Here is a 72,089-nt window from a genome sequence, read left to right as displayed (position 1 = left end):
TACAGTTGATTTACAATGTTGTGTTAGTTTCAGGTGTACAGCAAAGTGAATCGGTTATACATATACATATATCCACTCTTTTTTAGATTCTTTTCCCATATAGGTCATTCGACAGTATTGAGTAGAGTTCTCTGTGCTATACAGTAGGTCCTTATTAGTCATCTAACTAATCTATTATTTTTTAAATGAATTCTTAAGTTTCAGAAAGTAGATATAACTAGATTTTGTCAACTAAAATTGCATACCTTCCTCAGTAAATACTATCAAAACAAACAACCTGCAGGGAATTTAAAAAAATATCTACAGTGTCTCAGTCCTTTAAGTTTTTGAAAGCACAATTTAAAAAAAATTGCCCCTCTAATTCAAAATCTTTTTTTAAGCGAGAACAAAGTGCTGGACTCCCCATGTCACAGGGGAAAAGCCTCAAGTAGGTGACAGTGGAGCCCTAGAGGCTGGGAAGGAACTGCAAAGAGTGTTTCCAGGAGGAGCTGGCTTTTCCAGCCTCCCTTCCCGCCTGTCCCCCGCAGCCACCCCTGGAGCAGGAAGAACCCATTGGTTGATAACACTTTTTCATCTAATTGCTTCAGTGCTGTGGAAATTGTCATTTTCTCTTTCTCTCTGTCCTCTGGTCAGCTTCCTACTTAACTCCCCTCCTCGGTCCTCCAGGAGATAACAGCACTAAAATCTATGGCCGTTTGTCCCTCTGATGCCCTTTGGGGGGAGTGCTTTTTGGAGCGGCAGCCTCAACCGTGCGGAGGCTGAGGGGGCCTCTTCCTTGAGCCTGTGAGCAGGCGTTTTAAACCAGCTGCAGCTGGAACCTCTGGGCAGCACATCATGTGACTCCAGCCAATGAGAGTTGCTTTAAATGCAGCTTCCAGAGAGGAAAGCAAGCAGAGAATCCAGACAGGCTCTGCCCCTCCTCCAGGTTAACTTCTTACAGAAACCTGACCCCTACCTCACGTTGGAACCAAGTTCTTAGTGTTTAAAACTGCCTGAACTTTTCAGTCTCTCTCAGGGTAAGGCCTCCTCCTGGTCTTTTCTAACTTTGAAAGGCTGGTTCCTTTAGCATTGTTGGTGGGTTGGCAATGACTAGGTGGTTACAATAATTTCCTAGAACGAGATTTCCAGAAATACCCCTAGGTGCGCAGGACAACTATATTTTAAATTCGGAAATTTCTTTCTTTCATTCACTTTTTCAACTACTGTTTAATTACCTGCTTTATGTTGGAGCTACTACCAAGATGAGCAATAGGATTTCATTTGGGGCCTCAAATTTTCCATCTTCAGTACAGAGGGCTAAAAAGCATTCTCTCCCTCAAATGGATGCTGTTTGTATAATCAGGTCCTCTATATTATGTCAGCGTTCAATGGAAGGGAGTTGTGTAAAACTCCAGAGAGTCAAAATCATTATAAAATATAGCTGAGGATATACACTGAGAATGGCCCATGCTTCTTGAAGGTGAAGATAATTAGGTAGGTATTTTTCAGTCTGTCGAATCTGTGCATAAGCAGGTTGTTGATCACAAGCCAAACAGTAGAGGAGAGTCAAGCGAATGTACCATCGAGAGAAAAGTCCACTTTGAACAGACAGAAGGAAAACAAGCTGCCCTTTGTCACTCCTTTAGGCATCTCTGTTTGTCATTCTACCTCTATTCCAGTGTTTCTTTACTCACTCCGTTTCTATCTCTTAGAAAGATTCCTGGTCATTTTGCACAAAAAAATATAACCCTTCTTGGCAGGAGCCAGCTGCCTATCCTTTTCTGGTGTTTTAGGACATTTCCACACAACAGTAAAGCAGCATCTAGGGGAAAGAATTAACTGGAGCATCTGAGCTTGAGGTGAACTGTCAACTCACACTAGCTCCACTGTCTTCTAAAGCTCTGCTTAACCAAAGGCAGGGTGCCCTTCAGGCTTACACAAGGGTCCTGCTGAGTCCACTTGCACTGTCTGGCTTTCTCTAACTCTCTGTAGATAAAGGTCTGTGGCTGGTGTCTGACAACCACAAGCATAACGTTTTGGAGGGGAAAGTGTTTGGGGGGACAAGCGTTGTGGTTTACTTTGGGGAAATGTGCCTTGTCTGTGAGCAGGGTCAGGACATACAGAGAGCCCCGGAAGCATGGCTTCAAGAAAGTGGTTTATAGCGGAGAGGAGGCCTGGCCGTAGCTTCAAGGTTTCAGTTGAGAAATGGGATCTGCCAAACCTCAAGGGGCACAAGCAGTAGAATTCTTGCCATGAAATAACCTGTGATGCAAAGGCATGTCCTTTGCTATGGAATCAAAGTATTGCCTATGTTAGAATTAAACACCCAAAGGGCAGGGTACTATTCATCTAATGCACAGAGAAGAAGCTGCAAAGCCAAAGTGGGTTTGACGTCCACTTGTGCCCGATATCATACTGACATGGCATGGAAATGCTCAAGATGAAACTTTGGCGCAGCAGTTGGCACCCCAGGACTCAAGATTAAATTTCAGAGCAAGCCCATGGATAGAACCTCTTCAGTTTGGAATCGCTTCCTCCTTTATGGACCTCATGTAGAGCTCTAGAATCTGGCTGCAAAAAGGCAGTGCCCAAAATGGTATCCTTACCACCTCAACATTGAGTGAAGCAACAACTTTATGATCGGTAATAATTGATTAATAATGGTGTCAAAAACACACTCGAGTTGCCTTTATGTCTTTTCATGTTTTTTCACATAGAATCATAAAATGTGGTACCACGTTTTCTAACCCTTATTAGTTATTGGGCTCTATCCAAGTTACAGTAAAGAAACATTCAGGGGAAAAATTAACTGTGCTATGGCAAGAATTATCAGGCTTTTTTCCTCAAAAGACTCCTGTGTGTACAAAGGCAGATTTTGTTTCCCCCTAAATAGATGAAACAGAAGCACAGAGAGTCTACATAAGTTATCTCCCCTTATGTGTTACGTGAGCCTAATGACCGGTATCAGAGCCCTCTTCTGAGTCTTTACCCAATGCTCTTCCTACTAGAACGTGCTCTACTAGATGGTTTCCATCTTGGAGATGGCACATGGACATAGAGTACCAGTCAAAACTTTGGGGAGAGTTTTATATACCATCCTAAGCATGTGGACTTTGGAGTCAGAACTACTGACTTCAAATCCTGGCTATACCACCATTTGTCATATGGTTTGGGGGAAATTACTTAACTTCTGAGCCTTAGTTTCCTTAGCTATAAAGTGAGGCTCGTTAAGGTCTAATTCTCAGGACTGTTGTGAAGATGATAGCAGATGATATACACAAAGCATCCTGCATGGGACCCGGCATGTGGCAGATATCCAGTAAGTGTTAGTTTCCTCTCTGTTCCCCCTTCCTAAGTATGAACTTAACTTGAGAGGGAAAAAAATTGTCTGTGAAATACTCTTCTATGATTAGAATAATAATGTTATAACTTCAAAAAGATGAAACTATTTCTCTCACTTTTGGAGAAGAAAAAAATAGTACCTGTCAAATCTCAAATAGTTACAATAAAGCCTTTATAAAAGAGAGAATTTTCCAAATCTTAACTTATGTCTTGCTTATCTGACAGGGAAAAATTAAAATACAACAATAGCATGTGAAAGATTTCAGGTGGTTTTGTTTTTATCAAGAGCTACTCTCCATCACGCTGAGAGCTTGGTTCATTTGTGTGGATACATTTTTCAGTGACCTCAAAATTGTTCCGACTTAGGTGGTGTGCTCCTGACATCATATTTCCCACTCAGGGGTTTGAGGCCCTTCTGCAACTTGTTCTGTAAAATAACAAGTCTCCTCCTCACCTCCTTCCAGAAGTCAGAAATTCTAAAATCCAGGAGTTAAATATCACCCAGATTTGCTGGCGTGGAAAGCAAGTCGCCTTTCAGATGTCTGAAGAGTTGGAAGATGTTGGTGAGCCTGTCACATTTAACCCACAGTGACGGGTGATTGGCAACATAACAACTGAGCGACAGCCATTTGGCCAAGAGTTCAAACCCCAACATGAAGAGCCATTGCAGGATCACGGCTTGATTTGCTGTGGCCATGAAGTCTGAATCACCCAGCACAGAGGCAGAGGCAGAGGTGACAGCTGGTAGCCATTCTCATCAATAAAGTTGTGACGGGTGAGATGTACAAGCGACCAGAGCCTGCTAATTTCATAGACTTTGAGCCAAGTGCTTAGTGTCAAAACCAGCTATGGTCAGTGATGCAAACGATTGTGAAGGGTCCCTCGTCAACAGCAAGGCTTTCCTCACCAGACTCTCCTCCTCGTGGGTTAGAAGCAATTGCATCCTGCTGTCCAGGAACAATCCAGTTTGAGGATAAGGAGGACTTATCCTTTTATTTTTTAAAAATTATGGTGACTTTTTACAAGTCAGATTTATTGAGGTATCATTTATACAGAGTAAAACTCAGTTTGATAAAATTGGGTGAACACATATAGTCAGGTAACCCCCTCCACAATCAAGAAAAGGAACGTTTCCAAAAGTTCTCTCATGCCCCTTCTGTCGTCCATCCCTTCCCCACCCCCAGCTTCTGGTGACCACTAATGGTTTTCCTGTCCCTGTAATTTTACATGTTCCAAAATGTCATATAAATGGAGTCATACAGTATGTAGATATTTGAGTCTGGCTTCTTTCACTTCTCATAATGCTTTTGAGAGTCATCAGTGTTGTTACATTTATCAGTAGTTTGTTCTTTTTCATTGCTGAGCTGAATTCTGGTCTGTGGATGTACCACAGTTGTGTCCATTTACCAGCTAAAGGACACTTGTTTCCAGTTCCTGCGATTATGAATAAAGCTACTATAAACTTTCAGAAATTTGTCTTTTTAAGAAAAATTTAGAGGAAAGTAAATAACTTTGTTTTATAAGAAGCCAGAATGATCCTAGAGGTAAGAGTTGTTTCCTTCTTGATTAACCAATAGAAATGCTTATTTTTATAACATCTTATACTTTTTGCATGGCAATTTACAATTCATAGATTCATGCAAAGGACTTCCACTAACCTTATTCCTGTAATTATCATAGTAACCCTGAGAGGTAGGCTAGGGGTTTTATCCCATTTTACAGACCGTGGCTAAGAAACCTCCCGCAATTCAGACTGCCTGACTCCCGATCTGCTGTCCTTCCCCCCAAACATTCTGAACATCCTGTCTATAAAGAACACTCTGCTGGATGCTTTGGGGGTGGTCACAAAAACAACATAAAAATGTTGGCTTTTTTTCCCTTCAGAAGAGAGGAAGACAGTCTGATGCTCCACATCATCAGGGAAATACAAATTAAAACATTGGTGAGATACCACTGTTTACCTGTTAGAATAGCCAAAATCTGGAACACCGACAGCACCAAATGCTGGTGAGAATGTGGAGCGATAGGAACTCTCACTCATTGCTGGTGGGAATGCAAAATGGTGCAGCCACTTTGGAAGAGAGTGTGGCGGTTTCTTATAAAACTGAACATGCTCTTACTGTATGATCCAGTAATCGTTCTTCTTGGTGTTTTCCCAAAGGAGTTGAAAACTTGTATCCACACAGAAACCTGCACAGATTCAGGCAGCTTTACTCTTAAGTGCCAAAACTTGGAAGCGACCAAGATGTCCTTCTGTAGGCGAATGGATAAACCATGGCACATCCATACAACAGGATAGTTTCCAGCACTGAAAAAAAGTGAGCTATCAAGCCACAAAAGACATGAAGTAATCTTAAATGCATATTACTAAGTGAAAGAAGCCAACCTGAAAATGATACATACTGTATGATCCCAACCGTATGACATTCTGGAAAAGGCAAAACTATGGAGACAGTAAAAAGACCAGTAGTTGTCAGGGGGTGAGGAGCTGTGGGAAGGGATGAATAGGCGGAACACAGAGGATTTTTAGGGCAGTGAAAATACTCTGTATGGTACCATAATGATGGACACATGTCATTATACTTTTGTCCAAACTCATAGAATGTACAGCACCAGGAGCGAGCTGTAATGTAAACTGTGCAATCTGGGTAATTATGGGACCTTATGATGTGTCAGTGTAGGTTCATCGATCGTAACAAATGTACACTTGATGGGGGATGTTGATGATGGGGAGACTGTGTATGTATGGGGGCAGAGGGTTACAGGAGATCTCTGTACTTTCCCCTCAATTTTGCTGTGAACCTAAAACTGCTCTAAAAATACACACTTTTTAACAAGGGGGGACAGTCTCAGATGGAACCAAGACCAGCACGCCTACCACAGGCTTGAGAGGAGTACTAAGATAGAGCCAACTAACACAGCCACAGGAGCAAATGATCTATGATGCTCCCCCCCAAGTCCTTTTTGGAAACAGGCAGAGCATAAATTATAAGAAATGAATCCAACCTGAGGCTGCTGGGAGTTGGGAGAGAAGAGAGAGGCTGTCCCTAGAAGCTGGAATGGAAAAGAAATTCCTCAGTGATGCTCCAGGATAAGCAAGAAACTGACCTCTAGGGTGAGGGAAAGCCTCCCTCCTTAGCCTCCAAGTTAGAGAAAGCAGTTCCCAGACAAGACTTTCTTTGAACTCTGTCAAAGTTTGACTGGAATAATAACTGGAATTAAGTAGTGAAGAATCAAAGTGGAAAATGCTCTCATAGGCCTAAAATTACTAGACTTGTTTTGTGTGGTGGAAATGGAGGCCAGGGTTTCTGATGCAGCTGTAGTGGGAAAAAAAAAGTGTCAATGAGATTCTATTCTTTAAGAATTCGACTTTGTGCTGCTTTTGGTGGCATTTGCCTGTTGGACCTCCAACAAGTTGGCCTCTTTAAATTCTGATAAGATGGCTGCTGACCAGCCGTCACTCCAGCCAGAAACCACAGGGTCCTCGCGCCATTGGCCCGCAGTGGTGAGGAGGGGAAGGCTGGGCTTCTGTGCCTCATCTTTATGCGCCCTCTCTGCCAGGTACAGTGGGCACCTTTGCCAGGTCCGTGGTGAAGGCAGGAAAGCTTACCAGCCTAGATCACCAACCAGGAAACCTACCCAGTGTCCCTGCTGGAAATAATGCCTGAGTCTGTCCTCTGGGTGGGTCATCAAACACGAGGCCAGAGCCTCCTTCTGCAGCGGCTAATCTGTGGGACCCTTAAAGGCCCAGGCATGTGAATGAAATAGTCTGAATTTTATTTCCATTTGTAAATTAAAAAATAGGACAGTGGAGGTTAATCATTTTTAAATGTTTAAATAAATGGGCTGTACCCTGTAATATTTAGGAATTCAGACTTTAGGGCAAAACTGCTTAGGTTTGAACCCTGAGTCTGCCATTCTCTAGCTGTGTGTGACTTTCCTGGGAAAATCATTTAACCTCCCTGTGCCTCAGTTTCCTCAGCTGTAAAATGGGAATAATAGTGGTCTCTGCCTTTTACAGTTCCTATGAGGATTAAATGAGTTAATTTTTATAAAGGGCTTAGGACAATGGATGGAACATCATAATTCATACATTTGTGTTTGTTAAATGCAAATAATGGCCACTTGCCTAGCTCCTGTTCCTAGTTTTTCTCCCACCACCCCATCCCCGCCTTGCTAGCCAGTTCAAGCTGAATGCACATACTTGATCTTTTTCTCCTCTTTCTTCTAGTTAAACCTTTAACATCCATCAGCTCCCCCTTCTCATATTATTGTAGTTTCCTAGGGCTACAAATTACCACAAACTTTGTAGTTTAAAACAATGGAAATTTATTCTCTCACAGTTCAGGAGACTAGAAACCCAGAATCAAGGTGTCACTGAGATTGGTTTCCACTGGAGGCTCTGAGGGAGAATCCTTTCCATACCCCTCTCCTAGCTCCTTCTGGGTCCTAGCAATCCTTGGCATCCCTTGGCTTGTTAGGCCCATCACTTCACTCTCAGCTTCTGTTGTCACATGCGTTCTCCCCGTGTCTTTCTGTGTCTTCACGTGTCCTCCTTATAAGGATACTAATCGCTGGATTTAAGACCCACCTTAATCCAGTAGGGCCTCGTTTTAAACTAATTACATCTGCACAGACCCTATTTCCAAGTAAGGTCACACATGCTGAGGTTCCAGGTAGATATCTCTTTTTATTCTCACTCTCTGTGTCAGAATGCAAGCTCCATGAGGGTAGGGACTGTGTGTGCCTCCTTAAGTGTAGTCTGAGTTAGCCGGCATTAGTTAACACGGGAGTGTTTACTGGGCCTCCTTAAAGGAATGGAGAGACATGGCTGGGTGGGAGAGCAATGCTTGAAGCAGGAGAGCCATCCAGAAAGAGGGAGAGAGACGGCATGAAAAAAACCACATCTGAGGAAATAAAAAAGGAGAAAGATCAGAGATCCCAAATATTCTAATATGGCATATCTAGAAGCACTGTCAGCAGAACTGGAAACAGCCAGAGTTAGAAGGAGGTGCAGACGAGAGAGAAAACAGGGTCTAGATCACAGGCCAGGGAGAAGGGAGACGGGACAGTTAGGTTGATGCCTAAGGGAAGAGCCCGAAGACGATCTCCTCTGTGGAGAGGAGGCCCCGCTGGCAGGATGGTTTCTTCTAAAGCCAAGGGATCCAGTTGGAAAGGACCTGGTCTCTCCAGATACTTGAGGTGGTCTGAGATGTTGGGACATCTTCAACCCATTGTGACCTTGAGGGTCGTGGAGCATGGAAGAAGACATGGGACAGCCGGGAACATCCCTTTAGCACCTTTACACCCAAGCCATCAGCTGTCTTGGTAGAGAAGTATTTAGGTGTTCATCAACGCGAAGTAAGCTAAACTGGATGATGAAAAGCTGCAGTGGTGACATTCCTCGACTAAGAATTGTGTGTAGCCTGTTTTTTCCATGGCAGAGTAATTGACCATTGACCCACAAAGGTCAGTGAACAGGACTGCATGACAAAAGAGGCCTGCCCTAGAGCAGATGCTTGGAGGGAAGTAGGAGACCTGTCTCTCTTTTTACTCTCAGGTGGAAACTGAAAGGCAACAGGAAAGCCATCCAGTTGTCAAACCAGGAGCCCTGGCCTAGCACACGCATGACCTCTATTTGTCTCCCAGCTCCCTATTTGACTAACGCAATCAGTGAGACAGAGAGGTTACCCAACCTACCCAATGTCTCCAAGCTAGTAGGGAGTCCAGCCAAGACAGTTACTAATTCTCCTGTTCCCTATAGTTGTGCCCTTTCACAACCACACTGTATTAAATCTTCAAAGTAACACTAAACCCATGGGTGAGATTCATCACCTCAGAGCCTCAAACCATAAGAAAAGTGTGGGTTTCCCTAGCCACACTGTATCTCCCACTTTGGTAATTCGTCTAGGTGTAGGGCATAACCTAGAGAAGATTCTGTTTTGTTTCATTCCACAGGGAGCCCTTCAGACCAAAGCTGTGATCTACACCCCACCGTTGCAGGGGGCACCAGGGGAACTGCCCAGGTTCAAGACTGCAGTGAGCCCGGCGACCACAAAGGTGAGGTCCTTAGAGGTTTGGGATGGGTGTCCTGTATTTGTGGACACTCCAGAGAAGATTCCAGAGCTGGAAATGATCACCTGATATGGACTCTCTGTCGAGCATTCTTTTTTTCCTACAGGTGACAGCTGATTAAATTCAGGGGCAGCCTTGCAGGGGACTCTGCAAGGTGATTTCACAGAAGGGGAGAGAGTAGACAGAGATAAGCTCAAGCCCTCCCTCCACAGCTGTCCTGGGTGCCCAGTTACCTGTTCACTGGGGAAACTGGTCTAGTTGCAGCTCTCTGTACCAGCTGTCTCCCTTCCACCCATCCTCTTAGAGCAGACGCTGACATGTTTCTCTCTGATTTACCTTAAGACCTTCTGAAAGTTTAGCTTCTCAGGAAGGTCTTTCTATGGTCCTGACACTGGAACATATTGAGAACATTCATGGGGGGAAGGAACACTGTGGACAAGAAGTTAAAACTTGGCTATCTGGTCTAAGCCTTCCCTTAATTATCGTCATTGTAAAATGAGAGAATTGGACTAAATCAGTGGTTTTCAAACATTTAAAAAATACTAGAATCCTCCCATTTTTCAGTTTGAAGTTCTCTGGACTTCCGCTTGAAGAAGCAGCTACGATTTTTAAAAATATAACCTTTAACGCTAATGCTAGCATTGTATGGAAAGAGAAGCTGAGTTGCCCTGGATTTCACGGTAGAGTTTGTAGTTAGTTTCTCCACCAGGCCCAGTAACGAGGCTCTGGGCACTTCCAGCTCCTTTGGAATCTGCTGCCCAGCCTAGGTTTCAAGAAAATACACAGCTGGAGCTTTACCTGGGGGCAAGGAGGTTAGGGTTTGGGGAAAAAAAGGAAAGGGAGAGCCCCAGGAGCAGCAGTGTTTCTTGGACTTGAGGAGTCATGGAGGTGGAGACGGTGAGACACTTTTCATTTTCATAAAAGGATGTGTAGCTGTTGCAGACCTGCAGTCTAGACCCTTTCTCCCTAGCAAAAGTCAGAAATAGGAGTCTTCCTGTTGCAATCAGCACGCAGGTATGTTTTGTTTGGCCAGACACAGAGTTTTTGTTTTGTTTTTTTACAAAAACATTGAACCCGAATGTCTTCAGATGTGGTGTACATCCTCTGGCTCACCACAAACCCCACTACTCCCCATCCTCTGCCTGACACTACAGATATTCGTGTTACCTGAGTGACCCCAAAGGCATTTTGAGTTTGCAACACCTGCCATGTTGTTTTCTTTCTTTTTTTTTTTTTTCCTCCTGATGGTCAAATGCTTTTTCATCTTATTTCAAAATGGTCCAGTGGAGAATTGGCTCAATTTTCCTGGGAAATAGGAATGGCTCTAGAGTTCAGCCTGATTTTGGAAGGATTCAACTCCTCCAGAGAAGTCCCTCCCAGTATTTCTTTATTCCACTTAACCAGAATACTTAAGGATGCTTCCCTGAAGACAGGAGACCCATGTCTAGAGGAGCCTCTGTGGTCACACCTGCACATACCTCATGTCTGATATTTGTGAACTATTGAAGTTCATCATTTAGTTTTCTCAGCCATGTCATTGGTCTAATTCCTTTAACCTGATCTACTCACTTAGAATGAATCACCCTATTTTACTCTACTGTTTTTCTCCATAGCTCCATTTCTCCAGTCTCCTTGTTTAACAATTAATTTGCCAGAGAGATGCCAGGTGATTCCAACTGTCACCAGACATATTTAACAATATTTGACAATTTAGGATTTTGCTTTGAACTCAATGGTTTGACAACCTCCTTCTTATTTTTTATTCATTAAAAGAAAAACTTTTAAAATTGAGGTATAATTGACCTACAACATTATGTTTGTGTCAGGTGTACAACATAATGATTACTTCCTTCTTATTTAAGTTTATCTCTTTACTCTGACCCAAATCCTTATCCCTGCTCTTCTGGCAGAGCTGGGAGATGGAGGGGCAGACTTCATCTAAGCTTTAATAAGAATATTCTGTAAGTTTCTGTTTGGTTTTTAAACTTCAAATAACTCTAAAAAATCAATATTTTGATGACTGAAGTACAAGTGAATAAGAAACAAGGAATGAGTTTTCCCTTTAATTACACGAATAGAAACTCTATGGGTTGTTACTGGAAACCCAGGCAAAGTAACTGGGGGCATTTTGCTAAGCCCCAAATAAAGGTGTTACTGCCTTCTCTCTTCCTGGTAGTGGAAAGGGCACCTTCCTAAGGAGAGCCCCAAACCAAAAGGGGTTGGTGGTCTTTCCTAGCTTTGCTTGTGCTTCTTCTCCGAATTGCTCCTTTTCATACTGAGGATCTCAAGATAGGTGCAGACAATAGCACCCTCAACTTCCCACATGGCAAGACCATCAAGGGTTTGATCAGTGAGTGGTAGCCCTTGGTGCTGCTGAACTGGGCCAGAGAACAAGCTTAAAAATGAGTTGTGTCGGGCTTCCCTGGTGGCGCAGTGGTTGAGAGTCCGCCTGCTGATGCAGGGGACATGGGTTCATGCCCCAGTCCGGGAAGATCCCACATGCCGTGGATAGGCTGGGCCCATGAGCCATGGCCGCTGAGCCTGCGCTCCACAACGGGAGAGGCCACAACAGTGAGAGGTCCGCGTACCACAAAAAAAAAAAAAAAAAAAAAATGAGTTGTGTCGATTTTCCTTCTTAATAAGGAAATAGATATTTGTGCCCCTGAAGTGGGCTTCTCTCTTTTTTTTTTATGTCAGTTCTTGATTTTATGCTGCTTAGCACAGTATTACAAGTGAGCTTGGGCCAAACAATGTTTTAGAATCTCCGGGAGAGGAAACCTGCCTGGTCCTCTAACCAGAGGAGTTCATCTATCAAGAGAAGGTGTGGGGGGGGCAGGGGTGGGGATCAGCTCATGAAATTCTAAAAGGCTGTTTTTCTTGATTTCTCCTTTTTTTCCCCCTTCTTTTAATATTGTTGTTTCACTGTTTGGTCATAATGTTTGTGTGTGTGTGTATAATAATAAAAATGTAATAATGTTCCATATAAAATTTTCTTTTTATCCCTTTGGTGTTTATAGCAATAGTAATAACAACAACAGATGGTCTTATCTACCACTGATAGCGAAAAAGCATTACATTTCTTCTACACAAGAGATAAATATGCCTAAGAAACCAAACCAATAATGTAGAATCAGAGCATACTCTTTCTAGAATAGACAACACAAAAAACAATTGATTTCCGTATTTCTTTTTCTGTACTCCATTTTTGTTGTGTTATATGTTTCATCATTATAACATCAACCTTTTATATTTTATGCACCTTCCAGAATATGTCACAATTGGTAAATTTACAGATTATCTTCATTGGTTGTATTTTGGTTTGGATGTTTCTAGATGATCTGAAATAAGGATAGCAAATAAGTGTAGAGTCTCTTTACAACCCTGAAGGATTGGTAGTGACTACATGGAACTATGGTTCTCAGCCTTGGCCACACTTTAAAATTATCTAGAGAGCTTTTAAAAAATGATGCCAACCCCACACCAGATCAGTTTCAGAATCTCTGGGAGTTGGGTTCAGGCATATTTAAAATCTTCCTGGGTGATTCTAATGTACAGCTAGGATTAAGAATTGTTGATCTGGAGCAGTGTCTCCCGAACTTCAACATGGATCCTGACTACCTCAAGGGCTTGTTAAAAACACATATTGCCAGTCTCCACCCCTGGACTTTCTGGTTCACTTAGGTCAGGGCTGGGACCCAAGAATTTGCATTTCTAATAAGTCTCTAGGCGATGTTGATGCTTCATGAGATGTGTTCTCGATTAGCCGTGATGATGTGGGGTCCATACTTTGAGAACCACTGATGTGAAACGTTGTGTTAGGAAGGAACTTGAAGCCGAATGAAAGTTCAAGAGAGAGGGGCCATGATTAGTCAGTCATGGCTGCCATGGCCACAGGAAGGAGGAAGTGTATTTGTGACCCCCGACTCTTGAGAAACTCACCAGTAAGCTGTCCTCAATCACAATACAGAACTGAGTTCCTCCTGGAATGATTCCCTAGTTACCGTAATCCTAGCCATGTTGTGACAGTGTTTCTCAACCACTGTCCTCATCAGCGGGCAGCCCTGCCCAGCCGGGAATGGAGGCTGGTCTCCTAACTCTGTCTAGCACTGCACCATTCCAGCTACTGCGTGCTGCTGCCTTCACCATCTGCCTCACCTTGGGGCTTCCAACCTGCCCACTCTTTATATCTGTTGTCAAAGAGAGGTAGCTTGTTTTCCTATAGATGAGTCATTTTATCCAATTTGCTGGCTGGGACCGAGTACTGAGCAAGGCCTGTAATCACAGAACAGGTCAGTTTTGATGAGGTGTCCTAGACAAAGGCTGCAGAAAGTCAGAGAGCAGCACGAGGACGGGGAGAGAGGTGTGGCGGAGAGTAAACCCTGCCTACTTCTGAGTTTATCCTTAGTCTCTAAGTACTCATTTGCTTTCTCTCAGTTCTGAGGGGCTCTGTCGATCGTAAAAGCAGTCCACAAGCAGAATCCAGCAATGGCCATGCAGAGACTTCAAGCAACTCTCCAGCTATCGCTGAGAAAGATCGGTGAGTCTTATCCATAAGATTTCATTCCAGTGGATAATGAAACAACAGTATTTCTTACACTGTGTTCTTTTGGTGAGTTGGAGAAAGTGGAGCCAAAAAGCGTTGCCCATCAGATTCTTCCATGTCAGAGGTCATTACTCTGTGGGCAAAAGTCTTTGTTCCACAGGGCAACCCGACTACAACCCTCTCTTGTGGGTTCTCATGGTGAAACCTGTACTTGGCCTCATTAGGTTAAAGCAGTGGTTCTCAACTGGGGGCAGTTTTGCCCCTCTCCCCCTCTCCTTCTGGGGACATGTCTGGTTGTCCCAACTTTTCGCAGAGGGGCTTGTGCTAAGGGCATCTAGTGGGTAGAGGCCAGGGCTGCTGCTATACATCCTACAGTACATAGGACAGGCCTCCACAGCAAAGAATTGCCTAGCCTAAAAAGGCAGTAGGCCTGAGGTTAAACAAAACTGTGGGCTTAAGCTAGTGCAAAAAGGGTGTATCATTTTTATTACAAGTTTACTCCAGGATTTTGGAGAAATAAGCAGGCCATTAGAAAGTTCTTCGCATATTTTCACCTGGAAAAAGAGGTGGCCTTGATTTGTAACTTTTAAAAATAATTCTTAATTTTTTGAGACATCTTATTAATATTTTTGAAACTTGACAAATTAAATCCTCAGTCCTTCACTAGTGGTCTCAAACTGCTCGAGCTGCTTTCAAAGTAGACTGAAGTTGTCTCTCGGTAGCCGCGGGCATTGGTTCCAGGAGCCCCCATGGACACCAAAACTTGCAGATGCTCAAGTCCCTTATATATAAAATGTCACGGTAGAGTCTGCCCTCCGTATCCATGGGTTTCCCAACCGCAAATTCAACCAACCTTGGATGTGTGCGAAACCCACGCATATGGAGGGCAGATTGTCCTTTCCTAAATAGTCAGAATAGCTTATTTAAGGGTACTTGATGAAATAGTATAGACCTAACATCTCATATTAGAATAACAAAGTTTAGAATTTCCATTGCAGCAGAAAGACCACTGAACTTGGCAGGTGGAAGACTTGGGTTCTGGTCCTAAAGCTAGCATTTTGCAGTTCTTTGATCTTGGGCACGTCAGTGAACCAGTTTGGGAAATGGCTCCAGCCCCAGCCTGACTGCCGTCAACCTCAGCTGATGACTGACTTTACTCAGAATATCAGGACAGTGCTGTGAGCAACATCCACGCCCTTCCTTCCACCTTAGAATCGCTCCTTCTGTTCAGCTGTCCTTTCTTCCTTTGCTCCCATCTCAAAAGACTGTAGGTTCCCTCCCTGGCTCACCCCTCTGTGGTGTCCCTGCCCTCCAGGCCCGGCCATCATCAGGTAGCCCAGCCCCTCCTGCCACATCTTCTCTTTCTGCTGCCTCTTCCCCTTTTGCTGATTCCTCTCCCCATTCTAACAAAAGCCTGCCCTTGGCCCTGTCGCTCCCTCTTCTTATTTGACCATCAGACTTCCTCAGACTGACATCCAGCTCAGTTGCCTCACTCCCTCACCAACCCCTCCCTCCCTAAACCTGAAATATGATCTGTGCCCTCACCACATCCCTCAAACAATCCTTGGGAAGCTCAGCTCCCAGTCACAGGAGCCTCATATTCATCACTCTCTACAGCTCTCAGTGCCATGTGCTGTGCTTTCCTTGGACCAGACTCTTCCGTGGGTTTCTACAGCACCGCGGTCCTCACCTTCTTTCTCCAAGATGTACTCCATCTTTATCCTTATTCTCTTCCACCCACCTTGAAATGTATACAGTTCTCTAAATCCTTGACTGTCTACTTTCTCTACTTCTCCCTTGGGTGATATCCTCTCTCACTAGCGTATTCTGGTGCCAACTCTCAGATGAGTGAGTGTGATTATCAGATCTCTGTTCTGAGCTCCACACTCCTACACCCACCTCCTGTTGCCCATGGATTCCTGATCCACATACCAGAGCCTCAATAGAAAAGTCCACCAACCACCTCCTCCGGCTCACCTGACCTTGCCACTTCTGTCAGTGCTCTCTTGTGACCTGGTCTTCAAACCTGGTGCTCATTTTTGATCCCTACCTCTCACTTAACCCCATTCCAGTCACTTCCTTATCATCCTTCCCAGGCCCAGGCCTACGTCTATCTCTGTCTCTCTCTCCACTCGCTCCTCTTTACAGACCAGCTCTCATTTCTGACACTTGATCAATTGTCCTAAAGCTACTCTGACTTTTCAGAGAACATTAATGGCTTCCCATTTTAGACCAAAAGAGGTTCAGACTCCTCAGTCTGCTATTGCAAGCCCCTCCCTGTCTCGCTCCAGTTTGTCCTCCAGACTCACCTCCTGTATGACCCTATATGCACCCTCTGGCTACCTGGAGTCAGACTTCATATTGTTCCTACCAGTGTACCTACTTCTGTTCTCTCTTCCCACTCCTTTCTGTTCAGTTCTTACCTATTTCATCAAGATACATCATCATATCCGTTTCTTTCACAAAGACCCTAATTCTCTCTAACACTCCTTGAACCATCACAGTCCATTTATGACAGTACTACCCAGGGTGCTGGTTCACAACAAAATAATGAGCTGTGTCCAAATGTAAATTAATCCACTGCTTTCTTCATCAAGAAAGTTTTGTCACCAACCCCCCCCAAACACACACACACACACACACACACACACACACACACACGTAATCTCAGCCAAATGAAACAAGATACTTGGTAATGAATTGAATTGATTTGCATTCTGGTGCTAGCCCTTACGACATTGCGAGTGGTAACGTTCACAGACTGTGTCCTCAGACCACACTTTGGTGTATCACTCTCTGTGGCTCTTCCTGTTTTTGCCTGGTGTTGTGGTTGACCATGTGCTAGTCAGCTTCTCAAGGGTGAGGGCTGAGTCTTCATTCTTCCTATTTCCAGTACATGCAGTGGGTCTCAATAAGTTAGTCAAGCTGACTTCCAAGACCACTCTTCAGAATTCAGATTTTTATGAAAGAAATGTTCTTCCTCCTCAATCTTTAAGTGGTGGTGGCAACAACAGAATCCAGAATAACGCATCAGATAGTGTTTCAGGACATCCCTGCCCCAGGGGGCTGGGGGCTCATTTTTCCCGCTGTGTTTGATAGTCACCTCAATGCCCTGTGGATGGATCAAGTCAGGGATTGAAAGGAAGGAAATCTTGGAGGGCGGGGGGTGGGCAGGCAGAGCATAATGAGAAGAGAACTGGGTCATGCCAATGGTGATGCTCTCAGCGGCAAGTAACAGAACTCAATAGATTCAAGGATCCCTCAGGATAAGAGGTCCAAAGAGAGAAGTTCCAGTGCTGGGTTGGCCACTCAGGGATGTGGACACAGGCTCCTTCCATCTGTTTGCTCTGCTATCTCAGCACGTCAGTGATACCCCCACTTTGGGGCACAAGGTGGCTGAAGCAGTGTGCTAAGTATCACTTGTTCACATAGCATTGTCCAAATCAGGAAAGAAGAGATGGATGTAAAGGGGCCTCTCCTCAGGAATCTCTCTCTTGTTAGGAGGGAGACCTTTCCCAGAAGTCCCCAGGACATTCCCATCCCATCTCATCAGCCAGAATTTGCAGAGGTGGCTCCACAGGGGAGCTGCAAGGGAGGCTGGGAAAGTGAGCATTTTCAGCTGCAAGAGAAAGTACTCAAAGAATAAAGGGGTTGGAGAAGCAACCAGCAAAGTTTTCCAGAAGAGTCCTGAAGGGGTAGTGATAGGAGCAGATAAGTACTGGGGAATGATGGAGGGAAGGCAAAATCAGAGGAAGAGTTTATAAGGAAGACCCAGACATGACAAGAAATACTGTGAGGATGGTACGACAGGGACGTGTTGAGGTCACCCAACATTTATGGCGATGGCAGTCTTTCCCACAATTATCTCACATAACTCACACACGGGTCCTTTGGGTGGTGTTCTTGATGAGTAAACCGAACATGGGGAAGGCTAATCAAGTAGCTCCCAAATGCTGGACCAGAGATGAGTGCTGGGTTGGAGGCATCAGATTTACCTACTCCTGCCCCAGTCAGCTAGCACGGGGGTCACCCAGTGTCACAGAGAGTAAATGGCAGGTCTGGGGTTTGAATCTGGATCTTCTGTCTCCAACAGTAATAACAACTAATATTTGATATTTGTTAACAACTCCCTGGGCACTATGCTAAGTGTTTCACATGCATGATTCTTTTTAATCCTCACAACAACCCTATGGGAGAAGTGCATATTATATTGGATTGGCCAAAAAGTTTGTTCAGGTTTTTCAGTAAGATGTTACCCAGTATAATTTCTGACATTTAGAGAGTACAAGGAACTTGCCATTGTCACCTAGTCAGTAAAGTGACAGAGTAAAGATTTGAACACAGGTGTTCTAACTCCAGGGCCCACACCTATAACCAGTACATTCTGCTGCCTCTCTAGGGTTCCAAATGCCTAGCCCAGGGCTTTTTCTATTCTATGTTCTCTATAACTGTCATCTCAGCAAAACTTTTTTTTTTCCTTTATTTTTTATACAGCAGATTCTTATTAGTTATCTATTTTATACATATTAGTGTATACATGTCAATCCCAATCTCCCAATTCATCCCACCACAACCACCACCCCCTGCCCACCACTTTCCCCCCTTGGTGTCCATACGTTTGTTCCCTACATCTGTGTCTCTATTTCTGCCTTGGAAACCAGTTCATCTGTACGTTCTTCTAGATTCCACATATATGCGTCAATATACAATATTTGTTTTTCTCTTTCTGACTTACTTCACTCTGTATGACTGTCTCTGTGTTCATCCACGTCTCTACAAATGACCCAATTTCGTTCCTTTTCGTGGCTGAGTAGTATTCCATTGTATATATGTACCCATCTTAAATCACAGCCAGCTAAGGAGTAAACTCTGATCAGCATCAAACTCTTACCCTGTGATTGGTGGAGAAGATTCCAGCACCAAATCTTGGGAGAAAGCCACTGGCCTCATGGGAAAGGTGTTCCCATGGGTGCATGGTGGGGCAGGGCTCACTTGGCTGGGGAGAAGGAAGCCTCACGTTGCAAGTCGAAGTCAGTGGTTGGCCTGGTGCTTCTCTGCTCCACTTCCTGTGTGAGCCCATAACTGTGTACAGTGAATGACAGAACGGAAGTAGTCTTTTGTGTTGGGGGGCCTTTGTTCCCTTGATGGTAATCCTCCATTTTAATGCTGATAAGTACAATAGTGAGGATTACGCCCCTTAGCCCCTAATTTAATTTGGCCTGCGTATGGCAAAGCTCTCACAAGGCTTTTCTTTGACATTCTTTAGCACAGCTAGCCTGTTGTTGTGTAAAAAGAAGCCCCGATGAGGGAGGCAGGAGATTGATCTTACTGGTGCAGATGTTTTTACCCAGCAGCTTTAACACACCCCCAGAGAAGCTGCTTCATCCTGGGCCACTTCAGTGAGGATTCAGACTCAGAGAGATCGGAACCTTCGTGACTCAGGCAGCTCAAGGGGAGGTGGCACCTCGCAAGAGGGGAAAATGAGCACATATTTCTCCCGTGTGTCATGCTTGCGGCCCCAGGGCTTGGAGCCAGTCAGGCTGACCTCAGAATTGATGAGCCAGAGAAACAGCCTCCCTATTAGGGCCGACTGTGGGCCAGATTTTCCTGTGGGCTGTGAAATACAGATTGCCACATATCTTGACAGACTGTGTGGTGGGTCATTGTAGAAATACGTGGCAGTGCTAAGAAGATTCAACAAAACAAAACTTTCCTTTCCATATCAGTATCCGGAGGAGGTTTCCTCTCCCATCTTTCAATTCCCATGCTAATTTTTCCTTCCACTTTCATTTCACTCCCTCAGGGGGCTAGTGCCCTGCAGCAAATTTCCCACCCCTGTGACCAAGTTAGTGCACTAAAGCATTAGAGGACCCCCTATGGCACCAGAGGGGAAAGGGCAGCAGGTGTAAGAGGAGGTAGGGGTGGTGGCCTTCTTCCATGAGATGCCTATGATGCTATGTGTTACCTTCTTCTGGTAGAAAATCAGGTGACAGACCTGGGTTTGAATCTTAGTTTAACTGTTTACAAGCTATGAGACTTGGGCAAGTTCCTTCATCTTTCTGACAGCAGTATCCTAGGCTGGAAAAAGGGAACAATTGTAAAGATTAGATATAATCTTACCTCAAGAAACAAGAAAAATCTCAAATAAACGACCTAACCTTACACCTAAAACAACTAGAGAAAGAAGAACAAACAAAACCCAGACTTAGTAGAAGGAAAGAAATCATAAAGATCAGAGCAGAAATAAATGAAATAGAGGCAAAGAAGACAATAGCAAAGATCAATGAAACTAAAAGCTGGTTCTTTGAGAAGATAAACAAAATTGATAAACCTTTAGCCAGACTTATCAAGAAAAAAAGGGAGAGGACTCAAATCAATAAAATTAGAAATGAAAAAGGAAAAGTTACAATGGACACCGTAGAAATACAAAGGATCATAAGAGACTACTGCAAGCAGCCTACACGCCAATAAAATGGACAACCTAGAAGAAATGGACAAATTCCTAGAAAGGTACAACCTTCCGAGACTGAACCGGGAAGAAATAGAAAATATGAACAGACCTATCACAAGTAATGAAATTGAAAGTGTGATTTAAAAAGTCCCAACAAACAAAAGTCCAGGACCAGATGGCTTCACAGGTGAGTTCTGTCAAACATTTAGAGAAGAACTAACACCTACCCTTCTGAAACGCTTCCAAAAAATTGCGGAGGGAGGAATACTCCCAAGCTCATTCTATGAGGCCACCATCACCCTGATACCAAAATCAGAAAAAGATAGCACACAAAAAAAGACAATTACAGGCCAATATCACTGACAAACATAGATGCAAAACTCCTGAACAAAATAGTAGCAAACTGAATCCAACAACACATTAAAAGGATGATACACCCTGATGAAGTGGGATTTATCCCAGAGATGCAGGGATTCTTCAATATATGCAAATCAATCAATATGATACACCACATTAACAAATTGAAGAATAAAAACAGTATGATCATCTCAGTAGATGCAGAAAAAGCTTTTGACAGAATTCAACACCCATTTATGATAAAAACTCTCCAGAAAGTGGGCTTAGAGGGAACCTACCTCAACATAATAAAGGCTATACATGACAAACCTACAGCTAACATCAAACTCAATGGGACAAGCTGAAAGCATTTCCTCTAAGATCAAAAACAAGACAAGGATGTCCACTGTCACCACTTTTCTTCAACATAGTTTTGGAAGTCCTAGCTGCAGCTATCAGAGAAGAAAAAGAAATAAAAGGAATACAAATTGGAAAAGAAGACGTAAAACTGTCACTGTTTGCGGATGACATGATACCATACATAGAAAATCCTAAAGATGCTACCAGAAAACTACTGGAGCTCGTCAATGAATTTGGTAAAGTAGCAGGATACAAAATTAATACACAGAAATCTCTTGCATTCCTATACACTAACATTGAAAGATTAGAAAGAGAGATTAAGGAAACAATCCCATTTACCATCACGTCAGAAAGAATAAAATATCTAGGAATAAACCTACCTAAGGAAGCAAAAGACCTGTACTCAGAAAACTATAAGATATTGATGAAAGAAATTAAAGATGACACAAACAGAAGGAGAGGTATACCATGTTCTTGGATTAGAGGAATCAATATTGTGAAAATGACTGTACTACCCAAAGCAATCTACAGATTCAGTGCAATCCCTATCAAATTACCAATGGCATTTTTCACAGAATTAGAACAAAAATTTTTTTAATTTGTTTGGAAACACAAAAGACCCCAAATAGCCAAAGTAACCTTGAGAAAGAAGAATGGAGCTGGAGGAATCAGGCTCCCTGACTTCAGACTATACTAAAAAGCTACAGTAATCAAGAGAGTATGGTACTGGCACAAAAACAGAAATATAGATCAGTGGAACAGGATAGAAAGTTCAGAGATAAACCCACACACCTATGGTCACCTAATCTGTGACAAAGGAGGCAAGAATATACAATGGAGAAAAGACAATCTCTTCCGCACATGTAGAGAGTGGACTTAAGGACATGGGGAGGGGGAAGGGTAAGCTCGGATGAAGTGAGAGAGTGGCATTGACATATATACACTACCAAATGTAAAATAGATAGCTAGTGGGAAGCAGCCGCATAGCGCAGGGAGATCAGCTCGGTGCTTTGTGACCACCTAGAGGGATGGGATAGGGAGGGTGGGAGGGAGATTCAAGAGGGAGGGGATATGGGGATATAAGTATATGTATAGCTGATACACTTTGTTATACAGCGGAAACTAACACAACAATGTAAAGCAATTATACTCCAATAAAAATGTTAAAAAAAAAGTCTCTTCAATAAGTGGTGCTGGGAAAACTGGACAGCAACATGTAAAAGAATGAAATTAGAACACTCCCTAACACCATACACAAAAATAAACTCAAAATGGATTAAAGACCTAAATGTAAGGCCAGACACTATAAAACTCTTAGAGGAAAACATAGGCAGAACACTCGTTGACATAAATCACAGTGATATTTTTTGATCCACCACCTAGAATAATGAAAATAAAAACAAAAATAAACAAATGGGACCTCATGAAACTTAAAAGCTTTTGCACAGCAAGGGAAACCATAAACAAAATGAAAAGACAACCCTCAGAATGGGAGAAAATATTTGCAAATGAAACAACAGACAAAGAATTAATCTCCAAAATATACAAGCAGCTCATGCAGCTCAATACCAAAAAAACAAACAACCCAATCAAAAAATGGGTGGAAGATCTAAATAGACATTTCTCCAAAGAAGGCATACATATGGCCAAAAAACACATGAAAAGATGCTGAACATCACTAATTACTAGAGAAATGCAAATCAAAACTACAATGAGGTATCACCTGACACCAGTCAGAATGGCCATCATCAAAAAATCTACAAGTAGTAAATGCTAGAGAAGGTGTGGAGAAAAGGGAACCCTCTTACACTGTTGGTGGGAATGTAAATTGATACAGCCACTATGGAGAACTGTATGGAGGTTCCTTAAAAAACTAAAAACAGAACTACCATATGATCCAGCAATCCCACTACTGGGCACATACCCTGAGAAAACCATAATTCAAAAAGACACATACACCCCAAAGTTCATTGCAGCACTATTTACAATAGCCAGGACACGGAAGCAACCTAAATGTCCATCAGCAGAGGAATGGATAAAGAAGATGTGGTATTAAAAAAAAAAAAAGAAGAAGAAGAAGATGTGGTATATATGCACAATGGAATATTACTCAGCCAAGAAAAGGATCAAAATAATGCCATTTGCAGTGACATGGATGGACCTAGAGATTGTCATACAGAGTGAAGTAAGTCAGAGAAAGACAAATATCATATAATATCACCTATATGTGGAATCTAGAAAAATGGTACAGATGAACTTATTTGCAAAGCAGAAATAGAGTCACAGATGTAGAGAACAAACTTATGGTTACCAAGGGGGGAAAGGTGGGGGTGGGATGAATTGGGAGATTGGGATTGACATATATACACTAGTATATATGAAATAGGTAACTAATGAGAACCTACTGTGTAGCACAGGGAACTCTACTCAGTGCTCTGTGGTAACCTAGATGGGAAGGGAATCTAAGAAAGAGTGGATATATGTATATGTATAGCAGATTCACTTTGCTTTAAGCAGAAACTAACACAACATTGTAAAGCAACTATACTCCAATATCATTTAATTTTTAAAAAAATGAGAAAAAAAATTTTAAAAATCAGTTATCTGAGATTAGAGCTTAAAAAAAGATTAGTTATAATCTATGCAAAGGAACTAGCACAGTTCTAGACATAATAAATGCCCAATTAAAGATGATGGCAAGTTGTTGTTCATGGTGATAGAAGTAGTAGTAATAATAGTAGCGATATTAGTATTTAAAAGGTTCCTGTAAAGCTATCCTGATATCAAGACCCCTCTGGTTTAGCTCTAGAGCTGTGGACTAAAATAAACATTGAGGATTCCAACACTTTAGAACAATACTTACTCTCAGCTTTAAACTGAGAGCCAAATTTTATTTTCCTGTGTTCCTGGCTCTTATCTCAGGGATAAATCTGAGATTGACTTTGGGCCCAAGACTCACCCTTGTCAATATGGCCAGGTTTCACTGGCAACACCGTCAAATGATAACTTTCAGAGCTTCCTTGATTGTTAGAGCCTTCTTAGAGTTTAAAATATTAATTGGTCACTTTATTTTCAAAACCTTTTTGAAGCCAGAAACCTTATCACCAGCTGAAAGGAGCTTTAACGAAACATCTGTTTTGAATTACATTTTTCCTTGTGGATTTGCTTATGGCTATACATAAATATTTATCTGGACTGTTTGAATAAACCTTAAATCATCAGTGATCCTTATGCAAAGGACTCTTTTAGAAGGACCGTGGATGTCCAGAATGTCAGAAATTAGAGTTTTCTTTATAGGAGCAGATTCCAAGGGCCAGAGGCCTTTTAAAATATTTGGAGGTGTTTGGTGGTTTTCAACATCTTTTGTTTTCCTATTTCTGTATATCTGTTAATGCTGTTCCTTCTAAATAGAAATCCCTTGCCAATTCTTTCTTTACCTGTTGATATTTAACCATCCTTCAAGGTCTCACCCATGTGGCACCTCCTGCAGGGCCTTGAAGCAGACTAGTGCCAAAAGAAGAGCAGCCCAGGTGGCAGAATAGAGTGGGCCCTGGCCCCGAGGCAGGATGTACGTGGTGGGGGGCGTTCTGGGGAGGATGAGACGTCCGGTGGGATAACGACTGAGGATGGGGTGGAAGTGGTGTGATGCAGGGAGAACTACTATAGGGAATAAGGTAGATGGGAGCCAGGATTTGGGAAGCCTTAAAAGCTGCATGAATGTTTTGGACTTTATTCTGTAAGCCAAGAGACGCACACCAACAGTCACTGGGTAGAATATGGTCTGCAGACATTTAATTTGGCCTGAACAATAGTTTTGAAATTCTCAATTAGTTTCCAACATATAAAAATAGAAATATTTCATATAACAATTCAGATTTCTGATGGCTCCTGAAAAGTTGGTGTATCTAGCAGCGGTCTCTTAGAACTGAAGAGAGGCTGTTTTCCATTGATACCAACCCACTGGCCTGCTTAATTCATGGCCTGACCCCATCAGCATCTGAGTCTGATTCCTGCCCTATGTGTACTGGGGCTCCATGCAGGTAAAGAAAACAGTTTAGGCTGCAGACTCTGGAGCCAAATTTCTTCTCTTCTAGGCCCAGGTCTGTGTCCAACTAGCTAAATGACATGGGGAAAGTTAAGCATATTTCTAACACTGGTATATACCTTATACGGCGGTTGTGAGAATAAGCCATAGTAAAATTTTAGAGAACTATCTAGCATGTAGTAAGTACACAAAAAATATTAGCTGTTATTACTATATTCTACACAACATAGTAAACTCCAGGGCTTAAACTACCTGTCACATATTTCTGTATGACTCACCAAATCTAGAATCTAGAATCTTTGGCCGTTATAGGCATAAAATAAAAGTAATTAATGAACGGATGAAGGAATATGTGCTCTTGCATTTTTATTTCAGTTGGGTCCAAAACTAAATTTTATTACTTTGTCCTCAAGAAATGCTTCCTGTTTATCTTGGGTTTGACTTGAACACAATAATTAATTTTTGATAAGGTGGGAAGCTGGCTTTCTCAAAACTCCAACAGTGTTAACAAAATAAGTGAAGGGGGGGATGCTATTAATACCGTGTAGTTTTTCTGTAATGGATCTGCTTTCCCAAGTCAAAAATAAGCCTGCCCCAAGTTTGGGAAGATGTTTAATCATGTATTTTCTTTAAAAGCTCAGTTATTGGCAGGTAGCTGTCTATGGTTAACTCCTTAACTTAAAGTTCAGTTGCCGGGAATCGGCACATAGTGAACTTAAGCAGAAATGATGTTAGGATGCATGTTTGACTTGGGTTCTCTGGCGACCTCCACGTCTACATGAGATCCCTACTTCAAGGCACTGATTCGGTGTCTGGTGCCTCAAAGATGGAGCATGTCCAGAAAAGATTTGGACAGTCTGTCAGAACGGGTTTCCAGTATGTCCAACACGTCTCATACATAGCTGAGGTTTCTATACCACTCCACCAAGGTCTTTAACGTGATCACCTGTGGACAGACTTTTGTGCTTATGCTAATCTGTCCCTAAACACGTTTGCTATCAGCAAATGATGATGACATCAGCAAATGATGGCTTGAGCTCTACGAAGTTGACCTGCAGGGTTGGATTCACTTTCTCTCTGGAAAACTTGCACATTTACGGAGAACTTGGGTCCAGCAGCATTTACTGTTATTTGGAGAAACATCATCTAAAACTGAATGATACAGTCTAAAAAACTGCTTTCTAACTTTATACTGTAAATGTCAAGCAGTTCTCTTATTTATAAAAAGTCAATTTTTAGTATGCTAATGCCTCTGCTTTTTCTAAAGTAATCTCAACCTCTCTTTAGCTCTCTCCCTTTCCTTCTGTCTTTCCTTGTTTCTCTCTCTCTTTCTTCATCTCTCTCCTTATAGAATTAATACCTCTATCTCTAAAGTTCTGCTTTCCAATCTAAAGGACAATTTCCAGTAATGACAAAATTGGACAAATTCTTCTGACCATTTTGCCATCCCTTGTTCCCTTCCTACATTACTCTTTTTGTGAGTGTAGGAAATTCTAGAAATTCAGCACATCTCTGGTATCTACTGTGCTTGTATCTTCATCAAGACCTTTGCTCTATTTAAGCTCAGAATGAATTTTTGACAAAAATACCTTTTCATTTTGAGGCTATTTTGAGAGGAAAGAAACTTGAGAAAAGAAAACTTGCTCAAGTTGAAAATATTGCAGGAAACAATATTTGCGTAAAAAATGAATTCTGTACGAAAGCGCTTCATTATGAACACTTAAAGAAACTGAGACTATAATCCTTCAGGTTGAAAGAAGATTAACTTTGCACATGTCCATAGCCTCTTTAACTTTATTTCATTTTCTTCTCTGGGTTAGAAGGAAAAAATATTAGTGCTTCAGTTCCAAGTGTATTTTGTGAACTAAACAGCAGTTTGCTCCTACCTGTAGGACACAAATATGCCAGCATATTTCCCATTAGCTCCCGTCGCTTTAAATTCAGAAGGAACCTGAATGAGTGTTTGCCACAGAAGCTGTTGACAGTGGTAATGCCACACTCTCTGTGTGCATCTTAGTAACTTCTCAGACTTGTCTCCTTGATGAGTAGACATAACAGGAGGAGAGCTGAGTTTTTTCTTTTCATCTGAATGGTGTAGGTCAGGGAGACAGAGAGGAATAGAGAGCTCTGGTGAAACAGAGCTCTAGCAACTGCTGTGATTGGGAAATTAGATAATAAACAGTCCCTGATACCAAGATTCTAATGGCCTAAGATCAACATGGTCTGGAGACACAGGCAGGAGTGGCCTTCCGCGCTCTGGCCCAGACCCTCCCTGGAGAGCTCTTTGTGTCAACAAGAACAGCCAGCGCTCCTGGCTGGCTCCCAGCACTCAGAATGGGGCTATCATTTTTGTTTGCTTTGCAAATATCTTAATGGGAAGTGGTTCAACACCACCTATGGGTTAATCTGAGGGGTTCTGCTTGGCAGCTGTCAGCTCTGAGAACCACATGGCCGTTCTCCGGTGGAGGGAGTCGGGCTGACTGTTAACTGCCCAGTGCCAGGTTGAGGCATCTTCTTATTGGATTTACTGACTGGCAGGAAGCACCTTGTTGTCTTTTATTTTTAGTTTGTTCCTCCTGGGAGGGTAAGGGTGTTATTCTCAGATTCAGTTGTGCTTTTCCCTCTAGGGCAGGATGGTTGTTTGAATTAGTTTCACTAGCATGCACCATATTTCTTTCACCCAAGCTCATTCGCACAGAATCTGAAATGTGATAATAAAAGTGGTGGTGTGGTGGTGATAGAGGTTCTGGTATTGTTGCAGGAAGAAGGATCTAGTATGTTAGCCTCGGGGGGCGGGCTCCACAGCACTGTCTTCACCTGGGATCTCCATAGATGAATAGATACTTAATTTCTTAAGAATCCTTGCTCTACTGTTCCCTTAGTTTTCTCTTCTCTGCCTGAATTTGGCTTTCACTTGTCTTGACCCATGGGAATGCCTCCCTGGGTGACTTGGCCAACTCATGTCTTTCTCGAACTGTGTCAGCTGACATTGGCACAAATGAGCACTTTATTTATTCTCTCCTCCTTGGATTTTAGGCAGGGTTGGATACTTTACACAGTGCAGGTTAGGGAAGTTTGACAGACTTGTAGGCAGTTTCGAAATGCCCCATTTGTAAAAATGCATAAAGTTCAGATGACTATAGATCCTGGAACAAATGTCCAGCTACCCTCAGTAACAGTGCAGCCTTGCTTCTAAGACCTTTTCCTTTCCTGAAGGTTTCCACACCTATTTGTAGGGTTGCCTGGTGGTTGAGAGCAGGGGCCCCGGACTCCACTAGACCTGCTACGACTGAGGGTAAGATCTTGATGAACTTACTTATTTTCTCAGAGCCTCTGTTTCCTCGTCTTTAAATGGAAGATAAAAATGCCATAATGACTACCTCACCAGGTCATGAAAGTTAAATGAGAGAACACATACAAAGCACACGGCATTTCAACTGACACACAAAAAGCACTCATGAATAGTAGTAATAGGGAGAGTTACTATTGTTCTTTCGGAGGCGTTCACCGTTCTTTACGTAATCTCTAGTATTATACATTCCTTTCCAAAGTCCTCATTTTGAAGTCTGTTAATCCCAACCCTTTAAAATTAAGCAAGTGCCAAACTGAGGACAATTTCAGTATCAAAATAAATAATGATAATAAAAGAATAGAATATTGAATGCAGTAAGAATTCATGAATCCACATTGATGGAAGGAGGAAATGAAGGAAAGAAGAAAGGAAGGAAGGGAGAGAGAGAGGAAGGAAGGGAAGTGGGGGAGGAAGGAAGAAAAAAACAGAGTAAGCTTTTCCTTGCAGTAAGATGTGAAATAATAAATGTAAAAGGAAGGATGAAGGCATAAAATCACCATTTTGCAGCTACCAAAATAATCATTGTTTCAGGCAGGAATCTTCAATGGATGCTAAAATTGGTAGTGAAAGCTTAAGGAGTAACAAGCTATTTGCATAGTCTTAGAGTAAATTTCCATAAGATGCTTATTAATTGCAAAAGGTCAGTGGAAGAAATCTGGCAGACACCACCTTAACCAAGTGATGAAAGTTAGCATCCCCAGTAATCAGACAAATTGACAGCATGTGCCTCCTGATAGGACGCACTGAGAAGAGCACAACATCACTTCTGTGGATTTCCTGCCAAATATGCATAACCTGATTTAATTATGAGGAAACAGCAGATAAACCAAACAAAGGGACCTCTTCCAAACTGACTGACCTGTGGGCTTCAAAGTCAGATGCAAAGGGTGACTGAGGACCTGTTCCAGATGAAAGGAGATAAAAGGAACACGACAACTGAAGGCAATGTATGATCCAGAATTTTCTTTTTCTGTAGAAGACATCATTGAGACAATAGGCAAAATGTGAATATAATCTATACGTTGGATAATAGCATTATAGTAACATTAATTTCCTGACTTTGATCATTGCACTATCGTCATATAGGCGAATGCCCTTGCTTTTAAGAAACACACACTGAAGTATTTAGGGATAAAGGAGTATCAGGTGCAACTGACTCTCAAATGGTTCAGAAAAAATTTTATGTATTTGTATGTGTGTATGGTTATCAGTATACATGTACCAAAAGAAAGACAGAGGGCTTCCCTGGTGGCGCAGTGGTTGAGAGTCCGCCTGCCGATACAGGGGACACAGGTTCGTGCCCTGGTCCGGGAAGATCCCACGTGCCGCGGAGCAGCTGGGCCCGTGAGCCATGGCCGCTGAGCCTGTGCGTCCGGAGCCTGTGCTCCGCAACGGGAGAGGCCACAACAGTGAGAGGCCCGCGTACTGCAAAACGAAAAAACACACAAAAAAACAAGAAAGACAGAGAGAGACACAGAGAGAGGATAAAGCAAATGTATACATTGCTAATATTTGGAGAACCTGCTGAGGAAGATACAGAATTCCTTATACTATTCTTGCATCTTTTCTATAAAAATGAAATTAGGTCAAAATAAAATGTTAAAATGAAAAAAGTAAGACAGTGCTACTTCCCTTCTTTAGACAGCGCAGTCCATCAGCCATTTTCTCTTTAAAAACTGATCCCTCCCCATCCACACCTCCATGTCTGTCCACATCAGCATGGCACTGCTCAGGGTCTGTCCTCGAGCTTCTCCCCTGTGACCTCGCTGACTGGTCAGCACCTGCTGCACACAATCTTGTTCAGTTTTTTTCACTTTATTTTTTCAAAACTCCCTAAAGTGTTCCTCCTCTACCCTCACGCCCCCGCCCTCATCTGTCTTTGGGTCTCATCACTTAGTGCCAGGCTCATCCTGCACTTCATTTCAGGGCTTCTTGCTTCTCTTTCCCCGAAATGAACACTGCTTTCAGAATTAAAGGGGGAAAACTGGATTAAATATTATCTTTGGGGCCTGCACTGGCGACAAGAGCATCATCCAAGAAACGTGGATGTTAGACCCATCTCTTCCTCTCACTCACCTGGGCAAGTCCTATCACCCCTCTGGGCCTCAGTTTCCCCGCTTACAACATGAAAAATATATGTAGTAACATATATGTAGTTTCCTTTGCCTCCACAAATCTATGCCTGGCCTAATCTACTCTTTAAAGTGCTAAAACTGTAACTCAACCTACAAGTTACCTTGTGACCCCGCCCAAAGGAGAGGCAAAGGTTACAGAATGGAAGCCACTCCAGATACCTGTCATTGTCATTCTCTACCCTGTCGAGCCTGAAGTGTCCAAGTTCAGAGATTTGTCTTTCAGAAGTGCAATAAGTATAGCACTTTGCTGAGTGTGCATTTTATTTCTAAATTCTGACCATGTATACCTCTCGATTTAATCCTCTTAAAATCCTGTTCTTATATTTTCATTTTATTCTGCCAGAAAGGACAAATTAGTCTTTTTGCCCCAGTTTGGCAAGAGTCTTTTTGTGTTTTTTTTTTAAAGAAGATGTTGGGGGTAGCAGTTTATTAATTAATTAATTTATTTTTGCTGTGTTGGGTCTTCGTTTCTGTGCGAGGGCTTTCTCTAGTTGTGACAAGCGGGGGCCACCCTTCATCACGGTGTGCGGGCCCCCCACTATCGCGGCCTCTCGTTGCGGAGCACAGGCTCTAGACACGCAGGCTCAGTAGTTGTGGCCCACGGGCCCAGCCGCTCCGCGGCATGTGGGATCCCCCCAGACCAGGGCTCGAGCTCGTGTCCCCTGCACTAGCAGGCAGACTCTCAACCACTGCACCACCAGGGAAGCCCTGGCAAGAGTTTTTATTCATATTTTGCCAATGCAGAAGCTGAGGTGCTGATTTGCCCAAGTTAGAGTTGCCATTTTTGGCAAATGAAGATTCAGGATACCCACAGAAATTTGAACTTTATATAAACAACAAATTTCTTTTTAGCATAAGTATGTCCCATGAAGTACTTGAAAATTTTTATGCTAAAAAAACTATTCACCTTGTACCTGGAATTCACATTTAACTGAGTGTCCTGTATTTTATATGGCAACACTAGCCCAAGTGCTTGGGAACTAATATATCATGAATATGTATGTATATATCATGAATATATATATATATATATATCATAAAGTGTGTTGCTAAACTTTTACCAAGTGTTTACATCAGTCCTCTGACCTCTATGTGCCATAACATATAAAGTTTTTTACCTGTTAGGCGCTTTCAGTTGAAAACGTATTCAAAGACATCAATTCCCATTTATTTACTAAGGTCTTTACTCACATATCATCTACTGTACCCACTTCATCTAAAACGGCAGAGCCTGCCACCAGCACTTCCTATACCCCTTCCCTGCTTTAATTTTCTTCTTTGGCCCTTACTTCTATTGAACATGCTAACATATTTACTTATTTTTTCATTTATTATCTACACCTTCCCTGTTAGAATGTAGGTTCTTATGAGCATAGGCATCTTAGATTTCCTGTTCACTGCTGTATCCTCCAAAACAGTAGGAGACAGATTAAAGGGGCTCAATAAATATTTGTGGAATGAATGAGTGATGTCTGGGAGGCTGTCGAGGACCCTATATTGCACAATGTAATATCCGTTCTTATAATCATAGAGAATCTCAAGAAGGCTTGCCACCAAATTGGAGCCTTGAGTGTGGCACAGATGTGTATAATCTTAACATTAGTCCATAGACATAAGGTAAGTAAAAGGTCAGCAGGTCAGGGGCTAAGGATTACCTCCAGACCTATTCTGGATTTAACTTGATCTGCCTCCTGGTAGGTTTTCTAGAGTTAAATGTTTGTCACCCCAGGTGTCATTTATTAAGATCCTAAATATGATTGAGTGAATATCTGGAAGAGTCCGGTAACAAAATGGCACTGGAGGCTGAGAGCACACGCTCTGTGTCCACAGGATCTGGATTTGTATCTGCGTATCTGGGTACCTCAAACGGCCCAAGCTTCAGCTGTGAAATGGAGACCCTGGTAGGATCTGCATTTCTAGTGTGGATGCGAGGATTGAATGGTCAGCTCTTCTGGCTGTGCTGTGGCCCTCAGCCCATGGCCATGCAGTCCTTTGGGTCACGTGCTCTTCCTTACTACTGCATCTTAATTGCATCCCCAGCCCTGAGGCCGGGTTTTCTCTTGGCTCCCTTGGTTGCTGGCAAAGAACTGAAGTAAGCTTTGTGGGTTACTTTAAGTTTAGGTTACTTGAAGGGCTCTCCATTGAGTGTCCTTTTTTTCCAATAAGGCAAGCATTCTCAGCAGAATTAAGAAAAGCCTTTGGCTCTTACCTTAGACTTTACACAGTGACAGCTGCCTGCAATAAAATAGCAAAGGAGAAAAAAAAAAAGAAATGAGAATACAAGAAGTGGCAAATTAAGGCTGTATGGGCTCATGGTTGGGGAAAAACAATGAGGCAAACAAATATGATCAAATTTAAAGGGCTCAGTGGGATTTGGGAAATTAGCATAAGTACATAAACTAATAGTGCTAACTTACAGCAATGGCATTATGAAACATTTATCAGCCTTTTTGAGCCCTTTTGATGAATTTCTCCTTGAGCCATGTTCTAAAACTTAGAATAATTGTGTCCAAGAGCAAAGAAATATCCATAACTTTCAGTATAACTTGCATTCAACTCATTCAGTAATGACACTGACTTGGGGTGAGATACAGAAACAGATACATGCTGTTTCTGCACTCAAAACAGAAAAGTTACCAAGTAGCCAAACCCAGTGAGAAAAAAATAATACAAAACCTGTCGTCATTCCTCTTTGCTTTCCTTTTTTCCTACTGCGATGGTGATCTTATTTTGCATGATTATTGCTTTCATTTCTCCTATACTCTTTGTACTTCCTTCATACCATATATTAAAGCCCAGGAATAATGTTTTCCCTCTTTAGAAATAAAGAAATGCCAATTAAAATAATCATGAGTTACCACTTTTTTTTTTTTGGCTAAAGAGGTAAGCAAAGATTAAAAAGACTGATAATACCCAGTGTTAGTGATATGGCAAATGGGTCCTTTCATAGTTTTATGGTCATGAGTGTTCATTTTTGTTGCTTTTTAAGGGAGAATTTGATGATACAATTCAAAAGCTTTAAAACAGAAAATTTGTTCACCCTTTAACCTAATAGTCTTAAATTTAGATTTATCCTAGTCAAATTTGGCTGGGTACTCATAACTATATGCGCATATCTTTAATGACCCATTATTTATAATATCATAAAACTGGAAACAACTTAAAAATCCAAAAAAAGAGATTACTTAAATCATTTATGATAATCAACCAATGTAATATTGTACAACCATAAATATGACGTATGTGCACACTTACGTATGTTGTATTCCACACAAATGTATGGGAAGATGCTCATAATACAAAAGTTAAGTTAAAACAAATATATCATGAGCCATTATTTTTTAAATGTATATCATATACATAGAAAAGCATCTGAAAACATATACAGAAAGATATTATATCTGGGTGTAGAGATTCTCCCAGAACTTTATTTTCTTCTCCTTGAATATTTGTATTTTATACAGTACAACAGTGAATATATATTATTTTTTAATCAGAAAAAAACTTTAATCAGACAGAGGAAAAAAAAGGGAAACATTTTACCACCAGTTCTTTTAGTCATTTACTTTGGGGAGAAAGTCAGATATTGCTACACTTTCATTGATTAGGGATTGGTGAATATTCAGACCTCTTGGGAGTTTAGAGCATTTTCATCAAATAAAAAATAGAGAAGAAAAGATAACACCGATGAGCACAGGCATAAGAAGAACTGTGATATCTCAGAAGCCAAGTGAATTATGGTACTTGCTCTTTGCTTTCCCTCCCTTGATCAAAATTTGATGAAGCTTGCCTTTGGTAGATGATTTGCATTTTTAATTGGTCAAGATATGGTACCAGATGAGTCAGTTACAGAACCAAGTTTTCAGTATGGTTATGCTCAGTAGACTGTTGGAACACACCAAGGAGCCTCCAACTCTGCCCTGAGTGGAAGAGGTGACCAGGATGGGGATGGGACAGGAAAGGCTCTTCAGAGCAGCCGACCCCCTGAGCTAAAGGGTACGGATGCAGTGGCCAGGTGGGCAAGAGAGGAGATGACATTGCAGGTAAAAGCACAGAAGTATGAATACAACCCTGGGGAGATTTAGTGTGTGCTTGGCAAATACTTAGGTGGTGGTGGTGAATGGAAAACAACAAAGCATTCTAGAAATCCTAACTTTTCAGTTTTTGTAATAAAAGATGCATTAACTTATACACTTTGGGTGCCTTCGAACTTAACACAATAATCTGTGTTCTTAAAACATTATCTTCCAATCTCCTGTGCCTTCAAAGCTATTTAAATAAATATAAGCAGTAAGAAGAATATGCAATGACACCTAGCTGATACAAATCAGGAAAGAGTTGATACATAGTGACAGCGTGGGTAGATTCAGGTCTGGGTGTTGTTCCACGGTTATACCCTCAACCCTTAAAATATTCAGATTCCATATAAGAGCTAAGTAAGTATGCTTGAGTTGCCAATTCAACCTATGGCCAGTTCATATAGAAACCTTGTTAGCACTCAGGTTAGCACAGGATCTTTTACACAGGTCAGTGTCCTCTTCTCTGATGTCATCCCTTAAATGTCTTAATTTACCTTCAGAACTTGAACTTATTGAAATCATTTCTAAAGGTGTTTATGTTTTCTATTATCTCTCATGGTAATAACTTCCAGAAGGGAAGTTGTATAACTTATTTGTCTGAAACCTGCCTCCCTCAAGATTCATGGGCCTCCTACTGTGTTAAAATATCTTGGTCTGAGCATACCTCTTGCAGGGTAGATTGGCTGCTGATTCTTGGGAAAAAGAAATGACCTCTTTGTATTAAAAGCTCCATGTACAGAAGATTTTTTTCAGAGCTGTTGAAGAGGCAGGAACAAATTTGCTTGGTTATGCTGATTAGCCTTTCTCCCAGGGCTACCAAGTAAGACATGAGTTTACAATGAGAACTACTCCCAAATCTGGACACAGTGGGAAGCTAAGAAAAATCAATCCACAGTGAATAAGCTGCAACCTATCCTGTTTTGAAATTAGATTATGCTTGCAAGTGAATGACTAATGGCTTTCATTTGTGGATGACTAATGGATTTCTCAGTTTGTCTAGAAGCCATTCTACATTATAATTGATAAAAGATAACACACAATCTTGCAAATTTTATCAAAGTTAATAAAAACTGTGCAAAGAAATTTAAATGAAGTTTAGAAAATGGAGAGTCAAAGGGTAGCGTGTCTCTATTCCTGTCCAAGAAAAAAGTTACTGATTCTAACCCTAAACTTGAAAAAGGCCAGTTACAAGACCAGCCTGGTTGGTCAGATCCTGGAAGAGCACCCTGCTTCCTTTGTTTCCATTCTTATGTGTAATTTGGTCTCCAGAGTGTATCAGCCAACTAGTGAGGGGGAAAGTATAGTCCAGATTATCGTATTCACTGTAAAATCACACACTGGCATTCTACTTTTCAAATACGACTCTTCTGAGTTTGGTTAGTACAACTCAGCTCTCGAAAACATCATTACCCCTCAGCAAACTGGCAGACTGACTTTCGGAGGCTGCAAAGCTGAGACCCAGTTTTGGAACAAGGTGACTTCACCTAGTGCTGCCAGCCCAGCATGACTAAGCCAGCTGGCCCCATGGATCTTTGCTGCACAAGAGAGATGCTCGGGCATTCTTGGCAGCCGTGTGCCAGCCTTGCCCCTGCTTCTCATCCGGTCGCACTGGGATTGGGGGTTAAGAAAAGGGAATCAAATGTGACTTTCGTCTCGGGGGCTTTTCAGGCAGAGGCCCAGCAGAAGGGTTTTCAGTGGTGACGGAGAGTTTTCGTCTCCCCAAGAACCCACAATTCAGTGACTGCAGTAAAGCAGCAGAGTGGCCAAGCCCTGAAGGCAATCTGCTTAAGACTTTAGTCATGACTTCTGAGAGGCTACAGGAGCCCTAGAAATATGCAGTGAATCGTTTCTAGAGAGACAACTACCTCCTATTCACCACCCTTTGATAACCAAATGTATTGCTTCTGTCATTTAGCATCAGATTCCTTACAGAGGCTGAGAACAGTGTTATTTCAAAAAATTTCTCCTGCAGGTTCAAAATAATAATATCATGCTTCAAAATGAATAATTCCTTAATATCATCTAATACCAATCAGAATTTCCCAATTGTTCTAAGAATTGTCCTTTACACCTGTTTGTCCAAGCCAAGATCTAATCGAGAACATTACATCAACTTGTTATTTCCCTAAATCTCTATTAATATACAATACTCCCTTTTTTCATGGCACTGACTTGTTAAGAGAATGAGCCAATTATTCCATAAAATAACTCACCTTCTACATTTGTCTGCTTGATTCTTTGCAGTCCTAGCTTTCCCCCTCTATACCTTGTGTTTGGGGTAAACTATAAGTTAGATCTAAAGCTTTGATTAGATTAAAGTTAAATGTTTTGACTAAAAGAAAAAATATAAATATCCTGGGTGATGTCAGATATTTCATATTGCCTCACATCACAAGACAATATTGTCTGGGCATTACTGGTGCTAAGATTTGCACTGGATTGAGATGGTAACCTGATTTCTCCCATGTGCAGTTCCCTTGCTCCCCTTGTGACCTGAAGAAGGAATCTGTACGGTGGTACTTTGGCACCATATGAATGTCCTGTTCACCATCAATCATTTGTCTAAGGTTTTATCAGTAACTGATAATTCATATCTGAATCACTAATTTCCCTTGGAGTCTCCTTTTCTATGTAGGCAGGTTTTATGCTGCACTATTTACTAGTTATGACATGAAACAAGTCATTAGCTTCTTGAGTCTTAATTTCCTCACCTGTAAAACGGGTATAAAAATAGACCCAATCCACATGGTTGTTGGAAGTATTAGATGAGATAACCATGTATCCATGCTTTGCCCATGGCCTGGTGGCATGTGTGCAGGCAATAAGCATTGGATATTTTCTCATTGTGCTTTTCCTTATTTTGGTGGTGACAGCTTGCAAAAGCATTATCCATTTGTTGCCAGGCTCAAGTCCCTGAGGCAAATGACAACATATCTGATAAATTTGCTGCAAAGGAGTTGAGGCAGTTAGACTTTTGAAGAGAATTGACTTAACCCTTTTTTGAAAGGCAAATTGGAACTTGTTTCAAATAAGGGCTGCTCAGATGAGTGTTTTCTAAGGCATGTTATAAGAACCAGGGCCTCTGACATGCTCCAGGGGAGGGTTCCATTGTTAGGATAATGTCTGGGGGATGCTGCCTGTTCTCTCCCACTCTTAAGGTTTCACTGTGCATATTATTAAGTTAAAGGTTCTGGAAATCATCTTAGGAAAGAAACCTGCCTAACTTTGTTTAGTCAAGTATTTTCTCATTTATTTGCCTTTGAACACTACGCATCCTGCCTCCGCCCTTTAAAACCATGTAACACATGTAAAAATTATATTGAGATGCCTTAGATTCTCCCAAAGGCTTGAATAAGAAGGTAGTCAAACTCATGAGCCGACTGCCAGTGTATTGTTGGAGGGTATCTGCACTGACCTTTGGACCTGAAAAGCCATGCAAGCAAGAGGAGTTCTTAAGAGGTTTCATTTTCTTGTAGGTACAGGAAAGGCAGAAATTGGAGACCCCATGGTAATTCAACAGCTAAACTCTCTTCCTTAGATTTTCTCCAAAGCCTACCAGGACTCCTAGAAGAACTGAATCCACCTGTTCTATAGGTGTCCCACTGCCACTGAGACCTGCCTAAGCTGGCAGGAATGAGTTCCTTGGGCCAATGCACAGAGACCCAAGGGCATTGGAGAGGGGGGTGTCATTGTTCAGAGGAAGAACAGAGGATTTGGAGTCAAACTAACAGGGGTCAGTGTCTTAGCTCTGCCAGGTATGTGCCATGATCCCTGGGCAGATCCCTTGCCCTCTCTGAAATACAGTTTATTCAGCTATATAATAGGGACAGTTAAAGCATTTAGCTCAGATGGTTGTGAAATTCTTATTAGATATATAAAAGCATTTTTTAAAATATGAAGGGCTATATAAATGCTACTTAATTTAATTTTAATGTAAAGGGTATTCTTCATGGCACATATTTTGGGGGTCCACTAGCCCTTTCATTCATTCAAGTTGTCAAATATTTATTGAGCACTTACAGTGTACCAGGCACAGGGTTAGGTGCTAATATAGAGTACAGAATAAAGCAGACCTATTCCCCGCCTTCTTGGAACTTACATTTCATAGTGGGAGACATATGATAAACAATCATACACACACAAATAAATATATATTTATATTCATCATAGTCTCCTCTCCCCAGGTACTGATGTGATATTTTTTAAATGGGTATATTGTTTATAATCTATATAGATGCATTTTGAAGGTAATACCAATGAACCATTCACAGAAATTCAAAAAATGAAATTGTCAGTTTAAATAAAGAATAAGATTTTAAATGTGGAACTAGAAGAGCCCTTAGGAATAACTTATTTCAATCCCTTCATTTTATAGATGAGGAAAACTAGAGCCCAGAATACTACAGAAATTTACCCAATTGTGTGTGTGTATGTGTGTGTGTGAGTGTGTGTGTGTGTGTGCGTGCGCGCATGCATGCATGTGTGTGTATCAGAGAGACCAGAGAGGAAGATCAGGGATCTTGAGGCAGGAGTTAGAATCCAGACTTCCCTTCCCCTAGTCAGTGCTTTCCACATTCCTGGGTTCCATATGAGAGGAGTTGTAAGAGTCTGTTTATATAACAGTGAGTTATAATCATCACACTTTTTTTTTTTTTTTTTTTTTTGCGGTACGCGGGCCTCTCACTGTTGTGGCCTCTCCCGTTGTGGAGCACAGCCTCCGGATGCACAGCCTCAGCGGCCATGGCTCATGGGCCCAGCCACTCTGCGGCATGTGGGAACTTCCCAGATCGGGGCACGGACCCGCGCCCCCTGCATCGCACGCGGACTCTCAACCACTGTGCCACCAGGGAAGCCCCCATCACACTTTTATACAGTGTGTTCCAATTTCTGGAAATTGGGGCACAGCACAGTTGATTTTTCCAAACTTTGCTCCATGAAACATTACTAGATGTTAATAGGTTATCACTTTTTAAATTTCTCGGTCACAGTAGCTTAGGAAACTGAATTCTCCCCCCATACACCCTACTTTAGAAACCCATAAATTCATATTGTGATTGTGAAAGATCATTCTGCAGTAAGGAAACCTCTTAAACTATGTATAGTTCAGCATTTCCCAAACTTATTTGACTACAGGATCTATTTTGAATTATTTAACAACGTGATTAATGTGCTGGGTGGGAAGTAGAGCCTTCGCATCAACTTGGTTGGCTACTTGGTAAAGTCTGTGAATGCCAATAGTAAACTAGATTGGATCACACAACTTTAAAAGGGGCAGTTTCTTGGGTCTTAGCATCTCAGGCTGACTGTGGGTGTATGAGCAGCACCTGGTAGAATGCATTTCCTTAAGTTGACCATATCCTTCTAACCAAGGACTGGAATGGAAAACAATGGAATCTTAATTAAAGAGTATTTTCTGATCCATTTTTGGAGGAAAGCAACCCTCTTTAAGTTTTTTTTTTTAATTATCATTTTCAGGCCTTCTAAAAATTATTATTATCATTTTTAGGCATTCACAAGCCCAGAGTTCTTCAAAAGGGTGTGATGTCTTCGCGGGACATTCAAATAAGGTAGAAGGACATCTTGATTCTGAAGTAACTGTGTATCCTTATTACAGACTCATCCAAGTCCATGGTCGTGGTGCCTGTCTATGGCGGCTTGGTCAGGCCATCCAAACATGAACTGTTAGTGATAGTTCGAAGACTTTGAGACAAAAGCCCAGCTTGCTAAAGAATTTTGGTTCAGCAGAGAGACAGGGAGGTACAGTGAAGAGAGAATCAAAAGCCTGGGAATTTGCTGCTGAGAATAAATGCTAGCTGCTCCCTGAGGTGATTTGTCTGTGCACTCCACTCTCTACAGATGTTAGAGCCTCTTTTTGAGTAAGGACCTGAGGTTCTTTGGTAGCACTTTGATATCCTGCTCGAATTCAATATGTGAAATGGAGGCGTCTCTCTGTGACTTGGAGCCCACAGCAGGCTTTGAAGTCTGATCCAATTTTTACTGCCTACTATTTGATGTTGAAAGGATGAAATGAAGAAAATGTACAGTTTTTGCCAGTAACTCTGCTGAGCATATGTAAGATTAAAAAACAAAATCCTTTGGATGATATACTTAGAAATGTTAAGTAGATTAATACCTTCCTATAGGTTTTCTTTTTTCTTTCTTAGGGATAAAAATTAGTATAGGAGAAAATCAGCACATAGCTGTTTTCTATATGGACTATAATTAATTTAAGAGGGGGCTAGGTTGGCTTGTTCAGAGGAAGAAATAAATGGATGAAGCAAAAGGTGTTGAGACTTTGCAGGTAATTGCCCCAAGGAGAGGACCTCTACTCCATTCTGCTGCAAGACACGTGCAACTAACCACATGATCCCAATATACTTAGATTTTTCCCTAGTACCGTTGAGGTTAAGGGTCCCTTAGTTAAATGGAAGCCAAGTTCTGAGGCTGCCTCATCAGAGGATAAAAATAATGTTTCTTTTACTGGGTCTTTCTGAAGCACTCAGTTTCTGGGACTGAGTCTGTGTCTTCTCAGACATGCCATGCTGCTCCACATCGCCCAGGACTGAGACCCTCGAGGGGAGCCCCTGCAAAATCTGGTAAGAAGAACATTTTGCATTGCAAGCTGTTTCTACCATTTGCATGCTTTTGTACTTTTTAATGAGTTGTTTAGGCAGGACTGTGTAGAAGGCAGATAGTAATATAATATAACCTAAGTAATAACCTAAGTAATAACCTAAGTAAGTAATATAACCTAATGTTAGCAGAAAGTTCAGGTTTGGGAAGCCATAAAGACTGGAAACAAAACTTGCATTAAAAGTAGCAGTTTATCACCCACCTGTGCCACTGAAGTTTACTTATTTGAAGGAAGAAAATGAATATCAAAGGCCATACTTTTCCCTTTACTTGTAAGAACCTCAAATTAGGAAACTGCTTTAAAACTTTATTTTCTAGTGCTCGCTTAGGCAGCACATATACTAAAATTGGAACAGTACAGAGAAGATTAGCGTGGCCCCTGCGCAAGGATGACACGCAAATTTGTGAAGCATTCCATATGTTTAAAAAACCTTTATTTTCTTAAAAGAAAGATAAATAATTGACCAGCTTTCAGTGGAGCAGACAGTTCAGGGTCAAAATCTAGGGCTTGGTAAAGACTATGGATTTAGAGAGAAGTTCTGCCCTTTTGGCAACACGGCTGTTCTTCCAGCAAGAATGTAGACATCTTGCCACACTTTTATGGAAAATAGAATTTTTGGCCCCTTTTCTAAATTATTCGCTACAGAATATGGTAAAAAGTCAGTTTGGGGCCATATGTATGGCTATAATCAATACTTCTGGAAGATAAAATAGAAGCATGATCATAAGAAATATTTATGAACCAGGAAATACTAAGCACAAGGTGGATTCATTCCAAAGGAAAAAATCTTTTCAACTTAAAATACTAATATTACACTTACTGTCGACCTCATTTATTTTTCTGAAGTATGCAGTAGTTTCTTAGGTTTCTCAAATTTTCTTCTTAGTCTGTTTTTCAGTGGCAAAGTAGTACAATATGAAGTGGGAAATGCGTAATAAATGTGTTAGGACCTTCAGTTCATACAAAGCAAACTCTTCAAGAGAGATGAGAGAGGATTAATGTATTACAGCAGAACCTTTTAAATGAATATGCCAAAAATGATAAAACTGTCCAATGGACTAATTTCCCCACAGCCAGATAGTGTTTAGGAATAAGGCCACATGAGGTACGAGTAGGAGTAGTGCAAAAAAGAAAATCAAGGAAAAAGATCGTGGGTGGAACAGAATCCATTATGCATGAATTTGGATGGCATTTTTCTCTATCCAGACAGACAATTTCTACCTTTTAATTGGGATATTTAGACCATTTACATCTAATGAGATTGTGGATATATTTTGGTTTATATCTATCATCTTGCTATTTGTTTTCCATATGTCCCATCCGGTCTTTGTTCTCTTTTAGCATTCTACTTTAAAATACAAGTAAAAAGAAAATTTTAAAGCATGGTTGAGTAGCCAAAGGCACAGATTCTGGAGTCAGACCTGCCTGGATTCAAATCTCTGCTTTCTTGTGTAGTGTTAATAAAGCTATGTAACAACTCCTTACCTCAATAACTACACATGTAAAATAGGGAAATGGTAGTTCCTAGCCAAAGGGTTGTACTGAGGATTAAATAAGCTAGTAGGAGTAAAGGGCACAGCATGGTGTCTGATTCAGAGAAAGGGTACATTATTGTGTCAGATGCTGCAGTGGTATTTACTGCTATTGATACTATATAAATGCAAATTAAGTATAAAAAATGGGTAGAGAAATAAAGTTCTTACTGTAAGGCATTAAGTTTTGGTGGTGTAGTTTAGGAGGAGTAAAAATATATTGCATTTTTAATTAACTACTAAAGAGACTTGTTGGATTATAATCATCTTTCCCTCTCTTTAGAAAAGTATCCCCAGAAGTCAAACTTTTTAATAAGTTTCACATCTGATTTGCTGTAAATGGTTCATATGCACTTTCCTGTCACAGTTGCTCCTTCCTTCCAATCTAGATGGTTTTCTGTTGGGTCTGCCACCACTACCATGACTTCTCCTTAAACTCTTGTAAACAGTATCCTAAGTGGTCTTCCTGCTTCCATTCTTTTCCTCCTTCAACTTCCCTCATGCATAGATACCTGAGGAGCTTTTCTAAAGCATACCCTGATCATAACATTCTCTTCCACTATAATCATCAGTGGCTCCCCATTGTTCCAGCATCATCTCTAAACTTCTTGGCATGACATACAAGGCTGTCTCTGTTCTGGTCCTAATCTTCCTTTCTAGCTCTATTGTCTGCTGATCTCTCTCCCTTATTCTGTGCTTCAGAATATCCAAACTACTCTCTATCCTCCACGCATGCCCAGTGTGTTCTTTCTCTCCTTTGTGATTTTGTTCATGCTGCTCCCTGTGCCCCACCTGTCCTCCTTTACTGTTCATTCTGAGTCCTCTCCGTTCTTCAGAGTCCACAATGGCTTCCTCTGAGCCCTTTGACTTTCCTTTAGTACTTACTGCATTCTGCCTTGTATTACAGTTTTTTTGTTTTGTTTTGTTTGTTTGTTTGCGGTACGTGGGCCTCTCATTGTTGTGGCCTCTCCCGTTGCGGAGCACAGGCTCCGGACACGCAGGCTCAGCGGCCATGGCTCACGGGCCCAGCCGCTCCGTGGCATGTGGGATCTTCCCGGACCAGGGCACGAACCCGCGTCCCCTGCATCAGCAGGCAGCCTCTCAACCACTGCGCCACCAGGGAAGCCCTACAGTTATTTTTATGCATCTACTAAATCTTAAACTCTCTGGGGTCCTATCTTTTCATTTCTGAATTCTCTCCTCGCAACCTAGCCAAGGTTCCCAAATTGAATTCTTGAGCATCCAAAGCTGTGATGAAATATAGTGGAAGCAAGAATGAAATGAAACTCTTGAGTAAATGAGTCAGAGAAAGTTTTAAACCGTATTTTTAATAATCCTGGAACAAAATAAAAGATCTTTTAGGCACCCCCAAATAGGTAGAGCATACCGGTGGAACAAGTTAAAAAGATCCAAGTCGTTTCATTTTGTTGCTGTTGTTGTTCTGAGCAGGGGGAGAGGGAAGGAAGGCTTGGGCAGGAAAAAGCATTTATAAATCAGATTCCTCCTGACCTTAGAAGGCAACAAAGATGGATTGAACAACAAAAGTTTTCCAGTTTTGTTTATGTTTTCAAGGTGATAAGCTGCAAAACTAAGAGTATATTTATTCTGCAAGAGACATTTTAGCCAGTTGTACCTTTATATTTAATTCTTTGCCTTAAATGACCCGTTATTTCAATCCATGTTTCTGTGAAAGCCTGAGAATATTATGACCTTTTCAGTTTTAAGAAAACACCAACATCCAACGATTTTGCCTTCTATCTGGCCGTGAGTGCTAACTTCACTGTTTCATAAAGGGGTCTGGGGGATATGGGGGTTGGGGGAGGCAGGGAGTAAATCTAAAGTTGCTTAATCAGGCCATCTCTGCTTAGAGCAGGCAGGCGAAAGAGTGCAGATGTGGGGCTTGGACAAAAGCTGTCTTCTGCCCCTCAGAGAATCTCAGGAAGGTCCTTAACTGATCCATTTGAGATCGACTCATTCCTCACACGAGAGAGGAAAGCACAGTATATCCAGGAAGTTCATAGTACAAATCACTTTGCCACTGATCCAAGCAGAAATTATTTAATTGTACTCACAGGCATATATACAGACCTGATCTGGCTTTACTATGTAAAAATTTTCTCTTTTTTAAAATTTATTTATTTATTTTATTTATTTATTTTTGGTTGCGTTGGGTCTTCCTTGCTGCGCGCGGGCTTTCTCTAGTCGCGGCGAGCAGGGGCTACTCTTTGTTGCGGTGCGTGGGCTTCTCATTGCGGTGGCTTCTCTTGTAGAGGACAGGCTTCTAGGCTTGCAGGCTTCAGTAGTAGTGATTCGCAGGCACTAGAGCACAGGCTCAGTAGTTGTGGTGCACGGGCTTAGCTGCTCCGCGGCATGTGGGATCTTCCCGGACCAGGGCTTGAACCCTTGTTCCCTGCATTGGCAGGCAGATTCTTAACCACTGCGCCACCAGGGAAGCCCAAAAATTTATTCTTTAACCATCTGTTCTTCTATTTATTTATTCAGCAAACATTTATTAACACTTACTAAGTGCCAGCAACTTTCCTGGGCCAGTGCCTCTCAAAACAGTTTTAAAAGACCCGTTTTGGGTTGGGTGTTTTAATTTCCAATGTGCACAGTCTGATACTTTTGTGAAATATAGTAAAAATGAATTACTAGGTAAATAATCACACATGTAGGTGTGGTGTCCGTATCAAATTGATCTAAACTTTTCAAAATTTCTTGCTCTAACTTACATTACTCTAAATTTCTTTAGTGATCTATTGATAGTTGGGACCAGTAGCAAGAGTCAGCCTGCAGACCACACTTCAGTAGCACTGTTCCGGGCATGTGTGATACATCAGGGAACGACACAGTCAAAAAGTCCTGTCCTCATGATGCTACATTTTAGCAGAGGGACAATAAACAATAAGCATAATCCGTGAGTCAGTTGTATGGGATGTTAGAAAGGCAAAGTATTATAGGGGAGAAAATACAGCAAGAGAGATTGGGCGTGGCCAAAGTGTGGAGGACGGTTTACTTTTAATAGGGTGGTCAGGGTGGGCTGCACTGAGAAGACTTGAAGGTGGTGAGCTAATTAGCCATGTGGATATCTAAGAGAAGAGCATTACAGGCAAAGGAAACAGCCGAGGCAGATGCCCTGAGGAGAGAGCGTGCGTGGAAAATGTGAAGAGTAGAAGGGAGCCCCGGTGATTGGAGCTGAGAGCAAGGAAGAGTATCATAGGGGGTGAGAAGCCAGCTGATGCAGGTCCAAACAGACACCCTGGGGATCTGATTAAAATGAAGGTTCTGATTCAGCAGGTCTGGGTGGCTCCTGAGATTCCTCAGTGCTAAGGAGCTTCCAGGTGTTGCTGACATTGTCCACATTTTGAGTAGCAAGGGTATAAACTCAGTGAATTGGGAGCGACTGGGTTGAGGATAGACTACAGACACTATCGATGTATGAGATATTCTATGTAAGTTACAATTTCCAGGCAGCTGAAACTTTCTAAAACCTACAACTCGTTTTCATATTAAGTGTACTGGACAGTTCTCCTTATCCTCAGTGTCTCGGGACATGATTATTAACAACAGTTGTCACACTGGCTGTAACGCAGAGATCCTTGGAGACCATTGTGAAATGGGACCACCTACCCGTGCATTAAATGACCCTCAGCCATTATGATTTTTACTTAATGTGCCTAATTATTTTAACTTTCTTCTCTCTCAACACTAAGCTGGTGTTTCCTGCTATTGTTAATGTGCTCATTTTTTGTAACATACTTTCCTTCCACCTTCTCTCTTTTTCTCCTTGGTTGTGGCCTAAAAAAAAACAGGTTTTAAGCATTTTTTTTTCTGCATTTTATCAATTAAAAAAAGGGATCTGAGTGGGAGATGTGAGGAGATCCCCATGAATGAAAGAAAGATGCCACAGATGTAGTAAGTATTGACTTTGGGCACATGCTAGGTGCTTTACCTGTATTTTCTTAGTGTGACATACACAAGTTTAGTTTAAGTTTGTGACCTGCTTGTTCAAGGACCGTCATTGCCTGCCCCTGGGTTTCCTGTGATACCTCACCTACATGAGGTAGTCCTGCCCTTGGTTATCTTCCCGTCTACAGGTAGTATAAATTATTTGTATTTTTTTTGAAGGTCAAAAAGTCATTGCATTTGCTAAGAGTAACTTTAACTACATGGCTTTTTAAAGATGGCGCCTAGTACATTTTTAGGGAGCTGGGGAGCAGGTGGTATTGTACCAGCCTCCCAAGGGGGTCACAGTGGCAGCATGCAGTGTCAGGGTGTGGTGGAGCCCCCTGCCCCTGCCAGAGCGTCTAATTTGGGGCTTTAGTGATCTGGTTTCAGATCTTTTTCTTCAGATTTGCTGAGCAAATCACACACCCTTTCTTTTACCCACTTACTTCTCTAATGCCATCTACTTTGTTATTTGCCTATACCTTCCTCACTGCTCATCACTAAATTTTGTTGATCTTGGCAGAAGTTCAGCTATCAGAAAGCAAACTTGGGCTGTATTTTATCCTTGGAACTCTTAATCCTTAGGGTGGCCAAACATCTCAGTTTTCCCAGGACCGAAGGTTTTCCAAGATGTGGATTTTCGGAACTGTTCCAGGCAAACTGGGACAAGTTGGTCATCCTATAATAATAACTGGAAGTTGAACTTGATTGGGCCGAGAACTAATTTTTTTAACTAGATCACTGTATCAGGCAAGACTGAGCCTTGGATCTGTGCTACAGAATCACCTCGCACTGCTGCCTGTGTTTGGAAGGGGATACAAGCAGCTTGCCAAACCACAGCCACTGTGATCATAAAGGGCTCAGATGTCGCCCATTTGACAGGGAGAGCGTGTTCCTACAACAGAGACGCAAAGGCAACATAATCCCTGTCAGGAAAGCACATGGAAGCCAGACCCTATGGAGGCAAGGCTACTGGGCCTCCCTGTCCCGCGCCCAATGCCATGGCAGGAAGCCACACACAAGGCTTAGAGGCCACTCTTGTGCCCTCACATATGGGTCATCTCTGGTGTTTCGAATCCCTGCTCTTTTTGGCTCCCATACGGCTGATCCCTCTTTTCTTCTTGCCTGGGTGCCACGGAATTCACCATCAACCCTCATCATGAAGCCTCGGTCTCAGGACTGTTCTCAGTGAGATGGTAAAAGAATTACAGGCCTAGAATTCTTACCTTTAGTGCGGGGGGTAGAAAAATACACCTCTTTGTTAAAGGATCATTTTTAGGCCGGTGATTCTCAACCTTCAGTAAATGTCAGTATCACCCAGAGCACTTGTGAAAACACAAGTTGCCGACCCATTCCATAGTTTCCGATTTTGTGTGGGGTATGGGAGAGGGGGGATTTGTATTTTTATCATGTTTCCAGGTGATGTGGTGCTGCTCGTTGGGGAACTGCCCTTTGAGAACCACATCCCCTATCTCTATGATACTATATTGAATCAGAAAAAGTGAACTTTATATATATGGCTTTCTATTCTTTCACTTAACAGACACTTATTAAGCACCTACTGTATGCCAAACACAGCCCTGGCAGTGAAGTAAGACACTTAAGAGACAAATGCAATTCTAATGGCTGGGTCTTTGCAGCTGTTATTTTCCAAAGCAAGTTTGGTAACATATGTGTCCACATTTATCTCAAGTGGTCTCATTAAATTCTCAGGAAGTTGTCAAGAACAAAGTTTCATTTACTTGTAACTTTGCTATAGAGGAGGAAGAGGGGAGTGTTCCAGACTTTTAAAAGTGTCTCAATTTCTAAAATTATTAGAAATTACTGCCTTTAAAAGATATTTCTATTTTATAAACTCTACTGCCTCTGCTAGCCTCCCGCAAGGCAAAAGTGCTCAAAACACTACCAGATCTGAATATTTGCTTGTACCTCTAATATGTATGTCGTTGCCATAGTGTTTGTGTCCTGGCTTTTTGCAAAAGAATTTAGGCAAGGCCAACATAAGGAATGCACGGTTTGAGGCTTGAAGGCATGAGGGCAGAGGAATGGAAGGAGAAAGAGGAGAGACTATAGTTCTCCTGATCCCAAATTTAATTTCTAACCTATAGCCCCATTTATATTAATCACACACCTTCCCTATTCTGTTTAAAAGACTTTCCTCATTTTACTAGATCTTGTCCGTGTCTTGCTTAATTTTGTAATTTTGGAGAATGCAGAGTGCTTGGGTCGTCAATTGCAGTCATGGCCGTTTATGCCAGCTGAGGCTTCTGTGCAAAATTGTGGCTTTCTACAGGAACCGTATACGGTACCTACCAAGAGGCAAAGATTCCTTTTGGCAAAGCATTTTCCCTGAAATTTGGGGGTGTGGAGGATAAGGAAGAAGGGATGCAGTCCACATAGGTCAGCACTGCATCCACCCCTCAGCCAGCTGAGTCAGTGAGATTTGGACTCCACTGGAGGAGTTGAGGCTGGAGGGGAAAGTGTCTGCCACTGTGAGGGCTGGTAGGTAGAAGCCATGAGGTCATTTGTCAGCCACAATTCTTAAGGTCACATACCTCAGGGACAGCCTTGTGACAGCCTTTTCTCATTCTTGCAGCTCATTAAAGCCTGTTACAAAGTTGGATAGTTTGGGGACATTATTTCTGCTTAGATTGTTACTGCAAACATTTCTGAGGAGGGTTCAGCAGAAACTTTTAAGGTGCTTTCCTGAGTGCATTAGGTCAGGATGCCCTCTTTGCTGATGCCAAGTTAGGTTCTGGCATTGACCCAGGATGTCAGGAGCGTAGCTGCCAAACAACGCAGGGCAGGGGTGGGGGCATGTGTGAGTCAAGTTAGGGTGCTTGGCTTTCAGAATTGGACATTGATGGCATGGCTGTAAAACGTGCTGAGAGGAATTTTATTTTTACATTCTTTTCTTACTCGATGTATTTGAAACAGCACAAATTCACTGTTAACCTTGGCTGCCTCATTTCTTTCATTTTAAAGGATTCTTTTCAACTTTAAAATGAAACATAGTTGTGTAGTAGGCATGGAGTGATTTTTCTTTTTTACTTTTATTTGTTTTCCAAGATTGGGAGTAATAAATTTTTTGAGTTTTTTTTTTAAATTAATACTGTTCTTTAATAGTTTTGGGTTTTTAGAAAAACTGAGCGCAAAGTATTGAGTTCCCATAGACTCCCTTACCTCTCCCTCTCCCCCCAGTTTCCCCTATTATTAATATCTTGCATTAGTGTGGCTTGTTTGTTCACAATGATGAGCCAATATTGATCTATTATTATTAACAAGGTCCATAATTCACATTAAGCTTCACTCTTTGTGTCGTACAGTCTGTGAGTTTTGACAAATATGTAATGACATGTATCCATCATTGCAGTGTCAAACAGAATAGTTTTATTTGCCTAACAATCCCCTGTGCTCCACCTGTTCATCGCTTCCTCTTTTTCCTTAGGCTCCTGGCAACCACTGATTTCTTTTTTTTTTTTTTTTTACTGTCTTCATAGTTTTGCCATTTCCAGAATGTCATAAAGTTGGAATCACACATATTATACATCAGTATATAGCCTTTTCAGATTGACTTCTTTCCATTAGCAATATGCGTTTTAGATTCCTCCATGTCTTTACATGGTTTGATAGTTTATTTCTTTTTAATTGCTGAAAATAATCTATTATATGGACGTACCACAATTTGTTCACCAATTCACCTACTGAAGGACATCTTGGTTGCTTCCAAGTTTTGGCAATTATGAATAAAGCTGTCATAAACTTTTTTGTGTGGACATAGGTTTTCGACTCCTTTGGGTAAATACCAAAACGTGTGATTGCTAGGTAATATGATAAGAGTACCTGTTTAGTTTTATAAGAAACTGCCCAACTGTCTTCCAAAATGACTACACCATTTTGCATTCCCACCAGCAATGAACGAGAGTTCCTGTTGTTCCTCATCCTCGCCAGCATTTGGTGTCGTCAGTGTTCTGGCTTTTTGCCATTTTAATAGGTGTGCAGTGGTACCTCATTGTGGTTTTAATTTGTATTTCCCTGATGTGGAGCATATTTTCATATGCTTATTTGCTATCTGTATATCTTCTTTGGTGAAGTGTCTGTTCACATCTTTTGCCTGTTTTTAAGTTGTGTTGTTCGTTTTCTTATTTGGAGGGTTTAAGAGTTCTTTGCATATTTCGGATACCGATCCTGTGTGAGATATGTGTTTTGCAAATATTTCTCCCAGTCTGGGGCTTGTCTTTTCATTCTCTTAACAGTGTGTTTTGTGGCGCAGTAATGAATTTTTTATGTATATAATCAGGGAGAAAAGTGTTTTTAAATAAACCTGGCTCTCATCTTAGTATAGTACCCACTCCCTTTCCCAGAAAAGGAAACAGCCTGAGAGGAACAAGGTGATTGGTTGTTCAGTAATTGAATATTTGAGGACCGTGACATGAGTGTGTTCCCTAAATTAAATGTAATCAAGTCTAAGTGTTATAGGGAGGCAAGAGAGACATAGTCCAAAATTAAATGAGGGGGAAAACACTGTGGTTATACAACTGTTTGTAGAACCATGGTAGGATTTTTCTCTGTTTTCATTTTTATTTGACTCTCTTTTAAGTAACTAGAACTCCTAGAATGACCAGGACGATTCTGGGGTTGTCTGCTTCCAGTAAAAACTGTACTTAGCAAGAGAGAAATTGTCGGTTTAAGTTCAAAGAGGGCTGGGAGAGAGTGAAATGTACCTTTATTACCCATTCATTCAGGTACTCAATCAGCTGATGTTTACTGAGCAGTTATTAAGTGGTGGGTGCTATATTGGGTGCTGGTGGTATATAATGCAGCAAGATCCAGGCTTGCCCTGTGGGTTTACATTCCTAGGGAGAAATGGGTAAGTAAACCTAAAATCAAATCTCCTTCAGCCAGGGTGTTAGTAAGATCGAGCCTTGGTGACCCCTGGAGTTGTTCTGTGACAGGGATACCTTCGTGGTCTCATGGGAGCAGAGAAGGGTCAGTGGACTGACACCAAAGCTGAGAACTGAAGAGGAATCAAGAACCAGCCAAGCAAAGAGTGAAAGATGTTTCTGGCCCTCTGCCTGTTCCCTCTTCACACCAGGAAAAGCTCACACATGAGAGATATCAGATTGTGGTTGTTTTGTTTTTAACCTAGTTTTAAATTCTGAAATGTAACATGCTGACAGAAAAAAAAAAAGGTTTAAAAAAGAGATGGACAGCATAATGAATTATTATAAAGTCCCTGCACAATTACAGCTGAGATCAGAAGAGAGAACTTGCAGCACCTCAGAGCCTTCTGCTACCCTTTCCTGATGATGACTTTCCTCCTCCTCCCTAGAGGTCACCCCCTAAGTATGCACCCTAAATATCATAGTTTCATTTGGCCTGCTTTTCAGCTTTGTATAACTGGAATCACACAGTATATATTCTTTGGTTTCTAGCTTTTACTTCTTCTTTTTTTCTTAACATAATATTTTAAGATTAACATGTTTGTTTTCAATGCTGTACAGTATCCCATTTTATGAATCCATTCTTGTGTCGCTGGGCATCTGGTTGAGATCCTTTTGCTCAACCGTCTCATTTTACAGATGAGAAAACTGAGTCCCAGTTGGTCAACCCAGAGCTAGAACCCAGCCCAAAGCTGTGTTCTAGGGAGAAATCAAGGAAGTGATGCCTCTGGACCAGCTCTTAGGGCCCAGATCATTCTTTTTTTTTTTTGGGGGGTACGCCAGCCTCTCACTGTTGTGGCCTCTCCCGTTGCGGAGCACAGGCTCTGGACGCGCAGGCCCAGCGGCCATGGCTCACGGGCCCAGCCGTTCCGCGGCATGTGGGATCCTCCCGGACTGGGGCACGAACCCATGTCCCCTGCATCGGCAGGCGGACTCTCAACCACTGCGCCACCAGGGAAGCCCCCAGATCATTCTTGATGGTACTTTGGATGGCCATTTTAGCCTCTTAAACGTATTTTCCTCTTTGCTCTTCAGAGGAACAGAGAAAAAGAGAAACCTCAAGGGGCTGAACACTTAGCTGTATGTTCAGTTGTAGACTCTGAAGTCTGCTACATTACACTCAAGTTATTTGACTGTTTGTTCCTGGCCAGAGTTTAGGACGTCATGGGCTCTATCCTGATTAGGCTCAAAGGCAGGAAGGCAAAATAAGGGACATAAAGCCATGCCTGGGGGATTATTGGCATTAGGTGTAAGTGTTTTGTTTAGCTCAGACTGCTGCTGGATTTAGATTAGAATTACTTGTGATTTAAAAAAGGGAACAGGTACATTTTTTATAAAACTGTGAATATGAAGTTGGGATAATGACAGGAGGGAGAAGTTCAAGATAAACAATTGATATTAAATGAGTCCACAGATTTTCTCCCAACTCAGAACAATCCACAGCGATCTCCTGATCACCTGCAAGTCACTGTACTCTATCCTAAACCAAAGCCTTCCTGAGCTCTGCCCACCACCCCAAACCTGTCCACTCCCACATTTTGCCCATATTTCCACTGCTTTGCTAGTATTTAAGCCTTTTATTACACTGAACTTTCCTACTCTGTGATCTGTGTTCCTAGGATGTGTGTGTGTGTGTGTGTGTTTGTGTGTGCGTGCGTGCACGCGCACATGTGTGTGTGTTGAAGACACTCTGGCAGCTTTGAGGGAACTCTGGGTCAGAACTTTGTCCTTCAAAAATAAGACGCCAGATTATGGGCTTAATGCATGAGAATAGAGCCTGGCATATGTAAAGCACCTAATAAATGTTTAGCTGCTGCCGCTGCCATTTCTCCCTCCTGAAATGAGAATCACTTCTGAAAGCACTTAATTTTCAAGTTAGCAACTCCTTCCTTCCTTCTATTCAAATTGTCAAGTCTTATGGAGTGTGCTAAGATTTCTAGAAACTGCATTTGTTTTTTTCTCAATGCCACCACGAGTCCTAAGAGTTTATCACCTTGGAACTTCACCACATTTAAAAAGCGTGGGACTAATTTGTTGGTATTTTCTGTGGCAATTTGTGTAATGGGAAGGAGTCATGTTTCAGTAATCCACCTAAATGGTATAAGGACTATTTAGAGCTCCCACCGACTCAGAGCCCCATTTCCTTTCTCTGCTGTGCAGAGGGTCTGTTAAGCCTGCTTGGCGGTCGGTAGTTAGAACAACCAGTCTACCCAGACATTAGGCTGGGTTTGTCTGACCTAATATACACAAAGATCAGTGGTCCCAAAGGAGCACTTCCTTTTTAAAGGTAGAAATTAATGATATCCCTTTTCATTACACTGGTGCCGGGAATTTTCTCTAAGCAGCCTCTTTTAAAGAACAAATTCAAACAGGCCCCAGAAACAAATGCAAGAGATCTACAAAGCTCTTAAGGGATGAGTTTACACACTATCCTAATTTCAAAGGAGAAGTTTTGATGCCAGCACACAATGGCTGGGCTCTCCCAGTGGGCACACACCAACTTTAAATGCCAAACTCTGCATTTGTGCAGAAATCAGATAAGTGCAAAGAGCTCTAAGCTTGTTTCAGCTCTTAACTGAGATGTCCTCCAAAAGGACAGTTTGCATGCTAACTCATTACCCAGGGTCTGAATGTTTGGGGTATGGGTGGGGGACAGAACATCCAAGGATCCACTCCAAATCTCCAAGGGTCAAATTACAAAGTGTCCGTTCTGTTTGCCCTTCACTGCTATATTTATCCACACCCAGAGCAGTTCAGCTCACAGCCTCACACTTGCACTCTGCCCTCTGATCTTCAACTTGGGCTGCCGTCTGGGGTCCAGGCCCTTCTCATGTGTTGTGGGCTGCCATTCTTTGTTCTAGACTGCATCCCCTTACTCAGCTTATTAATGGAGCCTCCACTTCATGTAGCAGTTTCTACGGAGCACTGTGGGAAAGCACTGGAAAAAAGTACATCACATTATCTCTCCCCATAAAGGGGGAGTTAAAATAGATGCTCCCTCCAACCCACCACGCTGAGCAAATTATTTGATGAACAACCTGTAAATAATTGCTGAATGATTAGAGGATTGAACACACACTGCATAAAAGTTTTGCTTACATTATCTGTAACCACTGAATTATAAATATTGACCTTAGAGTGATTATCTTCTCTCTAGCACTCCTGACAAATGGTCATGCAGGCTGATTTCATGCATTCTTTTGCAGACTTTTTTATATCCTGAGCCCCTTTGAGAAGCTGATGTAATCCACGCCCCCTAAACCCAGAAAAATGGACAAATGCACAACTGCACCATTTTGCACATAATGTCAAGGACTTCCTAAACATCTTCATGGTTCCATAAGGGTCTACATCACACATTAAGAATCTCTATACCAGTGAGAGTAGCTGACTAATTTTGAAGACTTATCAATTTTATGGTTAGAAAGCTTGATAGAAGTGCTTTTCTTCTTGCTTCGCAGTAACAGAACAATAAAAAAAAAAAAAAGGCTACTTCCTTTTCCACGTGGTAGTTCTTCAAATATTTGTAGATTGTCATAGGTTTCTCAGTGAGACTTCTCTTTGGGGCCTTTGACAGTATAATTCATCAAATAACCCTTAAAAGCTATGGACACATTAGGAAATTTTTGTGCCAGGATCTCAGGCCTTGGGTCTAGAAGACATGCATGCAATCCAAAAAAGATAGGGGTGTAGTTCTCAAAAATGCCAAGGTAGGTTGCTATAGTATTTTCCTTCTTCATTAAAATAAAACAGAACAAAACAAAACAACTGATCCCTTTAAAAAAAAAATTTTAAACCTCAGAATTCTCTAAAAGACTAAAACATTGAGCTCTGTTTATTTCTCCATCACCTTAACTCTTTTTTTTTCTTTTTTTTCTTTTAAGATGTTGGGGGTAGGAGTTTAGGAATTTGTTTATTTATTTTTGGTGTTAGGTCTTCATTTCTGTGCGAGGGCTTTCTCTAGTTGTGGCAAGTGGGGCCACTCTTCATCGCGGTGCGCGGGCCTCTCACTATCGCGGCCTCTCTTGTTGCGGAGCACAGGCTCCAGACGCGCAGGCTCAGTAGTTGTGGCTCACGGGCCTAGTTGCTCCGCGGCATGTGGGATCCTCCCAGACCAGGGCTCAAACCCGTGTCCCCTGCATTAGCAGGCAGATTCTCAACCACTGCGCCACCAGGGAAGCCCACCTTAACTCTTTTTTTAATTAAAAAATATTACTTAGGGGACTTCCCTAGCGGTCCCGTGGTTAAGACTTTGCCTTCCAATGCAGGGGGTGCAGGTTCGATCCCTGGTCAGGGAGGTAAGCTCCCACATGCCTCATGGCCAAAAAGACAAAACATGAAACAGAAGCAATATTGTAACAAATTCAATAAAGACTTTAAAAATGGTCCATATCAAAAAAAATCTTAAAAAAAATATATTACTTAGCTATTACTCAATTTTCCATACTTAATAGAGAGAGAAGGAGAATTCTTAGTAGAATTCTAGACTGAAAGATGGAACATAAAGATTGAGGTAAAATCATTTTACTTTGAATTCCCTGCAAAGTGGGGCTAATATTTTCTGAGCCACTTGTAAATGCTCAGATACTTTATGCACAGCATACGTTAGTATTTTTGCTCTCCTTGAAAGCAGTTACTTCCTGCTTCTCATTAATATCAATCTGAACTTAGATGTTACCCTATTTTGACTTCATAAGCCACTAATTTTATAAAAGTATTAAGGGTCCCAGAAATCTCATATGTTGTATTTTAAGAGTTTTAAAATCGTGCTTGGTTTTTTTCTTTCATTGAAGGCTGAATTATAACTAGATAGAATTTAGGAAGAATCAAGATACAGATAAAACAATAACAAAGCCTCATAAAACCCCCAAATAACCAAAACAAACTTGACTGAATGTCTAGAGATGAGGTATTTGACTTGGTTTTAGGCAGTCAGTTAGCCATCACTAAAAAATGAGTAGGTTGGACCAAGTCATGCCTGAATTCCCTAAACTTACAAGATTCTATGTAAGTGAGTTCAAGAAATATATCAGACAGAATCCCAGGAAGAAATAGATTGCACACTCAAATTAGGATAGATTGGGGATTGCTTAATAAAGGGATTATTTTAAAAGGTTATGGGCAGGATATAAGGAAACTATAAAGGACAGTAAGGATAGTATGGTACCCTGGGGGCTAATGAGAGTGGAGCTGTTAGCACATACACCTAAAAGACAAGGAAAGGTCATGGCATCTGGAACCCAGAAGGAAAGATCCATGTGAGTAGAAGGGTCTTGAGAAGAGAGATGACCTTCAGTCAAGAACACAGTCAACACAAGACAACCATGTGTGGAAGGAAGCTGTGAAATAAGAGAGAGTGTTTTATCTCTCTTTCCTCACTTTCTTCCTTCCTTCTGATGTCCTGCTAGGGCTCTTCATTGGCCAAGCCACTGGGAAGCCAGAGTCCTCCATATAGGTCAGCTTTGGGGTCAGAGAACATGGTAGAAATAGGTGGAGAATGGATCTACTGGGAAGAAATGCTACACCATTTAAAAGGATCCAATATAACTTCAGTTCCTAATAAAAAATTCACATTCTCTTTCACAGAGATGAAAGATACTTCTTTGGAATATATTTTTTAAAATAGTGCCTTAGTCAGGGATTGTTCTCTGCTTAAATAAGAGACACTGGGATACAGTGACTTCAGCAGATAAATGTTCATTTTCCTCATGCCACCAGAACTCCAGAGGGTAGGCAGTTTTTGGTATTGATTCAGGATATCAAGAATATCAGGCAAGGCCAAGCCTCTGCAATTCTCTTGGCTTTGTTTTCATGGTCTCAAGATGGCTGCTGGAGCTCCAGCCATCGTGGCTGCATTCTTTGTGAAAGGACAAAAAGGATTTTCCTAGAGACCCTATGCAGTGCCTTCTGTTTACATCTCATGGCCCTCCTTTATCTGCAGGAGAACCTAAAAAAAAACATTTAAGTTGGTAATGTTGTTGCCCCTATGATATAAGTGTTCTATTGGGAAAGAAGCAAGAAATAATGAGTGTTGAGTAGACACTAATATTGTCTACCTAAGACAGAATTTAATCATCTCAGGTGCATATGCTAAGGACATAGTTTCAAAGGACATAGTTTCATGCTGGTTTCTGATCTGGGGAATTTTCAAGTCATATGAATTAAATATTCCCTCCTGAATGATCAGATTTAGCCTCCGATCTTTCTTCATGGAATACCAAGGCCTGCAGTAAAGAGAAAGGCCACTTATAAGAGATGGCTATAAAATTCTAAGGCAGATTTTCAAGTGTGTCTTTGAAACAGTTTGTCCAAACAAAATGAAACTATTTCTGGCAGAGTCTAGAAATGGGAGAAATGGAAAAGACACACTTGGTTAGCATGCTGGTAGAAGTATAAAGGAACAATTTTTGTGCAGAAATATTTTGCAGTGTATATTGAGGGACTTTTAAAAATGGTCAGATCCTTTATCCCAATAATTTACTCATAATCTGCCTTTTAAAAAGTCTAGAAAAAGTTAAGAGAACTAAATAAATTTGATACCACTATATTGTGGAATAATATATAACTATTAAAATTATATTACATTACATAAATGCATTTATGATAGCATAGGAGAATTGGTTTTATTATCATATTAGCCTAAGGTTCTGCTGCAGTTTTTCTTGAGTATTTTAATTCTCTAGGTCTCCCTTTCCTTTAATATCCAACAGAAATGGCTGGAGCCCCCATCCTAGTATTAACAGTAGGATTTATACCCTCTACTCCATTGCTGCTCGTCAAACAAACAAACACCCCTTCAGAAAGAAATTGACCAAGAGTTTTAAAGAGACATTCATAAAAGGAAAAAATACAAATGACCTATGACTATATGCAAAAATGTTCAACCTCAGAATTTAATAAGAGAAATGAAAATTTCTCTCGTTTATCAGACGGGCTATGATGAAAAAAAGATAATACCTGGGCTGTCAGGAAAACGAGGAAACAAGGGCACTCATAGTATAGTTTGTGGCAGGGCAACAGCCTCTTTTAGGGCATATCTGCCAGTATATCATTTGGCCCAGCAATACCTGCTCCATAAACTTATCCTCTGTACATAATTGGATAAGCACATTGGAAGCAATATATACTGTTCTGTGGCTAGTTGTATTGAAGTATAAAAAGAACCCAGTGATGTTCATTCTTGGTCACTCTGTGAATTTTGGTAGATAACAAACAGGGAAGTGCTTGACATGGTATCTAGCACACAGTAGGTGCTTAATAAGTGTTTATCAAACGATAAGTTAATTCAGATGGGTAGACACTTTTGGGGAAATAGGTTTTGTCTCAAAGAGTAGCTTGCATTTTAGTCTCGTGTTCTAAATATTTCTGGTCAACATTTGTAGCTGTGGGACTAGAGCTTAGGAGATAGGGCACAGCCATCTGTCAAGAACAGTGGGAGACTTTAAGGGATGAGATTTCTTTCTGTTTGTCTGCCTTTCTTGTCTTTTTTGTACAAATTAGCTATGAAAATGAATGTGGTCTCCAAACAAGACTGGAGAAGGAGATTAGTAGTGAGCCTTGGAAAAGTCTGTAGGGGGCAAGGTAGACCAAATCAGGTTGCTCTGTGATTTATTTAGCTTATGCAGTGCTTTGGGTGAGAGAAAAATTAACTGGGTCATCTGATTGACAAGCATAATCATTTTAGATAAATTTGCATAGTCTGGAGAGATGGTCTCAGGCCCTGCTGAAAGGAGGTGTAGCTTGCTTTCAAGTCTTTTCTCCTCCTCTGCTCAAACACTTTTCCCTTAACACACCTGAAAAATCCCCCAACCTTTGTTGCAAAAGAATTTAGCTACAGTAATCAGTGAAGACAACTTGAAATATTGAACTTCATATCAGCAGGTTACAGCACATTAAAATAAGCTTGGATTTTAATGATGAAAATATGTCGAATTAGAAACTTCTGCAAGTTGCATTATTTTCTCAGCAATTCCCAACAGAGTATGTTTAAATCACTCAATGTGAGAAAGCATCTAAAATAGGTTAAGAGACTTGTTCTTAACTGTTTGTGTTACAAAGGGAAGGATGAAGTAACGCCGCTCAGTTAGACGGACTTTGGATAGAAAATTCAATTTAGGTATATAACATGGTGTCTAAGAAGAAAAATGAGTTTTAGAAAATGGCTGTGGCATTATTTTTTTATTGATTGTAATGCCTGAGAATTTTTACCATGTGAATTGTATAGGCAATTAAAGAAAATAAAGCTTACATTTTAGTCTCATTTTGAATATGCATTATGGCTAGAATTCTATCATTTGAATTTTTCTAAGTTCTGCTTACCCCAGCAACTAAATATTATTATCCACTTTACAGAGAAAGTTATGAGTGGCTGGTAAGAAAATCCTAATTTTTTCCACAGCATTTTCCCCTGACTAATTTATTAACGTTATCTGCACCAAACTTATTCAAAGTATTGAAATCTATGGTGTTATCAGACGAGGCTGGCAAAAGAAAGCTCAGTTTTTAAAAAATTATACACCAAGTGTGAATAGAGTTGGCATTTTGAAGAGGGTCTCACTCTCAGTAAGTAAATCTTCTCAGTATAATTCTGAAGCTCAAATGTTTCTGATTAGTGTCCTGCTGTCTTATTGGTACCTCCTGTAAGTCAGAAAGATTAGTAGAGTGCATGCGGTCCTCACATCTCGGCATGATTGAGTCCAGGTTTGAGAGGAGGGCAGTGACCTGATGAAGAAGTGCAGCCTTCTCTGCCCGAGTCACAGACTCAAAGCTTTAGAACTTTAGCACGGGTGTTTGTCAACCATCTAATCTTTAATATTGTCGTATTTTTAAATGAGACACAGCCCGGTGGCCTGTGGGAAACCGGTTATAGAATTTTTGCAAGCAACCTTCGGTTAAAACAATTTGAACTGCATTTATTGTCATGAGGAGGGTGTTGTCTTGTCTTTCCAGAGATTCCTTCTAAGAGGAAAAATAAAATGATGCAATGCAGGAAGAAGAAGGAATGATTTCAGTTATAAACTTGATGTTTAGTTTTAAGCTTATTATATATTTGTAATAATAATTAAAATATATTCTACTGAAACTGTCATTCTAATATTAAAATGATAACTAGATGAGTGTTAATGAAATCAATAAGAATTTCAATAAGATCTTTGTAAATTTCTTTAAGTTTCTCAACTGAAAATGTTAAATTTCTCCCCTACTGAGAGATTTTAGGTGATGCTAGTGAAGATTGCAGGAGATTCAAAGAAAAGGACTTATAGAAATGTTTGAAGCTGTCTTTGGACCTGAAAGTATGACATTCCTTTGCTCATATAAAAAGTCACATAATGAAATGTTTAAGAAAGTTAACAGGGTACAGATCGAATCAGAGCCGCAAAGAACAAAATCACTGAGCTTCACTTCTGATCAGCGTAAGATGTTTTGTTTGGGTCCTTTGGCTAAAGTTGGAAAGGAATGACGTGCTGTGTGGCTCATCTCAGGATGCTGAGATGCCTCCAGGCAGAAAGTCCAATGGAAAAAAAACAACCCTCAGCCAGACTCACAAAGTGAATGTCACCGTGAGGAAAGCCACACCTTTTACTGCTTCTTATGGGGAACAGAAATAACTACAAGTGTTTGTAGAGTCTTAAGTAGTCTTAACACAGACCCAAACTGTGGAAAGCTCGATGAGATTAAGGAGTGGGGTGATGAAGAGTCATGCACATTTTTATGTGCTTTCAAATAAAAATTTCATATTCCGTTTAGGAACTTTTTAAAGAAGTGATAGTGTTAACATCACCTAGAAGCAAATACATTTTCCAATAGGTCTTCGTGATGTGCTGCAGTGCACTGGTGGGTTGTTGGGGAGTTATGCTTGTGCCAATATATCAAAGCAGCCAGGCCAAACTGGGCAACCGGAGTGCCTCTGTTGGCCTGGCTCGCCGGGTTGTGCCACACGAATAGTACCCTTTTTCTATGTGTGTCATGACCTGGCGGAGGCTAAAAACCTGCTTTGCAAAATTCCTGAAGTCTAAAAGTAGGGACATGTAAAATTATTTTGTGAGTGAATAAACAGGCAGAAAGAGTTCAGCGTCCCCTAAAAGGACACATGACATGCGTGGTGATAACGGGCCTGGAGGGAGTCCAGGGGACTTCCCGTCGGGCTTTCTTTCTTTCTTCACTTGACCACACTGACACTCTAACAATAAATACTCAGAAACGTTCTAGCAAATGTTCAGGAGTGACGGCATATGGAGCGTTTGATTTTGTTTGTGTTTAAAATACGATTTCCAAACAGATGGCATTGGTTTAGCTGTTGTGTGCCTTTGTATCTTTTTGTTCTCAATAAAGAGATGAGAACCATAGCTCTTTGAAACATCCAGCTCCCAGGTTTGTATTCCATAATCTGCCTCCCCACGTTTGCAAAGTTACAGGATTTTGTCCCTAAAATGCATTTGCTTGTCAGTGAGATTACAGTGACTCTCAACAGTGGTTTCAGCTGGATCTTGGGTTAAGGCAACTGTTTCGTTGAAAAGTTGGATGGCCAGGGACGAGGCTTACAAAAATGAAGTCAGTGGCATATGTGTCCTATTAGATAAGTTGGTATTTAATATCCACATATATTTTTAGACATCCAGTCTGTCATTTTTCTCTTTCAACCTTGGTGGTGAGGGCAGTTGGAGGAGAGAAAAAAAACCGAAACTTAACATACTAGAAATTCATAAAATTGTGAATGTCACTTTATCATCATACCTGTACTTTCCCATTAGCTGGGACCTGAATATTATTCCAGGGAACATTAGCATGCCAGTTTTGTTTCCCCTTGTCTGTATTTAGCTTCCCTTTTGTCTGTATTTAGCTTTTCCTGATAGCTCTTCACCCATCTTTCCAAAAGTTAGCTAAAGTCAGTGTTTCCCCACCAAAAAATGCAACTTCCAGCAATATTCAAGTAATATGTTCTTCTCCTCACACTAACATGGTTGATGTCTTAGGTAAAAACTGATATATAAGAAGACACATGCTTAATCACCAACAGCCTCTGCAGGATATTTCACTGGAAGCTGTGAAGCTGCACTTGAATTGTAACCCATAAGCAGAGGAGTCATTTTCTTCCTGGGACCTTGATAGAGAGACTGTCTAAAACCAAACTGGGTTATCTTCTCAAGCTTCAAGTTTTGAATTGTGGTCCATAGAAAACTGAGAGTCATGGAAATATTTTGCTCTTTTATTCCCTAAATTCTAGAATTCAGGATATTTTGCTAATTTTTTTTTCTGCAGGATCTGGCTCTTTTTAAGTGTCCTCATTATAAGATGGTGTGGATTATTTGAAGACGAGAGTATTTGGTAAATGCTTCATCCGACTAAACCTAATTTAACTAATTTGGAAGAGGATTAAGGAGACTCAGACCCTGGTATGATCCGGGGGGAAGAGCCAAGAGTAATGTACTGAGCTGCCAGAACTATTGTTTCAGACGTTGTGAAATCAGGTTTAGATCTCATACACAAGTTCTTGGCTGAAGAAAAAGAGTTTTCTAGTTTGGAGAGAAAACCAGCTTCTCCCAGCTGCTGTAACAGGAGCATGAAAATGGTGTTTAAAGGAAAGAAAACCTGCATTTAAAAAATTGGTTTGAAGGGTTGGAGTCCAATTGGTTTTCAGTCTTCCTTTTTAATTTAGCTCCTTTTCTTAGGCTACTCTGGATAAAATTAATCTTTTTTTATATTGGATCTTTGTGAACAAAGTAACAGAATCTCTCCATTTCACAGATGAGGAGACTGCTGCTCCCAAAGGTTAGGTGCCTAGCACACACTTACACAGCCAGGAGCCAGGATTCTACGTGGGTTCTTCTCACTGGAAAGCCTGGGCTGTGGACCACTGTGCTCTGTCATCTTCCACAGTAAACTGATTATTCAACTCAGTGTCATTGCACACTGTCTCAGTCTGTTACAGCTGCTGTAACAAAAATACCACAGGCTAGGTGGCTTTAACAACAAACATTTATTTCTCGCAGTTCTGGAGGCTGAGAAGTCCATGATCACTGTGCTGGCAGATTCAGTATCTGGTGAGGGCCCTCTTCCTGGTTCATAGACAAGGATCTTTTGGGTGTCCTCACATGGCAGAAGTGGTAAGGGACCTCTCCCGGGTCTCTTTAATAAGGGCAGGGGCTTCTCTGGTGGTGCAGTGGTTGAGAGTCCGCCTGCCGATGCAGGGGACACAGGTTCGTGCCCCGGTCCGGGAGGATCCCACATGCCGCGGAGCAGCTGGGCCCCTGAGCCATGGCTGCTGGGCCTGCGCGTCCGGAGCCTGTGCTCCGCAACGGGAGAGGCCACAACGGTGAGAGGCCCGCGTACCGAAAAAAATAAAATAAAATAAGGGCAGAATCCCACTGAGGGCTCCTCATCACCTCCCAAAGGCTCTACCTCCAAATACTATCACACTAGGGATTAGGATTTCAACATATGAATTTGGGAGTGGGGGTGGGGAGACGGATACAGACTTCTAGTCTGTAGCAGACACCTAACCCAGCTTTTTGGTGGTTTTCCTTAATTACTGTTGTATGGCTGGCAGGGCTGATTTTATTTAGCAAGTGACCCTTCTGATTACTGGTCCTTAAGAAAATAATCATTTGTGTTTTATTCTGGCCTAGTTTTTAGATTCTTTATTTGCAGTTTTTCACTGTGGTTTTGCAGATCTCTGGACAGTTTCTCAATTATTGCAGACATCAGTATAAACATTTATTCTGCAAATTAGCAGCACCCCAGCAACCCATCTGTAAGTGATAGGCAGGAATTTGAAGTTCTCACAGCCTTCTCCTTAAGCCTCTCGCTATCATTGTTCCCTAATGTGGTGCTCGGAACACAGTCGGGACTCGATCTTTGTGAAATAAATGAGTCTATCTGATCATCCTGAAAGACTCACCAATAACATCTCCCTTGCTGACTGAGGATTACCTCCTAAAAGCCTGCTGTTTACATAACCTTATGTTTCTCAAGATAGTTAACACTTAGATAGATTTAATTTATCAGACTAGCTGGCTTTCATCTAGCAAGGAGTGACTTCTAAAGGAATTGGAGATGTTGGTGGATGTTTTTGAGCAAGAGCAACTAAAAGATTGGTTCATTTCTTGAATATACACTCATTTATCATTTGTTTTGATACAAGCCACAGAAATAGAAAGATGAATATGATTCTATACCTGCTGTCAGGTGGGATAATTGTTATTATGTTGTTATGTACAGGCTGACATGGGAGCCCAGTGTTAGGTCATTCAGCTTGCACTTAGGAGTAAGGGAAGGTTCCAAGAGAAGATGAGCCTGAGATGGTTCTTCAGGGCTAACAGATGGAGTTTGTTGTTTTGGAGCATAGGCTGAGCTCTGAGGAATAAGTAGGAAATGAGCTGTAGGGGTAAGTAGGTATCAGATCAGGAAGGGCCTTGTGTGCTGAGCTGAAGAGTGCCATCTCCTGAAAGTTATGGAAGACCACTGAAGATATTAAGCAGAGGAATGACATGCTCATTTTGAAAATTATCTCTGGCTACCTTGTGGAGAATAGATAGGATGGGGTCAAAACTAGAGATGAGATTAACAGAGAGGCAGTCACTGTAGTCCAGGCAAGAGTTGAGGAGGGCCTGCATTGCAGCAGTGAGATAGATGGAATGCTTCCCATTCGGAGGCTAAAAGTGGAAGGTACAGGCCCTGGTGACTGATGTATGGTGAGGAGTAGTGGAGAGAGGAACCTGGAATGAGATTCCTTTGTTTCTGCGCTTTGTACTTTTCCTGAACACACTGTAGAAAAGTGATGCCTTTTCAATAACTTTATAAGGCAGTGAGTCTCAATGGCAGCTGCTAAGGTTATGATGAAATAGTGCTAAAGAAATAAGTGGGAAACAAGGGTTAGTCTTTCAATACACAATTGAAACATTGGTGATCAGTTGGTAGAAAAGTGGAGGAGGCTGTAAAAGGTTGGCATTTCCTCCACCCACCAACGGCACAGGCCCCACCCTCATGGTCAAGGTTGGCACCCACTTATGCAAGACACCCCCAGGTGCAATATAGCAGATGCTCCACTGGGCCTATGCTTCTTGAAATAATTTTGACAAAGATAAATATCTATAAACATATTTGGCTAAATTGGGGAAACAAATACACAATGTAATATGTGTTGTGAATCTATCCTTGGTTCTCATTTTTCCATGCCAATCTATTATGAGAAAGAATCTGTGTCACGAGTGGTTTTCCTCTAGATATTCCTTATTCCTTCAGTAATTTGTCATATAAACTCCAGTCTTCCATATTTGATATTCAGCTGTATGTACCTTGAAGTTGGTCTCAATGTGTTACTAGTCAATAATAGGGCTCCCAAAAAAAGGCATATAGATATATACAGCTAGATTGGAAACTCTAAAGCAGAGCCACTCTCTATAGAAGACACTTGTTATTCTGGAGATTAGACTGCTTCTAGGAGATAGCGTATGTATGTAGACTATGCTGTATCAGCAAAGTTTGACTGAATTGAGAATCAAACTGCATTACCTAATAACTAGTAGGATGTAGGGTGTTTGTCAGTTAAATTCCAAGAAACTAGAGACTGGCTATTTGGCAATTAATTCAAAATGAACACATGATTGCATTCTTCCAGAAAGAACTACATCTGGGCTTAAGAACATAAGCCCTTCTGCAAACCAAGGAGGGCTCTCAACTCCATTAGAAGTCTGGGAAACTTTATCTTCCAAAGTAAAAGGAATAGCTGACAAAAGGCAATTAACCTTATGAAATGAGCAAGAATAATTTGTGACATTTAGTGGTGTGCAGGTTATGGACCTTTGATTGACACAAAATTCCCCTAAAAGTATTTTATACCATTAATTGAATAAGCTCTAAAGGGAAGGAAAGACTATCCCAGCATCAGCTAGAAGAACATTTCAAGTTAAGAGGTGAAAAGATAATGCCAATATTTGTTTCACAATACATTTTTTTTTCAGAAAAGAAAAAGACCTTCTAAAAGACTGTGTAGTCATAAAAAGGATATATAAATGGTCTTGTTTAAGATTAATTTCCATCAGTCAACGATAGTTGCACTTTTTCCTCTCCAGTCCTTCTTGAGTTACTTAGTAACTATAGTCCCGGTAAAGTTTAAAGTTCCTTTAAAATGTGTTAGATAACACTCCTGCTATTACTTCTTATTAGTGCTTAGAGCTGGAATATGCCTTACAATTCACCAGCCTAATCACCCCATTTTACAGAGGAAGAAACTAAGGACCAAGAAAGGGAAATGACTTGCTATAGCTCAACACGAAGAAAAGGACTTTCACCCAGAACACTGAAGCAGTTAATGTAGCATGCGTATCTTTGTTAATCAGAAAAGCTTTATTGTGTTCTGTTTACTGAAGTTAAGTAACTCACAAAGCCTTAACTAGTTTGTCCCTGAAATAAATGTGACCATCTTGATGTGCACACATGGTGGGCTCTCATTAACCTTCGTCAGGTTTAAGCAATATTTAGTTCTAATTGGCTTCATTTCCAATTGGCCATTATTTAATCTTTTGAGATTGACCAGTGTAATATATGGCTTTCAGGATTTGAACACAATTTGGGGAATTTTTTGCAATGCAGATATTTTCCTTTTGCCCGAGGCAATAATAGACAGGGATGCAAACACTGCTTTAAAGAGGGTGTCTTCTGATTTACATATTTTAAAAGTATTAAGATCAAAGGTAATGAGAATTTAATCCATATGGCATGCAGAAGATAAATAAGAATATTAATACTGTATCAAATACTAATTAAAAGAAACACATGGATCTAATTTTAAGAATGTAACACAGGGATAAAATACTCTTTGTAAAGACCCTATTCTTTCATAAAAAGGACAGTTATGGTGAGTTGCTTTTCCACCCTCGGGGTGAACTACTGGTTGGTTCATATACGTAGCTTTCATAGAATCATGATAATAATTATGAGACAGTGATTTTGCTTTAACAGTTTACGAAGTGCTTTCACATCTTTTTTGACCCTCAGAGCAAACGTTTTAGGCCCTAGAACTCTTAACAGCATATCATTGAAGAGGAAATATGCTCATAGAGGCAAACGAACCTGGACCTAATCTCAACCTCAGTCTTAACCTCCTCCTCCCTCCCTCTCTCTCTCTCCCCTTCGTCCTCTCCCTTCCTCTCCCCTCTCTCTCCTTTAATGACGGTTACTCAGAGGATACAGAGATAAGCGCTCTCACTCACTAAGAATAATGGATGTGTAAACAACATTTTTAGACTATAACTATTCATATAGTTTATGCTAGTCATCTCCCTTAATTTTAGGAAATAATAAAAGATATTTGTGGCAATTATAAGTGAAAAATATTAATAAACCAAATGTCCAACAACATCTTAAATGATGTAATATTAGGAAGCTATTAAATCTTATTGACAAAGAATATTTACAGTTACCATCAAGTGTTCGTATTTAAGTGTTAAGAGAAAAAAAGTAGAATATAAGATATATAATGTAATTTTTCATATATGTTTACATATACCCACATATTTATATTTTATCTATATCAAGGGTTGGCAAATATTTTCTGTGTTGAACCAGAGAGTAAGCATTTTAAGTTTGGTGGGCCATAATATCTGTTGTTGTAGGGTAAAAGCAGCATAGACAGTACATAAGCTAATCAACATGACTGTATTCCAATAAAACTTTATTTATGGACACCTAAATGTAAATTTCATATAATTTTCACAAGCCACAAAATATTATTACTCTTGTGATTTTTTTTTCAACTATTTAAAATGTAAAAACCATTCTTTGGTCACAGGCCATACAAAAATAGCAGTGGGCCTGAGGGTGAGTGTGCCAACCCGATTTACATCACTGAAAGAAACACCCTAAAATAGCTGATTACCTCTGGGTAGCAGAATTATAAGAGATCCTTATTTTTTTCCTTAATATACTTGCCTATATGTTCTATATTTTCTTTTTTTTCTTTCTTTCTTTCTTTTTTTTTTTGTGGTACGCAGGCCTCTCACTGTTGTGGCCTCTCCCGTCGCGGAGCACAGGCTCCGGATGCGCAGGCTCAGCGGCCATGGCTCACAGGCCCAGCCGCTCTGTGGCATGTGGTTTCTTCCCAGACCGGGACACGAACCCATGTCCCCTGCATCGGCAGGCGGACTCTCAACAACTGCGCCACCAGGGAAGCCCAATATATTTTCTATAGTACATATATTATACTTTAATAATAGAAAGAAAAAAATAAGCATTATTTTTTAAAAGAAAGAATTTGTCCAAGTTTAACAAATGGTAGGTGGCAGGGGCAGGTTTTGAACGGAGAACCCCTTTCTGCCGTACCCAGTGCCCCCTAGAATCGCATGGCTAGAAGAGTCTTTAGAGACGTATGAATAGTACAACCCTTTATTTTACAAAAGGAAGTGAAGACTCCCAAAACTTAACAATGCTCTCAAGATACATGGCAATCAGTGGCAGAGAGGCAATTTTTATTACTGGTGCCTTTGCTCTTTACTAAAGAGTCAAAGGCCAGAGGCTGAGGCTTTGACAGTGTTTAAGAATGTTTAAGAAGGAGAGCAGGGAATTCCCTGGCAGTTCAGTGGTTAGGACTCCAAGCTTCCACTGCAGGCAGCAGGGGTTCAATCGCAGGGAACTAAGATCCTGCATGCCACGTGGAACAGCCAAAGAAAAAAAAAAAGGAGAGGGCTTCCCTGGTGGTGCAGTGGTTGAGAGTCTGCCTGCCGATGCAGGGGACACGGGTTCGTGCCCCGGTCTGGGAAGATCCCACATGCCGCGGAGCAGCTGGGCCTGTGAGCCATGGCCGCTGAGCCTGCGCGTCCGGAGCCTGTGCTCCGCAGCGGGAGAGGCCACAACAGTGAGAGGCCCGCGTACCGCAAAAAAAAAAAAGAAGGAGAGCAGAGGCAGGCCCTGAGAGAGCGTCAAGATTTCAGGTTTCTAGAAATAAGAGCAGGCTACCCCCGGTCCTTTCCTCCCAATTGGCCCATCAACATGCTAGCATGAGGAGCTGAAAGCGAAGCTGTTGGAAGTTAAAGTAGTTTCTGGGTTGTGATTCATTTGAACTTGTATGTGTTCTAATGGCTCTGAATTCATATCCCCAGAATATTAGAAATACCAACCAAAAATTTAAAACTAAACAGGTTCCCATGTCCTGATGACCGCAAAAAAAACAGACGCAAGAAAACTTTTCCTATTCAGATAAAGTTTTTGTTATTTTTAAGGTGAAGAAGGAAGACAGGTTATAAAGGGTAACTCTAGTTGAAGGACCCAAACAAAGGTGAAGGACTTATCGTTCTTCAGTATTTACTGTACTCGCCTCACATGGGTTATATACCCTGTGAGTGCTTAATGCATGTATATAAAACTATATCATAATATAAGCCCACATGGTCCTTTATAGTCACACATATGTTTAATTACAAGATGACTTCGTTGTCAGGCTTTTGCTGGCAAGTCATTGCACACCTAACTCAAACTAGCTGAAACAATAAAGAGGATTTACCGGCTCACTTAACTGAAGTGTCCTGAGTACGTGAGGCATGACTTGCTCAGGACTTCAGGCTCTGTTCTTTGCAATTCCCTTGACTCTGCCATCCTGCCTGGTTTAGCTTCACTCTTGGTTTGGTTTCTCTTAAGATGGCAAAATGGCCACAGCAGTTGTAGACTTTACATTTAAATAAAACCCTGTTCCCATGGAGATAGAGCCTCCATGTCCCACAGTTTGACTGGAGTACCCCTAACCAATCCCTGTGGCTGTGAGCTCATTGGCTGAGGCCTGGGTTGTTATGCACCAGTTACTCTAAGGAAGGGAATGAAGTTGCCCCGGCTTAGACCAATTAGAGCCTGTCCCTGGGTCAGGGGCAGGATCAATCTCTCCCAAGTACAACTGCTAGGCATTGTAGAAGGGGTAGAAAGGATATTGGAGAGGTAACAGTGTTCATTTTATCATTCAAGGTCCAGTCAGGAGACAGAAACCACACCAGATATTTTAACTGAGAGAATTTAACTCTTTAGTTGGTAACCGATATTAGAGAACTGAAAAGGCAAAAGGGGAGACCCTGCAGTATCCTGGAGATAATAACTTTAGGAAGCAGCTACCACTCCTAAAGTTTGAGGACCAAAAGATGTGATTGTTAGAAATTAGGCTTGGATGAGGGGCCTCCCAGAGCTGAAGTTCAGACCTCTGAGAAGGGTCACTGTCCAGCTGGTGTTGGTGTCTGAGGGGATGCAGTGAGGCTAGTTCTGGTGTGTGGGCACACTGTACATTGGAACTAACTGTGACTGCTGGAATCAACAGTGCTGCCAGGATGAAGCTTTGTGGCTGCAGTGATGCTCATTGGAACAAGAAGCAAACAGAAAGAAGCAAGTCCCACCTTCCCCTGCCTCACAGTCTCCCTCTAGCGCCCCCCGTTGGCAGAGCCTAATAGGAAGTCATATAGCAAAGGAGAAGTGATTTGTCAGGTCCCATCCCTACCATCAGAGAGTGTGGAACTGAGAGTAATAGTAATAGTATGAGGGCGAGAAGAAAAGAAACGAAATTAGTGTGCTTGTGCATACACACTCGTGCATAAGAAAGGCAAGAAGAAAATACATAGGGCTGCTATAGTCCTTGTTACTATAAAGGAAATGGTCATAAAGCCATAGCTGATGCTTATAATTTCCTTAACCTGTGATCTCTCAGCCAAGAGGAAGAGGACCAGCTTGCTGAGAATCTCAGCTTGTTGAGGATCTTTACCTCATTCCTGAAGGGTCTGAATCTTCACTGGTTCTGTATATTTCTGCTTGCTTTAGTTTGCCATTAACTTTTACTGTTGGACATGGAAGTACTGAGAGGGCCAAAGAAGGTCCTGAGTTCCAGACAGCATCCTCTTTGCCCCATTGGGTGGTCCCAATTCCCTGACAATCAGGATCATTCCATTCAGTAATCCCTTTCTGTAACCTGTTGGTTCAGTGGCATAAGGAGCCCCAAATGCCAAGTGGCAGCCTCATCTTCCAATTCATGGAACCACTGTTATATCCCCAGGTGGAAGCATTCCTCTCTTGGGTACCAAGACCTTCAAATCAGGAGAAGTGAAAGTTGTGGGGATAAGAAGCAAAAATTCTATATCAAACTATTTTAATTATTTAGGAAATAATAAAAGTTCTAGAATGGACCCATTATCTCTGATTTATTACTCCCTGGAAAAATATTTTTACCTTAGACTTTAATCTCCTGGAGGGCAAAGTCTCCAACTTGTTCTAGTAGGGCCTTTTATAACATCTGTAACCTGAGAGGCAGTCAATATATGCTGGTTGAATGTATTGGTAGATAGATAGCTAGATATGGGCTAACTGGAGTGTG

At 41.3% G+C, this 72,089-nt stretch overlaps 1 non-coding gene across 1 annotated transcript; it reads left to right on the top strand.

The window, feature by feature from the left end:
* Positions 1-41,647: 41,647 nt before the first annotated feature.
* On the top strand, positions 41,648-41,754 carry LOC115851112 (U6 spliceosomal RNA). The gene has a single exon (XR_004038614.1). It is a non-coding gene; the product is annotated as a U6 spliceosomal RNA (small nuclear RNA).
* Positions 41,755-72,089: the final 30,335 nt, after the last annotated feature.

This window comes from Globicephala melas, chromosome 7 (genome assembly GCF_963455315.2).
Source record: "Globicephala melas chromosome 7, mGloMel1.2, whole genome shotgun sequence".
In the NCBI taxonomy this organism is placed as follows: Eukaryota; Metazoa; Chordata; class Mammalia; order Artiodactyla; family Delphinidae; genus Globicephala; species Globicephala melas.
The sequence above is the reverse complement of the archived record's forward strand: the minus strand, read 5'-3'. Positions and strand labels throughout refer to the sequence as shown.